This window comes from Podarcis pityusensis, assembly GCF_964106645.2.
Source record: "Podarcis pityusensis genome assembly, chromosome: 1".
Classification (NCBI taxonomy): Eukaryota; Metazoa; Chordata; class Lepidosauria; order Squamata; family Lacertidae; genus Podarcis; species Podarcis pityusensis.
In genome coordinates this window covers 78,887,110-78,959,198 of record NC_138028.1, presented here as the reverse complement: position 1 = coordinate 78,959,198, position 72,089 = coordinate 78,887,110, and the positions used below count along the sequence as shown (strand labels likewise).

The window sequence follows — 72,089 nt, the reverse complement described above, 5'->3', positions numbered from 1 at the left end:
GCTTGCATACACCATTACAGTAATGAGGACAATATCTTGTGGTCATTAAAATAGGGAGAATAAAATGCATTGCCTATGGATTTGTCCTGTCTTTCAAACAATTCTCAAACCCATCACATGTTAGGTGAATAAACTGACTTAATGTTATCATCCACCAAAGCACTGTAACATACAGGAAGGGGGAATGTGTAAAGGGCAAGTAACGTTAATTATATCATTTAGCCACATATTGCATTTGTATGCAGTGCACTAGTCTATTTTAAATAAAGAGTAATTATTTATTACATGTTTATTCCATGTTTCCCCTAAGGAACAGCATACATAGTCTCCCCTTTATTTATTCTTAAAGCAATCCTAGGTCACTCAATGAATGAGCTTTCTGGTAGAGTGGGGCTTTGAACCCACATCTCCCTGGTCAATACTCTTAAGTATGATACCGATAACAGTGTGCATTCTGAATGAGTCTTCAAAGGCAGCTCCACAAACATCACTTTACTGTAATCAAATTTGGATGTGACTAGAGCATATCTTATTGTGGTTAGGCCTGCCCTCTCCAAACAGGGCTGCAGTTGGCATACCAGCCAAAGCTGGTAAAATGGCTACCACTGCCAAATGGGCCTACCTAGATAATGCCAGGTCCAGGAGAACTCCCAAACTGCATATTTGGACTTTCAGTGCCACCATCTAAGAATATTTGTATACCATGTTGCAGAGCAAGTGATCTCCCAAGCCATAGCATGTCTTGCATGGTTTGCTTGACCGTAGCCATCTCATATTTACCTCCAAGCATCAGTTTAGAATTTCCGCAACTTTCCTGGGATGACAAAATGGAAACAAAGAGGTGGAGCTGAGTGTCATCAACAACCCCCTCCGTGGTTTCATGTAGATGTTAAAAATATAGACCCTTGTGGAAACCCTGTGAAAGCCAGTGGCCATGGAGTGAAGTAAAGGTTCCCCAGCACCACCTTCTGAGAGAGGCCATCCAGGAAGGAATGGAAGCACCATAAAATGATGCCAGCTGAATCCAGGTCCAGAATGATGTCCTAGTCAATGGTATCAAAAGCTGCTGAGAGTTTCAGGAGAACAAAGACTAGCTGTCGGTCAATCTGTCCTCCAGCACAAGTCATCCAAGGCTGGAAATTCAGGTAATATTTCTGCTGCTGTGCAGCATTTCCACATGGATGCAATAATATGATTGGTTTATAAAGTCTGCACTGAAGATTACAGCAGAATTGTCAGTAGCAGAAGACAAAACAAAGGACTCCAATCCAGCAAAAGTTAGTGATGACATAGGCACATTTGCTGGAGAATAAAAAGGTAAAGGTACCCCTGCCCATACGGGCCAGTCTTGACAGACTCTAGGGTTGTGCGCTCATCTCACTCTAGAGGCCAGGAGCCAGCGCTGTCCGCAGACACTTCCGGGTCACGTGGCCAGCGTGACAAGCTGCATCTGGTGAGCCAGCGCAGCACACGGAATGTTGTTTACCTTCCCGCTGGTAAACGGTCCCCATTTATCTACTTGCACCTGGGGGTGCTTTCGAACTGCCAGGTTGGCAGACGCTGGGACTGAATGACGGGAGCGCACCCCACCGTGGGGATTCGAACCGCCGACCATGCGATCGGCAAGTCTAGGCGCTGAGGTTTTACCCACAGCGCCACCCGCGTCCCTTGCTGGAGAATAAGCCTTGTTTAATTTATTGGGGTGTACCAACAAAGGTCCGTAGAGTTAAAGCTATGGTTTTCCCAGTAGTGATGTATGGAAGTGAGAGCTGGACCATAAAGAAGGCTGATCGCCAAAGAATTTATGCTTTTGAATTATGGTGCTGGAGGAGACTCTTGAGAGTCCCATGGACTGCAAGAAGATCAAATGTATCCATTCTTAAGGAAATCAGCCCTGAGTGCTCACTGGAAGGACAGATCGTGAAGCTGAGGCTCCAATACTTTGGCCACCTCATGAGAAGAGAAGACTCCCTGGAAAAGACCCTGATGTTGGGAAAGATGGAGGGCACAAGAAGAAGGGGACGACAGAGGACGAGATGGTTGGACAGTGTTCTCAAAGATACCAGGATGAGGTTGACCAAGCTGCGGGAGGCAGTGGAAGACAGGAGTGCCTGGCGTGCTCTGGTCCATGGGATCACGAAGAGTCGGACACGACTAAACGACTAAACAACAACAACTTCTGAGTAAGCATGCATAGGACTGGGCTGTGCTTTGTACCATTGCTTTCAGTGAGAGCAATGGAACTTAGTAATTAAGAACTTTAGCTGGCTCAGAACCAATGATTTCCCCTACACCCACCCCAATGAACCCTGTATTATTTCATGAGGAAAATATTGAACTCTGCAGCATAATAAAAAATGTTTTGAACTTTACTTGGCCTAGTAGCATCCACACTTCATGGTAGTACATCAACTTGATGTACCTTGATTAATTTCTAATTGATTAATTGCAACACAGTTTGGGAGTTGTTCAAAATTAGATTCTATGGGTTGTATCCAACAAAGTCATTGCGCAAGTGGAGCATTTGCATCCACACAGTGGAATTTGTTCTCTCTCTCCTTCCTTGGAATGCCCCCTCAAATCTGTTCTGGGGGTTCCCCCAACCCTCCAGTTGTGTGTGCAGGGGGTACACCAGGAGAAGAATACCAGTTGCTGGAAACCAAGGGAGGGGAAAGTGTTTTTGTGCTCATGTTCTGCTTCCATGTTTCCCACAGTCATCTGACTGGCCACTGTGATAAGAAGATGCTAGACTAGATGAGCTGGACTGATAAAGCATACAGTGGTACCTCTAGTTACAAACTTAATTCGTTCTGGAGGTCCGTTCTTAACCTGAAACTTTCTTAACTAGAGGCGTGCTTTCGCTAATGGGGCCTCTTGCTGCTGCTGCGCCACCGGCACACAATTTCCGTTCTCATCCTGGGGCAAAGTTCTCAACTCGAGGTAACTCTTCCAGGTTAGCAGAGTTTGTAACCTGAAGCATTTGTAACCTGAGGCATTTGTAACTTGAGGTAACCATTTTTTTTGCTATGGTTCTTCCTCTGCAATTACCAAAACAGTGTTACCTCCATGGTTCACTTGCATCATCAATAGTTCTGTACAGAAGCTTGAGTAGAGATGTTAACAGCAGCAACGTTAACTGACCTCTTTCCCTTTCCCCCACTGAACTGTTCAACTGTCTGAGGCTGGCAACACTGACTAAGAATGTTGTCTGGAGTTTTAGTGTAAGAGAGACCTACAGAAGTAGTGCCAGGACTCTGGGACTGCGTCCAGTATTTGGGCATCCACCCAGATAAGAAGGAAAAGGTCTCAGCAGCAAGATCGCTCTTGGGTTTCTAGGGTAATGTTCCATCTGTGAACCTTGTGTAAACTCCTAGGGGCCAGATTCAGTTAACTTGCTCTGTTAGTGAATACCCACACAAGGGCTCTCACTAGTGGTGCAGTGGGTCAGGAGAACCCCCAGAACAGCACATGGGTGGTGAGGTGAGAAGCAGGAGGATCGTTATGTCAGGCAAGTGGAAATGTTTGTGCTGACCAAACAATCACTTTAGGGCTACATTGAAGCCCACCCCTTGTGCTCTACACCTCTCAGGAAGGCCTGTAGCTCAGTGGCACGGCACGTGCATTGCAATGTCAAGTACCACCTAGTAGGGCTGAATAAGATTCTTGTCTAAAGCTCCAAGGATAAATGTGTCTTGACTTATTATTTTCACCCTGGCTTTCTGCCTATGGATACACAAGAGTAGCTTGCAAGGTGAAGAGAACAATGCCCTTCTCTTCTCTATGCTGTCATTGGCCACCAGTCTCCATTGCAGTCTATTGGTTTCCTATCTTTTATCCAAGTTTGTTGCCTCTTCTGACTGGAACGTCCAAACAGCCTCTTGGTCCTCTCCCTGTTTTCTAGTTTTTTGTTTCTTTAGCTTGTTCCCAGAGAGCTATACCATGAGCCCTGAAAGTTTGAGACAAAAGGAAATGCACATATAGGCACACAGAGATATGCCACCTTTGCACATGAATTGAAAAAGAGATGGAAGTATGGATGTAGCATTGTGGGAAGTGGACTGTCCTGAACCCCTGTCTTACCTGGCGGCAAGTCAGTATGTCAAGTCCCCAGCCCAGGGTCAATCCATGCGTCCAAAGTCCTGCAGAGATCCTGAAGCATCCAAACTGAGGTCCATCGACGTCGGCAGCTGAGCAAGCACAGCACCTCAGGTCTGCCGCACTTTTATACCTTGCATGCTGATTGCAGCATCTGGACTTGATGAGGCATGTGACCCTCACCTGCCCAAGCCTACTTCAGCTGAGGATTCATACCCCTCTTCCCAGAGCTAGTGAGCTGGGCGGCTGTGGGCCCTCGCCTGCTTCAGCCTCCTAGCGCATCACGCCTGCTGCTTCCTATGTCTCAGAGCCCACCATGTTTGTGGAAACAGGGGCCCCTCTGGCTCTGGTGATGGGTCCTGCAGCTGTGGCTCCTGTGCACTGACCCCCATCCCCTCCTTATGCTCCCTCATTCTGTGAGTACTTCCTACACCAACCTCTCCTTACCCATGCCCTGCTTGCCCCAGTGTGCCCCAGTCCCGGCTACACCTCCTTGCTGGGATCCTCCTCCTCCCCAATGTCCTGCCAGCGCATGACAGGGATGCATAACATAGCGCCATTTCTTCACATATGAGTCTAATTGGGCATCTAGGTGACTGCAGAAAAACAACACACTGTTAGAGCGAAAAGATCCTTGGTGGAAATATTTGTATACTTTTGGGAATGATTCACACGGGTCAGAACTTTAATTCAAATGATTCAATCCTGTGCCCTCTTTTTATGTAATGGCTACCATCTTGCACCATGCAGCTGTCACATAGGTGTTTTTTCCTTTAGTAATGGTCTTAACTTTTATTCTTGCTTCTGTGTCTTTCACTGGAGCTTAAGCACTCTAGCAACTTAAGCTAACACCACAAGTTAAAATAATAACAGCTGTAGGCAGCAGCCTGACCTCCAAAGGGCTACAATCATTAACCATCTGGCTGCCAGCTACAATACCCAGCAAACCAAACAAGTAAAACTGCTGCCTCCATGCATGAAGTTGCCCTACCAGCTGATGAACAAAGGTGTGTCAGCTAGTTATCCTTCCAAACCACTCCAAGAGGTCTGCTCAGTGTTCGAGACAATCATGGCTGCATCCCATAAAGGAAATACCCCCTGGCAGTTTTATTTGGATTCTGCTTGGTTTTGATGAGAAACTGACATATTGTGGAGAACCTGGAGACCCTTTTCAGGTATAAAGCTTAAACAGGCTTTGAGTCCCTTTCTCTGTCTCTCTTTCCACCCCCCTTTTATCTGAATGGTTGGTTATCGTTAATACAAGAGAGGAAGAATAAGGAATTTGTAAGGCAAATGAACATTCTGGTTAGTACAGATTTTACATCCGAATTATCAAGCAAGTATTGCTTTGAGCATCATGTGTAAAGATGCCACACATCAATATAAATGCTGTTCAACTGTTTTCCTGTGAAGAGAAGCACCAAAGGGGTTAGGGTAACTTATTTGCTTTCTGCATTTGTAGTGCTGCACCATAAAGAAGAGCTCCAGTCTCCTAGAAGGAAGCATCATGACAAACCCTAGGTCTCCATAAACATGTGATTGTCGGTAAAAAAAAAATATATCTTTTCCTATTGAAAAGTACATTAGAAGAGTCCTGCTGTCTCTAACAGTAGGAGCAGAACAAAGTGATCACAGCTAGTATTCTACCTGCTTTGTGCATGCATATTTTAAGTCAGATCAGAAATGCTAAATGCACAGTTTATAAGGCCATTTCATAAGCTACAAGGATGCAACCCATCATGCTTGTCCGTACTAGGGAGCTGCAGTTCAAATATGGTTCCCTAATGGTCATGTTCCTCCTGGATGATTGATTTCTAGAGAGTAGCCATATCTCTTGCTTTCACTACAATAGTCTGAGTTTTGTAACACCTTAAATACTAACACAAGTATTATGGCATAAGCCCCTGGAAGAGAAGTCTCTCAGTGGCTGCAAGCCACAATGGTCATGCTCTGCCTTTGTGGTCGGAGGCAGTATGCACCTGAACACCAGTTGCTGGAAATTGCAGGAGCAGACAGTGCTGTTGTGGTTCAGCTCCAGCTTGCAGGCTTTTCACAGGCATCTGGTTAGCCACTGTGTGAACAGAATGCTGGACTACATAGGCCATTGGCCTGATCCAGCAGGGCTGTTTTAAAATCTTTTGTGAACCTCATCAGAAGCATGGTCTCTAGTCCACAAAGGATAATGCATGAGAAATTTGATAGCTTTTAATTTAAGGTGTGCTTCAGGATGTTTTGCTGAACGATCCACATGCTTGCAGACTTTCACATTGAACCATTCTTCGCAAAGAGGCAGGTTAGGAACAGAGAAGAAGGAAGGCAAAGTTCTCCTTCCTTCCTTCCTTCCTCCCTCCCTAAAGGTTAATGGGCATGCCATAACCTCTTTACTGCACCATGCATGATTCAGTCGCAGCTGCAGCTGGGATTGTTGCTGAAGAGTAATGCGACTTCCTCCACCTGGTTTCCTGCCATCAAGCTCTCTCTCTGGCTCACAGATGAGAATCGCTTCCTTTCCCTGTGCTCTGGCCAGAGAGGCAAAGTGGACGAGACCACGGTGACACATTTGTGGCTCTAGAGCTAGGGACGAAAGCACAACTGCTCCTGAATCTGCATACCTTCATTCAGCGTATCCAGACAGGTTGAGCAGAACAAGTAGGATGGGTGGAAGAGAAGCATGACATCACTAGAAGCTTATACAGATAAAAGAATCCATTAGTGAAGCTAATAAAGAGCAACAGCTGTGGCTGTGGCTGGGGGTGTGAGTAACAGATGTCATTCATCCTCTCTCAAAATAGTAACACACACTTTCCCTACATTATCTTGAAAGAAAGAAACATTTGTCAACTAGGGCAGATTTCAGAAGAGGAAACTGTTTTTTGAGGCGTTACCCACAATTCCTCAGTTTGAAAACAACTTGGACATGCTGACCCAAATAAAAATTCCTCAAACGATGTCCAAGGGCAGTTAACCACAATTTAGGTCTGTGGTGTCTGTGAAACTGGTGCAAAGCACGTAAATATTGCTTAGATGGAGACCGTTATCTTCTACAAAGTTTCCACTGGCTCTAGAACTGACAGGCTTTTCTACTAGCCTCAAAATATTTCTAACCAAGCTCAGGTGAGCTTTAACTTCAAACTAACTTCTTTTGATGGAGACATTTGTACTGTGCAGTTTTTTTATTTTTTGTTTACTGGCAGTGTGAAGCATAATAATAGCCAGCCATTTTCTATATTTAAGCCTCTCTCAGACACAAATAAGGCAAATAACATGTTAGTATGAAGTTGTTTTGGTGGTTATAGAAGTGGCAGTAGTTGAGGTCAGCAAAAAGCCTTAAGGGAAATGGTAACATGTCACACCTGCTGGATCACAGGCACATTTAAGTTGCAATTTTTATGTCTCAAATTATTCAAACAAAGAGCCATGGTTCAATAAATTCATAATCATAAAACATACATAAGACATACCAGAATCGGGGCACTAGATGCAATACATGAATACACATCTGATTGGATTACTGTTCACAAAGAGCAAAGGGTAGTGGATCAGAATACAAATCTGAAACAGGTGGAGATTTAGGGCTCATCCAGACTTCCTTTTGTGCTGTGTTTCTAGGCCCAGGACAATGCTTTACAGCTAGATGTCCAATCACTTTTCTTTTGCCCTGGTGCTTTCCCCGCAAATACCATCTACGGTATGTACTGCTGAATCAGAGCAAACAACAATCTGCAGAAAACCCAAATTGCTGTTTGTTCTGATTCAGCAGTAAAAGGCAGGTTTTCATGGGGAAAGTGCCAGAGAAAAATAAAAATAAAGGGTGCTTGGACACGACTCTTTATGGCACAGACATGTGCCTAGAAAGCGCAGGAGAAAAGGTAAGTGTGGATATTAGCCTTAGAGTAAATACCTTATAGGTTTGGTTGCACATGAACATATAGACAGATGGATGCAGAGACATCACTAGTCAATCCAGCCCTCCACTGTGCGGCTCTTAATGGCCATTCCAGTTGGATGCCAAAACAATATGAAGAAATAATTGGTAGAGTTTTTTGTTAATAATTTATTCTGTGACTTTATCTCATTTTAAAATGGTCACTGCATGCTGACTTGAGGGAACTTGTGCTGAAGGTGGCTTATAAATAGTGTAAGTAAGTTTCCACAGTGCCTCACTGCCACCCCGTGCCATCTCAGCTAGTATACCTCTTCTCTGGAGGATTATGTGTTGGGTGAGCCCGGCATTTAGGGGTATCTCTCTTTTCAGGAAATGCATAGCATAGTGAGAACAAATGGGAAGAGGGTTATCCTTGTCATGCCCTAGCTGCTCCGCTGTTTCTGGTTCCAATTCAGACAGGCAGTCTGGACACACACACACACACACACACAGTCATCAATGGCATCAAAAACCTATAAGAGCTCTAGGACAGGAGGTACCACTTTTCGGGAGGGTGAGGTGGTAGGCATTGTGGAGGGCACCCAACGAGTTTTTGTATACATCAGTTGAAGCACCAGGTACATACGAAGGCCAAATAATTATGACTCACAGGTCGTAGCTCCTTTCAGATAATCATTTTTGTAAACATTCTTACTTTGGCCCCAAAGATGTCACAGAAACTGCATCATTGGGACCATCAAACACACACACTTGGTTGAAAGGAAGAAATGGCTGGTGGCTATCAATATCAAACTGATATTAAATACAGAAGACAAGACACACACACATTCGAAATAAAAACAATCATAGAAGCAGACAAAAGCAAAAATTCACATGCAACACAATTTCTATGTGTAACAAGCCTTACAGAAAAGGTGTTCACAAACCTAAGAAAGACCAGCACACAGAGCAGCCCACTCCACATATTTAAAACCTTCACATTCTTAGGGAATGAAAGAAGTCAAGGTATGCAAATTTGACTCAACTCCTCACCTCCCACACACATCTGGCAGAACAGGATGCTGGACCAGATGGGCCCTTAGTCTGTGTTCATACATGAAAAGTAGCAATAGCAACCTTTAATGCATGACAATGTAAATATTAATACACAATAACAACACAAAACGTTACAAGTTTGGCTGCCTTGATTATTGTGAATGGGTCTGCCATTATGTTTTTGCATACCCTGGAACCTGATGAATGAATGATCAGGGGCTTAAACAAAAAGGACTTAAATACTTCTTTCTAACCTTTGGAATGTCTCAGCCTTCAGCTGGTGGGTGAGACAAGCAGACAGTAAGTGTGCTATAAATTTAGGAGCTGTCTTGCTATGGGCTTCAGGGTAAGCTGTGTAAGCAGGCCATCCTTGGAACTTCCTGCTGCTTGATGAACTGGGATGAGATAGACATATGCCCTTTGGTAACAGTATATTTCATGACTCCTGCACATGGAAATTGAAACTATTTCACTGAACTAGGAATAACCTTTTTACCATAGCTTCTTTCCCCCAGATATAATACGTGTTTTATCTATCAAGAACTTGGGTCTCTGAGGAATAAAATGTGCAGACTCGATCTGTTCAGCAGACCTCCTACATCCAAGATCTGTGGGTGGGTGGCAAGCTAGCTCTGGACAAAGGTTGCAGGGAAATTGTGTGTGTGTGTGTGTGTGTGTGTGTGTGTGTGCGCGCGCAGAAGTCTGTAAATAGTATTTGGCCAGTTGACAATGTGAACTTAATTCTAAGCTATTCAAAATCATTGATGACCAGGACATTTTTATTTTATAATTTGAGCAGATTGTAGTAAAACCTACCCATAAAATCCTGGAAACTGTATTCAGCAGTCCTTGAGGGGTTCGAGATATCATAAAGAGATCTTAGGGGTTTGATGACATATAAAAATTTATCACGCAAAATGAGGTTCCATGTGCTGGGTAGTGCTTCTGCTAAGCTGCATCTCTTATACTTTTGGGGTGACCAGTAGATTTTTTTATCAAATAAATCTGACTGACCGACACATTGTGAAGCCCGGCAGGTACCCAAAACAGTACGACTGATCTGAAGACATAGATTGTCACCTGTCTTCCTCATGACAACCTCAGATTACTAGTCATACTATGGCTGCCTGCCTGGTTCCACCTAATGCCACCCATCATTCTGGAATATTCTTCTTCCTTTTCACAGGCCTTGGGTGGTAAGCCTGCCCTTGCTTTCAAGGAGCCACCTGACCTCAACTACAATGGATCACCTAATGGAGATACAAAACCTGCTGCTAATGCAGGCACCCCATCTGCTCAAGCGACCCTATGATGGCACCAACCAGCCCCAGCTATTCATTTAAGCCTTCACTTACCTGCACATCTTCTAAGGTGATACATTCCATCATCGGCAAGCAATGCCCTTTTATCATTAGCATTGGTCAAATTGGTCAGTATCTACAGAAGACAATGAATGCAACTGAAGCTGGACATTATAATGATAAGTCTCAGAAACCTATCTAGGAGCATTTGCTGTAAATGTGAAAACTCAGGATGCTCCAACAACAACAAAAAAAAAACAACATTCAAAAGTGGGACTATGCTGGCTGTGACAGACAGGAGTTGTAGCTCAAAACATCTGGAGGGCACCAGGTTGGGGAAGGGTTGGTTTACGCTGTTGATCTTGCTATGTCCCTGTTAATCTCCCCTGGCTGCTTATTAGTCCTGTAACAGGTGACAGTTAGCTTGACTGGATCTTGCTTTTGTTTGTTTGGATTCCGTATTCATGTGTGCTCTGCATGGTATTGTGACACACCTACTGTTGTACCTTTGCATTTCTCGGGACATTTTGGAGTCACTTTGTGCTAAAAAATATTATCCTCGATACTCAAGATACAAACACACATGCACACACTTAGATGACTCTTTCATGCATTTGGCAAAATGATAGACCTCAGTCTATGCCACCATAAATGTTTAAATATTTAAGCTGCCCCAAGTCTTTGTTGTTTTTACACACTGAACTTTTATTGCTTTTTAAATGTCTTTAACATGATGGTGAAACACACACACACACACACACACACACACACGTGGGGAGAAATCAGTTTTGGATTTTTACCAATAGTAGTGATAACAATAGAAAGTTTAACTTTTTTTTCTGATTTAGAGTGCCAGCAAGTGGTACTGCCCCACGTTTTAAAAAGATGCTTTGGAGTTGGACTAAACTGTCAGCTTTAGCAAACTGGTTTGAATTCCCTGCATTGTGGCAAATTTGTCCACACCTATATAGAGAAGGACTCAGTGTTTACTAGCTTGAGCTTGAACACAGACCCCTATATTTATGTAGATTTCACAACTGAAAAATTGAACTTTTCAGGCTGGGTTAACGCCACACACATATGGCTGGGTGATTATTACAACATATTCCCATCTGGTTGCTTCCTTCTTGTTGGGCAAGGAATAACAGGCAAGATATCAAATATGACAAATCCTCAAAGCCTGAGGACAGAGAACCACCTAATAGCAGACTGCATCAGTGGGAGGGTAGCTATTATTTTTGTGTCTGATTTTTAAAAAAAAAATTCATTCTGATTAATCTAGACACACTCTGCTTTCATTGACATGAAAGTGAGCAAACAGATACTGGCTCACGAAGTCTATTCTCCTGCCAGTGCAGGACGCTCTCTTCCGCTGCAGTCTTTTTGTTTGTTTTCAGAGGCCACAAGATTTGGTCCACTCCCCTTGGTAGGCAGGGGCCTGACATTGTCGTCAGCAGCCTGACATTCTCCAGAAGCCCCCACAGGGCCCAGCTCTGCTTCTGTGATAAACATCTGAAGAGACCTTCTCTCCCTCCGATCCCACACAAGTCGAAGAGGGTGTTGTGGTTAATGTCTCACGAGAGACATGCAGTGTCCCACGGGATCAAGGCTTCCATGTGGTCACCACACTTCCTTTCTCTCTTGGCTCATCCACATGTGTTTTCCAATGGATCAGACTGCAGACATCATCCCAGGGTTGGCTATGAACAGAAACTCCAGCTGCCAGAGGGGGTTCTTTTTTGGGGTGGGGTGGGGTGGATGCCATATGAATCAATATTGTTAGTATTTCCTAAAATGTTGATATCATTGTTTCATGATGGAAAAGGATTTCGTCCTTAACATCCCAAAGTAACATACCATATTGGCCTGAATATAAGCCACACTTTTTTTCCAAATTCTGACCGTGAAAAGTTGAAGTGTGCCTTATATTCACTACCTCACACCGCCAGCAAAGTGGTGCGGCTCACCCCCCAGGAAGCAGCCTGGGTATTGTATTTTTTCTCTCCCCCCCCCCTTCAGTTTTAAAGTTGTGGCTTATTTGCGGGTGCGGCTTATATTTGAACCAATACGGTAGTTTGGATACAGCAGTACAGTGGCCCGATTCCAATTATAGGAAATCCAGTCATCAGTTTTCTTTCACTTGACATACACTCCTATACATCTGTTTTTTCCATCCCTTTGCTGTGTGTGAGTTTTGACACAATGGAAGTGGTATGATTCGGTGTGTTGTCAAGAGCTGTTGGGAGCTTATACTAAGAAGTTTTGTTTCTGTTTGCTGCCAAGCCCTGTAGTGGGCTACTGAATTGCAGCATCTGCAGAGGCCCAACATCCTCAGGCCATGGCTTGATCATACCCTCCCAGGCTGGTCACTGGATCCACTTGGACAGGTAGGACTATAAGAGGGATTCTTGTTCCTCTTAAGCGAAACAACAAGGTCTCCCTGAGCTCTGGTGTGGGCCTGGCTTGTTTCTTAATCCTGTCTCCTGCTTTGTCCTTTGGTCCTTACTTTTGGCTTGCTCTAGCCTCCTTATTTGGACTTGCCCTTCAGCCTAGGCTTCACCTAAGACTGCTGCCCATGGCCCAACCCTAATATGCAGCAGAAGTAGGCAGCTCTGTGAATAGAATGTACAGACCTGCTTTGTCTTTTTCTTTTGCTGCCCACACTGGGCTCAGAATACTCAAAAGTCCTGGGAAGAGGAAGGAAGTAAATGTGCTTCTCCATCACCCAGACACCTGGCTTTCCCTGGGGATTCCTCACTCTGCCTGCTCTGAGCCTGGGGCAAAGGACCGGAACAATTTTGGCCCACATGCCCACATAAAACCTTCCTCCTTAAATAGGTTATTACATTTTGAAAACCCTATCAAAAAGAACTGCACGGTTGTCCAGAATTTACAAAGAACTTTGTAGCTACAGAAATCTGCTTTGCAAAAAAGTGGGGCAAACCTGGTACTTGATTGTTCAATATCATCAAGCAAAATGGATGATGGGAGCAGATAAAATGGGATGGGGCACAGGGAGAGGCTGACAGATGGGAACAGCAATGGGCGGATGTCCACTTCTACACATTTTGATGCAGACCTTGCTAAATTTTCCTAGAACCATACGCCTCTCTTTTAAGCAGCACAACATGATCACAGCAAACACTGTTTCATACGCCCACCACCTCCCAGGTATTTTCTGTATTGCAGGTCAGCTTAGTCAAGGCAACTGACCCACAGGCATGTGAGGGTGATCTGGTTGTGACATCTCTCATCCCATTGATGGCAAGGGATGATTCAGTTGTTCTGACTGGCTAGACCAGGTGCCCCCCTCCTTTCCTCCCTGATCCACATGTATCCCCCCAAAGTGACCCACAGTAAAACTCTAGTTGTAGAAAAGCCCTTAACTGAGCAGAAGTTCCTGCATGTGATTATTATGTGACTAGGCCTGTTCTACCACAATTTGGTTCTCATACAGCTTCCCCCGCTAATCTTGGTGGTCATCGTTTCTCTGAAATTAATAAGCACACTGAGCTGCACAGACAGACTAATTACTGTCCTTTGCAATTAAGTTGTTATTCATCACTAATGGATGACTATAATTGGGTTCTAACTTTTACGAGCTATTTTGGTAACCACATCTCTGTCTGAGAAACACGTCTGAAAGTGAATTTCGAGTAGGGAATTAAATTTTACATCCAGGTCTCTCGCTCATTGCTCGCTTCTGGTAGTTTTATGGCTGGATTTCAGAGCCATTAGCCATGAAAGTTATTGTCTCACACACACAGAAGGGCAGGATGAATCAGTGGAGTGGCTTCTCTCACCCAAGGGTTTCCAGCTGGCTGTGCCAATACTCCATTGAGCCTTAAAGTGTTGGGCTAGTAAGTGGGAACTGCCAGCCAGGCCTGTATGGTTGGATGAGGCAGGTGGCTGTTAACCTTCTGCTGGCTGCTTTGGAGAGCAGCAAGATAGGCTCCAGGTTGGGGGGGAAGGGGGCAAGATGAAGTTGCTGTGCTCTGTCACCATGTCAACCCCTCAGAATTTGAATTATTGGGGGGGGGGGAGAGACGATGTAGAAGAGCCTTGAATAGGAATACAGAAAGCTGTCTTACACTGGTCCATATTGCTCAGTATTGTCTACACTGACTGACAGTGACTCTCCCGGTTTTCAGGCAGGATTCTCTCTCAGCCCTAGCTGGACATACCAGGGACTGGACTTGGGGACTTTCTGTATGCATGCAGATGCCCTTCCACTGAATTATGGCCCTTCCCCAATAAAGTAAAAACTACAAACCCCAACCTGATCTCAGGGCTGGCCCATGTTATTTGCTACCTAAGGCAAAAGACATCCACCCCGATTCCATTTGCAGAAGTTGTCTAGACTGGTAGTTGAATCTTACTTCAACACAGGCAATGGACAATGTCGTCCAGCACACCTGCGGGATCCATAGGGGCTACAATAGCTTATACTCCCTTGTCAGGCCATAGGCCAGATCCTCATGGCCTCCATGATAACAGTGGTCTCTCCTAAGTTACATCTGGCCCTGCACATTTGGCAAGTTATACGCTCGACTTAGTGTTCTGTGCTGGATAGGACAATAGTGATAGGTGGGTGGCAGAATCACTATTGCTCCTTTGACCTAGGCAGATTGCTACCTAGTTCTATCTAGGCTTCCAGGGACTTCTGAGCTCTCAAGAATTAGACCAGTCAGGATGGGCACAGAGGCTGATGGATTCCCAGAGAGTGCTCATGGCCCTTGAAGATTTTCCAGTTTGGCATCGTTAGATATCCTGTCAAAACTCTGACTGATCTGGGCTGCATCAATAGGAGTATAGCATCTAGATCAAGGGAAGTAATAGTGCCACTGTATTCTGCCCTGGTCAGACCTCACCTGGAGTACTGTGTCCAGTTCTGGGCACCACAGTTCAAGAAGGACACTGAGAAACTGGAACGTGTCCAGAGGAGGGCAACCAAAATGGTCAAAGGCCTGGAAATGATGCCTTATGAGGAACGGCTAAGGGAGCTGGGCATGTTTAGCCTGGAGAAGAGGAGGTTAAGGGGTGATATGATAGCCATGTTCAAATATATAAAAGGATGTCACATAGAGGAGGGAGACAGGTTGTTTTCTGCTGCTCCAGAGAAGCGGACACGGAGCAATGGATCCAAAGTACAAGAAAGAAGATTCCACCTAAACATTAGGAAGAACTTCCTGACAGTAAGAGCTGTTCGACAGTGGAATTTGCTGCCAAGGAGTGTGGTGGAGTCTCCTTCTTTGGAGGTCTTTAAGCAGAGGCTTGACAACCATATGTCAGGAGTGCTCCGATGGTGTTTCCTGCTTGGCAGGGGGTTGGACTCGATGGCCCTTGTGGACTCTTCCAGCTCTATGATTCTATGATTCTATGATTCTATGATCCCTGGAATGGAGAAATATCCCAGGTGACTGGCACAGGGCTCAAAGTTGCTGTTCATGACAAGAGCTTGGCCTGGAGTTCTGGAAGCTTAAGGCAATGGCTAGAGCATAAATAGGGGAAGACCTGCAGGGAGTACAACTGATCATAGTGCAGAGTTCATAAGGCCTATGCTGTGGGAGAACCTTCTCTGGGTGCCAGGTGAAGAGCAGCTGCTACTGAAGAAGCTGTTTTGGTGGTAGCCTGCAAGGGGGGGGGGGGAGAGACTGTAGTTTAGTGGCAGAGCAACATCCGCTTTGCATGCAAAATGTCCAAGGTTCAATCTGCAGCATCTCGAGATCAGGCTAGGAGAGACTCCTGTCTGAAATCCTGGGGAGGAGCTGCCAGTCAGTGTGGGCAATGCAGAGCTAGATTGGACTGATGGTCCAACTCTGTGTTATGAAATGTCTTCCCTAGACAGGCTTGCCTGATGCCCATGTTGCCATCTTTTTAGCACTAGGCACTCAACAGGGCTAAGTTAAGTTTTCACTCTTAGTTTCTGGCCCTTGACTACAGTAAAACTGCCTGCCAATGTTTATCTGTTTTATGCCACCTGGAAAACATTTTGCTGTTGGGTGGCCTATAAAAAATAAAAGGCACATGGAACTGAAAGAACTGCATTCTCTTTCCTTGTGTACTCGCCGCCTCAACTTCTTTCCCTTCCTGTGTTCTATCTCCTGCATTAGATTTTAGATTGTAAGCTCCTAGGGGCAAAGACCCGTCATCTTGCACTTTGATGCCAAATGTCAATCACACTGACAGTGTTAAAAAAATGCTGACATAATATGTTGCTGGAGGGCTTGGGAAAAGGTGACAAATCCAGCAGCCTGGAGGCTTCAGGCATAGTGATTCCTCATTTATCTTACTTGCTGCCTACCCCAGCATGACAGACCTAGTGCATTAGACACTGAACAAACTATGTACAAAAATGTTTTGTTTTTTATATTTTTTAAAAAAATCTGTACATTCCTAACGAAATAGTTTCATTTATTTTTAATTGAGGTCAGCAGGATGTTGGGTCATTTCAATGCAATAGTGGAACGTCTCACATTCAAACATAGTCATAATTAGAGTTATAGTTACAAACACACATGAAGAATCCTCAGCCAAGAAAATAAAGAGAAACAGCAGACAAGGAATGCAGGAAGCTCAAGTTCTGGAGACATCTCCTGCTTTCAAGAATCTGTCAGGCAAGGGAATCCATATGTTTCATGAGCAGCACAGCAGTGCACCCTATTGGCTTATCCCTGTCTATACAACTAAAAATAGAAATTAACTCGAGAAATCACTGGGAATTGCAATAATTAAAAATGAAAAAAAACAGCTCCCTTCCCCACAAGGCACAAGTGGACACCTGCAATACAATTAAAGAAGGAATGGCAGTGGTGGGTTAGCTTGACTGTAGTGGCTCCACTTTGAGAAAGGAAGTGTGAAGTGGTTTGGCTCCCACTTGGTCCCCACATTCTGCCTTGCAGAGGAATTCAGAACGTGTATTCCATTAGGACCCCCTTACTTCAGTCTAGAAGAGCAAGGCTCCATCAATAAGACACATATATACAGTGGTACCTCGGGTTACATACGCTTCAGGTTACATACGCTTCAGGTTACAGACTCCGCTAACCCAGAAATAGTGCTTCAGGTTAAGAACTTTGCTTCAGGATGAGAACAGAAATCATGCTCCAGTGGCGCGGTGGCAGCAGTAGGCCCCATTAGCTAAAGTGGTGCTTCAGGTTAAGAACAGTTTCAGGTTAAGAACGGACCTCCGGAACAAATTAAGTACTTAACCCGAGGTACCACTGTAAAGCCGTATCATACCATTTTAAACAGCCATGGCTTCCCTCAAAGAATCCTGGGAATTGTAGTTAGGAGTGCCTTGTGTTGTTAGGTGACCCTAGAGCTCTCCGAGAAGAATGACCAATTGTTAACACCCCTAGGAGTTCTAGTATTGCAATGAGGTCTCCTAAGAACTCTCGGCACCCTTAACTACCAAAGTGGTTTGACACAGCTTTAAAGGTACAGCACAGATGGGGGCCCGTTACAGGTTCTTTCTTGATGGTTATCCTTTAACAAGGTCATACCATATAACTTTGGGGTCTACATACAGCCACTAATACGGAACAATTTCAGAAAACTTATATGATGAGAAAATATAATTTAAGCTAATTAGGAATGGTGAGGTTAGCTCATTCAGTCTCTTTCATTCCAAAGCTTCTAAGAAGCCCCCCACCCTTCTGCCCACTTCTTCATTAAACTAACTTGCTGGTTACAGAATTTGGCTAGCCTTTTGTAATCGGCTATATTCATCTGATTCTTCCTTGGCCAGATGTATCAAAACTCCCCACACACACAATGCAAATTCTGTCATATCCATAGATGATCTCATAGGATGCTGTCTTACACCACACCATTGGCTCCATCTAATTCAGTGTTGCCAATACTGACTGGCAGCAGCTCTCCAGGGTTTCGGGGACATTCCCAGCCCTACCTGGAAACGGCAGGGATTGAGCCTGGAACCTTCTACATGAAAAAAGCAGATGATCTACCACTAAGCTATAACCTTGCCATTTTTAAAACATTTGTTTGAACCAACAAGTTACATGTTGAAGAGCTGCTGGAAGAGGCAAGTGTATAGTGAAGGCATTATTAAAATATTAACACACTCGTAAAAGATGGGGGGGTAATCTAAACAGTCAAATATGAGAGGGCAAAGATCTCAGGAGGACTTCCTATCCTGCCCAAGCAGCAGTCAATCTCATCCAAAAAAAATCAAGGTTGGTAGATAACCCAGTCTCTGTTCTATGAAAATGGGAATGTCTCCATGTGATTGTGGGGCTCTCTGTTAGATGGGCACACTGTAAAGTCTTTCAGGTAAATTGCTTTACTAGCTGAACTACTGCCTTTTCACCCAGGACCCAAGAAGATCAGACCCCAAACTCTGAATGCTCAATTAGACCTTTATTTAACACAGTGTGAGGGGGCTTGGACTTGTTGTCAAGTTCACTCCCAAGGCTGTAGCTAAAGGTTGTTTCCATTAAGCATATTCTGCATGACTTTTGCATGGTGCGTGCTGGTCTGAAGAAGCCTTAAACTATTCACAAAATGGAACCTTTTGCATTCATCATTGGGAGTCATGATTCAGATTGGAAGCCATGAAGGCTCAGCAGCCCTGAAATCAAAGACTGCTTATATACCTGGCTTGTGCCCTAAATGCACTGGGAACAGTTCACAAGACTGAGATACATGGGGAATGAGGCAGGGTGGGGAATCACACAGCTGAGAAGAAAGGAATGACTGGATCTTAGAAAGGAAGTATACTCAGTTTGCTTGCACATTCAGGTTATCAGAAGGCCTTATATGAGGAATGGGGAGTGGCAGAAGGGGGGGACACAGTAAGTAAACCTTTACATGCCCTCCAGGGCCTCATTTATTAAGTGGGTACAAAAATAAAATCATATAAAGATGCAGAAGCACCTCAGCGAAGAACAGTCACGATTAGGAAACAGCACAGCATGAACATGGCTTAGTACACACATTTTAAAGAAGCAGGGAGCTCACTGAAATAAGATCCCTGTTCTGCCAACATTGCCCCTGACAGGGAGCATTAGGAATGCCTCATGGTTCTAAAGAGCTTTCCGTCTAGACACTCCAGAACTCATAACCTGCCAACAAGCATCGCTCCTAAGGTTGCATCTCAAGCCAGCAGCGTCTCCCGCAGCTGGTTCAGTGCTGTAGCTGGAAGCAGAAAAAAGGAAATGTACCGTATGGAAGGGGTCACCACCTAGGCCAAGGGGGGGGTTGCACCTGTCACTCTTTAGGGTTCTGCTACCTGCACCAATGCTGCCAGTCCTCTGTAACCCATCTGGAATGGCAGCAGTGAACACAGTGCCTTGCAGGCAGAGACAACCCCGTTTTGCTCTTTGTTATGCAGGGATAGGCAGGGTATCAACAGAACTTGAGGAACAGGAGCCTAGGAAGCACCACAGTCCTCAGAGGAGGGCTGCCTGCAGCATTAGCCCCTCTTTGCAATGGCAAAACAAAACTGGCACAACAGAAGCAAAAACTGAGAAATAATATGTCAGTGGCAACCTGATGGTTAAAAAAAAATACTTTTAGAAGTAGAATACATGGCATTTCTCCTACATTGCACCAAAGGTAATTTGGAAGCACTTTCAGTTGGTCTTATAGGCAGAACAGGGAACTGAAAGACAAGCCACCCATGGCTTTCGACCTCCCACAAGAAGTAGATGTATATATTGAATGCCTGGCTTTGAATTGCTATTGCTTTCACATCTCTGAGTCTGCATACATCCCATTGATTAGGTAGTCCACTTGGGTGTAGTCTTTCTTCCTGTAGCTCTCATAGGCCTGTATCACAAACAATACTACAATTGTTACAAAAAACAGGACTCCAAACAGAAGCACTGCTAAGAGCAAACTAACATCTACTGGGCGATAGCTACCCTCACTACCTGTGTCCTGCTGATCTTGGCCTTGGTTTATGGTTACTGATTTGGGCGGTGCCACTGGACTTTTCGTTGCAAACACTGACAAGGGATTTGTATAAGTTGTGACAAGCACTGGTTGACTCGTAGCACTCACAGGTTGCTCTGCAGCGGTGGTGGTTTCAGCACCCTTTGCAGTCACACGAGGCGTTACCCTATCTGGAGTTGTCTTTACAATTGTTGTGAGTTCAGCTGACTTTGTTGCTACTGTGGATGGTCTCTTGGTTGTTTGAGATATGCCAGTGGCTGTTGAAGTTGGTAGATTCTGGGTGGCTGTAGCTAGTGAACTCTGGGTGGCTGATGCTGGTGGATTTGGGGTGGCTGCATTTGAAGATGAGTTTACTGGGCTTCTTGAGCTGCTTTCAACACTGCTAGAGCTCACTGGTACAAGAGTGCCGGTTGCCATACCTGTTTTGTGGGTTGTGGGAAGCACTGGATTGTTTGCTGCTGTGGCAAAAGAAGTAGGAATAGTCCTGGGAGTTTCTGTTGTTTTAGCAACTCCCAAAGTTAACTTACTGGTCTGCGCCCCTTTTGAACTTGATGTACTGTTAACAGTAATAGCACTTTCAGTTAAATGGAAAGGTGTGGGAGGCAACGATGGTTTCTGAGGGGGAGTGCTGGGACCAGAAGTCACATTTGGGATGCCTAGAGTTGTATTACCATGAGTTGTGGTTACGTTGTTACTAGCTGTGGTTATGGCTGTTGCTCTACCTTGGGAGATGGCAGCGATCGTGGAAGTGGCAGTGGTAGTTGTGCTGACCGCAGTACCTTCTGCTACCTTCCTCTCTGGAGCTTTTGGCAAAAGAGGCACTTTTGTTTCTGTCTCAGCAAGTCTTGTTTTATTCAGTAGCTCCTGCTCTCCAGCAGACTTTCCTGTGTTGTTTGTTTGAAGGGCTCCTTCATGATCTCTCCTTTTACGGATCACAAATTCTGGCCAGAAACAAAACAAAACAAAACAAAACAAAACAAAACAAAAGACCAGAGACACAATCAGGATTGGGCTGCAGATAAAGAGTAGATCAAATGGCAGTCGATAAAAGAGTCCCAGGAGTTGTACTTTTGTGGTGCCACCTCCATTTACAGTGAAGGAGAGCTATAGAATCTACCAGCTGTAATACATCATTGATTTCCATCTATAGAATTGCATAGATTGACACATATAATACGCACCCAAATACAACTTGCAGTAAGCGAGCAGATATTGCTTTAAATAATTGGTTGCATAGATCTTTTAGACTAGTTATGACAGAAGCAAACATCCTCAGTAGCATAGCTTCATTACCACCAGTTAGCTTTATATATATGCTGCATATACTCCGATATAACCATTCTCCATCTCCATATGATTAACAAAACATTTTTAAAGCAGTCGCCATATTGCAAAGACTGAACAAAGGCTGAAGGACTGGTTCCACTGACTGACTCCCACTCAAGCCAAGGGATCTTTAACCTCCTCTTCAGAGGGAACAGTAACAAAGACTTCGTTGGAGACCCACCTGATATACCTCATGTCTTGTCTGCTCGAGGGAGTGGCTGAGGCACACAAGATGTACATATAAAAAAAAGAGAGCCTTGTCTTTCACACAGGGGAAGAAGACTTTTTAGAAATCACTTAGCCTTAGCCTGTGCCACAAGAGAAAGTTGGCAGAGGTGTACAGCTGAATGTCTCCAAGGGAGTGAATGAGCTCCTGGGGCACCAGTTGTTTATCCTTCTGTTACTCAAGCACAAAACACATCTTAGAAGTCCTTTCTGGATCAAAATTCAAACTCAGCTAAATATCAGAAAGAAAATAAAGAAATGTATTTCTTGTCACAACTATTCGCTCTTGGCTGCAAGAACTTGTTCAACTTAATATGGCAGCTAAGTTCCTGAGAAGTATTTAAAGGCCAGAAACAAGCATGAAAAGCTGTCCTTTCAAAAACGCATGTACAGCAGAACTTTCTCACACCCTTTACAAGACTGATTCCCCAGTTCCTAACATGTTTCGTTTTGTTATGGTGTCACTTGCAATTAGAGCAGAAGACTCCGCTGCTGCAAAATCCAGTGTCAGCTATGGAAGCTAAAACCACTCCAATTACACACACAGCCTCCAGTTTCTGGCTTGAAAACCAACAGGAAACGAATGCCAATATTACCGCCTTTCCTCAGGGAAACAAGGGTGCAAAGATAAACAGAAAAAGCACCCAGAAAAGGAATGATAGAGGCACTTTTAAAAGGGGGACAATCTAAATCAAGTTGTTTCAAAACCACACAATTTCATTTCCGAGCCTTGTGTCAGGCAGGATTGTCAGACAGGGGTTTTGGTGGGACCTTGGACAAAGTACTGACAGTGCCAGCCCCCACTTCCCTCCCCTCTCACAGGAGGATTGCTTCATGATCCTCAATTCCTGCTGGCCTCCCAAGCATCAGAAGGCAGGCGGACCCTTCAGTCACCCACAGGCTTTTGCTGGTCCAGACCATGATGTCATGATCCCACCCTCTGCCACTCCCCAGGAAATAATCAGATTCATAGTTAACTGAGCTAACTTTCTCTAGGATTCATGAGTTGGTCATGAGTTGGAGAGCCAGTATGGTGTAGTGGTTAGGAGCAGTGGACTCGTAATCTGGTGAACCGAGTTCGCTTCCCCACTCCTCCACATGCAGCTGCTGGGTGACCTTGGGCTAGTCACACTTTTGTGAAGTCTCTCAGCCCCACTCACCTCACAGAGTGTTTGTTGTGGGGGAGGAAGGGAAAGGAGATTGTTAGCCACTTTGAGACTCCTTCGGGTAGTGATAAAGCGGGATATCAAATTCAAACTCTTCTTGGTTAGACCCTGGAAGGGATTCACCTAACCAGCCCTGTCAGTGGAAGCCCTGAACAAGGACCTCTCTCTCCTCTCCTCTGCACACTGAAAATGGATTGGGAGACACCCCCCACCAAAAAAAGAAAAACAATGTGCAGGGGGAGGAGAGGGAGGAATCATTACACCTGGCAGACTGAAATGCTTCCACAGATGGGAAGATTGAAAGAGCGTGGCATTCCTAGGGTGGGTTGGGGAGCCTTTTCTAACCTGGAATCCAGATTATGGAATATTTCCCTCAGAGTATTTTCTTCATTGCCCACTGTTATGCTGAAAACTGTATTCTTTTGGAAGGGTTTTTTTTCCCTTTAGTTAATTCTCTGCCTGGCTTTTTTTATCCTTCTGATTCTGCAGTTTTTAATTGTTGCCAGTTTTTTTATATTATACTTTATATTGTTACATTAGACTCCTTTGTCTTAGGACACCTTGAATATTCTACCTAGAAAGGTGGGGTATATGTTTTTAATATAAATAATCAGTCTCGCAAAATAGCCTATAATCACATCCAAAGAATCTTTACCTCTCAAATGAAACTTGTGGAAATCTGATAGAGCCCCCTTTAAACACTGTAAACATCTGGATGGTGAGGTAAGAGAATGTTGCCTTTAGTAATAGCAATAGCTGCTGCAGCAGCAGGTTTTTTAATCATGAGCTGTCCCATTGAATCCAAATTACCTCCCATTAGTTCTTTAACATCCTGTGTGCTGGCGTTCTGACATGCACTCAGCTGAGGACAGCGCAAGAGGACACAGCGGCTCTGATACAGCACTGACCAGCAGTAGAGATTACCTAGAATATCACACAGGAAAGGAAGATCATCACTCTCACTGGTATAAAATGAATCACATTTAATCCTATTAGCAGAGTTTTAGTATGGTGACATTTTTACTTATTTTATTTCATAAAATGTACATACTGCTTGATTGAAGAACAAAACCTCAAAGCGGTTTACAAAAAAAAAGACAAAACAATAAAATCATTAGCAAAATTTTACAACTGTGATTTAAAACATACAGACAATGAAAACTGCAATAAAATAGACTAAAACAAATTAAAACTCCTACAAAGCTCTAATCATCTGTGAAATGAACAGCACAAATACTAGACTGCAACAATTTGTCAACAATATTATACTGCTTCCCTTAAAAAATGAGTAAACAAGGACAATAATGTCACAGATAAGGGCTAGTGTGCAAGTAATGAGTGAGGATTCAAAGGGGTCCAGTTACAATAAGAGTTTTGCTGTAAACAGTGTTAGTGGGACAGAAAGCTTACAACATGGGTAGGCAAACTAAGGCCTGGGGGCCAGATCCGGCCCAATTGCCTTCTACATCCGGTCCGGGAATCAGCGTGTTTTTACATGAGTAGAATGTGTGCTTTTATTTAAAACGCATCTCTGGGTTATTTGTGGGGCCTGCCTGGTGTTTTTACATGAGTAGAATGTGTGCTTTTATTTAAAATGCATCTCTGGGTTATTTGTGGGGCCTGCCTGGTGTTTTTACATGAGTAGAATGTGTGCTTTTATTTAAAATGCATCTCTGGGTTATTTGTGGGGCATAGGAATTCGTTCATATTTTTTTTTTCAAAATATAGTCCGGCCCCCCACAAGGTCTGAGGGACAGTGGACTGGCCCCCTGCTGAAAAAGTTTGCTGACCCCTGGGCTTACAAGCTCCAGGCAAGTCCCTTCAGATAAAAAGTAGAAGCAAGATAAAAGGAGAAGGCAGCTACAAAGACTTGCATTTCAGCCATGAGGGAGGGGACCAAAGCTCAGCCACACGGCATGTGCTTTGAATGCAGAATGTTATTGGGGCCGACCTTTGAACTGTCAGTTAAGAAAACCTCCAGCAAGAAAACTAGGAAAAGACCCACATCTGAGGACTTGGAAGAACCTCCCTGCCAAATGAAGCAGACAATGCTGGACTGGAACTTGTGTCTTACGATGACAAGATAAGAAGCTGGGCACATTTTACTTAGAGAAGATTGGTGGTAGGGGCATGATAAGCAGCTTCGGGCGGGGGGCGGGGGAAGCCGCAAGAGAGCAAACCCAACCACTTCCTAACTTATAGCAGCATCCATAAAAGCTAGGTAATGTGAAAAGTTGCTTTGGGAAACTGAAGTCCTCTTCCCTTACGGCCTTTAAATAGGGAAACTGATGAGGATCTGTCAGGGATGATTTAAGCCTAGAATGAGGTGGGCAAAGCTGTGACCCTCCAGATGTTGTCAGGCTCCAACTCACCACAGCCCCAGACAGCTTGGACAATTGTCAGGGATGTAGTCCAGCAACATCTGGGGGGAATCATTTAGTCACCCCGAGTCTAGAAGCTCCTAAAGTTCCAAGGGGTTTGATTAAGTCACCCGTGAAGCTCATGTCAAACTGGATTGCAAATCCATTCCAAGGATCTCTGGGGCATTCAGGTAACAGGGCAACAAGGACACAGAAGAATGTGAAACTTCATCAAATACAGAGACATCTGGCTGAAGGGTATGTTAAGTAATCTAACACAATTTCCTTGCTACCGTTACACACAAAGGCTCTTCTATGCTTGCTGCATTGTAAAATTGTAAAAAAGAAATAGAGAAAAGGCAGTCCCTGGAAAACGGATGCTGTTTTCAATTTGACTAAGGTTGTGAAATCATTTAGCTACTGCATATGTAGCAGCCATAATCACAGATGCTGTGAAAGGCCTAAGCAGACGCCTACTGCCCCAAAGGAAAAGATTTATGGTCAGGTGAGGTAATCTTACCTGACGCTGTTGGGCCTTTACAAGCTTGCTTGCAATGCTTTTCACTGCTGAGCAGATGTACATGTGTTACCTGGACCCCCCTCTCCTTTAAGATGGAGCTGCCGTTTTCAGACACACATAAGGAGATCAACAGAAAAGACCCAACAGCTGTCCACATCTTGAAGGCCTGCCTTGGAAGGAAACGAAACTTCTCTGGATAGTACCTCCAGATTTAAAAGCTGCTGTCGGGTCTTAAGTAGCACATCTGCAAAAGAAAAGAAAAAACACCACAAACTTACACTTTCCAGTCATTTACAAAACATTTCCAGGCCTTCACCCAGCTGCCTGCAAAAGCCCTCTCTTTCTATGGGTCCCGCTACCACACACTGGTGTGCTATACCCATTGAGAAGACAAAAGGCCACAAGTGACTTCAACAATGGTAGTTTTCTCGAGTTTGGAACACTCCTCTTTACTTTCCTAGCACACTTAACAGAATGGCATATGACTTGGGCTGATGGGAGCAGTGATTCAAAACATCTGGAGGGCGCCAGGTTGGCAAAGACCAAGCAACAGAATGGTCTGCAAACATGTGACAGGAGTCAGCTATTGAGACCAAGGTATACAGGCCAAAGCGGAGCCTGGATTAAATTTATTAATGAACCATTGAAGTTCACAGTTGTGGGACCAATGAATAACTACTTAAGATTAGATTGACCCCTAAAGAAAAATTCTTAGAAATATTAACAGCTACAAGCAGTATTATTAACATAACCACCACGTAACGCAATCTACTACTACCTCTCTCTACTCTTGCTCAGCCACCTCCACAGTTGATGGCCCATGGAAGGCCAAGTGTCCCCACAAAAGAAAAAGCTGCCTGAGCACCTCACTGCAAGTACAGTGGTACCTCAGGTTAAGTACTTAATTTGTTCTGGAAGTCTGTTCTTAACCTGATACTGTTCTTAGCCTGAAGCCCCACTTTAGCTAATGGGGCCTCCTGCTGCCGCTGCACGATTTCTGTTCTCATCCTGAAGCAAAGTTCTTAACCCGTGTTAGCAGAGTCTGTAACCTGAAGCGTATGTTACCTGAAGCGTATGTAACCTGAGGTACCACTGTATTTTCATTTTGCTCATCTGGAAATCTACACTTGGAACATAAATAAGGCCTAAGAGATCTTTTGCTTCCTTGGCTAAAATACTGCAGAATGAATTTTGCTGCTGGTCAGGGAGCAAAATTATACCACCACGGGAAATGTCACCTCCTTAACACCTGGGAAACATGCACTGTATTAAATATCTTATTATCAGAAAGCATTTTTTCATTCCATTTCCCATAATTCTGATGGTTTATGTCTCTCTTTGGGGTTGATTGCACTGCTTCCATAAAGTTTTAAGGTTGTTTTTTTTCAGAAGGCAGATTTTGGATGTTAATACCTAAAACAAAACCTTTAAAATATTTAAAATTCAGATGCCCAGAAAGATGTCAATCATATAATGAAGGATTAAAATATTCTGCATAGGTGATATAATCCATTTGGAAGCTGTATTCATATCATACCTTCCTTTAACCTCATCACAAGACAGAGGCAGGATTGTATTTTGTTCCCATGTGTGAGACAGGTAGCCCACTCACTATAGGTGTGACTTCTGAAATCTCCTCCTCTATATATGATTGTTTTACATGCTTTTAGATGGTTACGATCATTTTAAATTTCTTTGGATGTTTTAAATTGTTTTATGTAGTTATTTTATTTTTAATTCTCACTTTTGTGTTTGCTGTCCTGGACTCCTTTGGAAGTAAGGGTGGGAAGCAAATTTAATAAAACAATAATAATAATAATAATGATAATGATAAAAGTCTCCTTCTTTGGAGGTCTTTAAGCAGAGGCTTGACAACCATATGTCAGGAGTGCTCTGATGGTGTTTCCTGCTTGGCAGGGGGTTGGACTCGATGGCCCTTGTAGTCTCTTCCAACTCTATGATTCTATGATTCTATGATAACATAGGACAGGCTTGCCACCCTGCCATGGTTTTAGCAACTCTTTTTATTCTTTCTTTATAGGAGAAACACTAAGATGTACTAACGTTTACAATGCAAGAAGGGCCTACTTGCTCTGTGGCTGCATTGAGACTTTGAAAAAGACTTCTGACCTTCTTGCACTGAAGTCTCTCCAGTGTCTTAAACAGCAGAGAATAAATCACTGCATGAGACAAATCCTGAATTCAACTTCCAGGGGCTTGGGGTAGCGATATTAACCTTTTGCAGCAAAAACAAAGCGTCCTGTAGCACATTAAAGTCTAACAAATTTATATGGCAGAAGTTAGTCCACTATACCGTGGGTGTGGGTGTGTAGAAAGGGTGGTGGGGAGATTATGTTTCTGAACAGAAGCACAGTGTTCAGGCTTGAATATCAATCTACAAAATGTTTCAGCCTTAAAGAGTAATAGAACAAGTCTTTGCAGACTTAATGAGGGTAGACATTTCCCATTACAGTGGTACCTCGGGTTACATATGCTTCAGGTTACATACGCTTCAGGTTACATACTCCGCTAACCCAGAAGTAGTGCTTCAGGTTAAGAACTTTGCTTCAGGATGAGAACAGAAATCAGGCTCCGGCGGAGCAGCAGCAGCAGCAGCAGCAGGAGGCCCCATTAGCTAAAGTGGTGCTTCAGGTTAAGAACAGTTTCAGGTTAAGAACAGACCTCCGGAACGAATTAAGTACCTAACCTGAGGTACCACTGTACGGCCTCTTTTGTGGAAGCCGCGATATAAAAACTAGCAAGCGATCTGACTGCTGGACACAGTTAAATTGACAGCTTAGTTTTACATTAGGCTCAACACCAGGCCTCCACTTGGAAACAAGGGTTTACAGTGTGCATGGGCATTATATCCTCTGATTTTCTATTTGAAGATTTTGCTGTGAACCACTAAAATTTGAGAAGGCTGTGGAAGGAGACATGCACCCTAACTTGGCCTACAGTTCCGTGGGTATTCTGACTGGAAGCTGGCCTTTAGCAATACAGGAAGCTGCTTATACCGAGTTCAGCTAACTCAGAACTATCTAAACTGATTGGCAAAGGCTCTCCAGGCTTTTCAGGCAGGGGATTTTGCGCAGCCATACCTGAAAATGCCAGGGAGTGAGCCTGGGACCTTTTGTATAAAAAGGATGCGCTGTTTAAAATTTCATAACATGCCAGTATTCCAGAAAACGAACAACGCCTCCCCCATCAGCATTTGGCTCAATTTGGTTGATCCAAATTTAAATTTAAACATAAATTATGTTCACTTTGAACCTCCCTACTATGTTCATCAATAAACCATTGTTTCATTGGTAACATAAGCGGAATAATGACTACTACTCATACTTAATCTAAGCACAACCACAAGGGCTCCTGATTGGGTGTTTAGCTATGCGATGTTTAATGTTCTCACTTATTTCTGTTCTATCCTGCTTCCCCTTTGTTTTTGTTCAAATCAATTCACGAACCAAGAACCTATACATTGACCACTTATGTTGCAGATATTACTGAAAATTAATTATGCTAGTTTTGTGATATACAAATGGCATGAGATAACTTGGTCTATTTATTTGTATCCTATGATCCTTGTTCCTAAAACCCCAAAACAAATTGTTATTATTTTTTAAAGCAGCATGTGATCTTCCACTGGGCTGCACTTCCCTTCCCCCTTAGGACCAAGAGAATTCCATCTTGCAATTTGACAACTTTTCCATTTATGGTTGCACGATAAAGTCAATGTGCACTAATAGTTCGGGAACAAAACATAGCTTTTAGAAGGCTGTATTTAATTTTGTGCTCCATTATGCCATTAATTTTATGCTCACTTTTCAAGGTATTTATAGAGTTGACAACCTTTGTTCTTTTTCTGAATGTTTAACTAGGTCAGCATTTCTAAAATAAAAATCACCAAAGTAAGTGAAATCCAGAGCTGTGATATTAAGTAGAACTCACAATCAGTGCTTTTTTCCCCCCTAGAGAAAAAGGTGCCGGAATGTACCTCCCTTGGAAAGTCCCACCCTAGAACCCAAAGAGGCGAAGGGAGCCTTCTGTGCCTCAGCTGAGCAGCTTAACAAGCACCCACCATAGAAACTAATGGTGCATTTTCACATGCATAACTGACCTACTCCTATAATTGTGTCATCAACATTCCGCTGGTTCAGTGAGTAGCTTCTATAAAGGTAAGGCACCCATGATCCATTTTCAAATACAGAAATGATCTACTCCTACAGGATGTGCAAAAACAATCAGGACTTCACATTGAGCAACAAGCAGAATCAATATTTGCATTGGGAGATGGGATGTCAAGCAGCGCTGAAAGAAAAGTCAGAGGAGTGCATAGGAATTTGGCTCAACACTGCAGAATCTATTAGCGACACATAACATTTCAAACGTCTGTGCGGAGCGCAGTGTATTTACACGTTCATAGCCAAAGTTATACTGGATGTGGGAGAGCATTTCAAAAGATCTAATTCTTGCACACCATAAATAGCCCTGAACAGCTTTACAGCATGCCTTTAACTAAGCAGTAATCTTTCGGTCATATAACTCAGACCCAACAATACTACAGAACATCTGCCCTTGCTGCCGGTGGATTATTTCCAAAAATGCATCATCTGCCTTTTTGGATCAAACTGTGCATGTACTGGGGAAGGGCTTGGCTGGTGCTTACATAATGTTCAATAACAAAATCTATAAGGAAATGCTATAGGACAGAGAGGACAATGAATGCAACTAACCTGCACATTGTTGTTATCTAAGTAATAGCAGGGGGAAGTGGTTTTATCCTGCCCCTGCCATGGTCCTGACAAAAGTTGCTCCCCCAGCTGCTATTTGCATCAGGAGAGAAGCCTTCTTTGGCATCCCATGCACAGCATAAGATAAGCCCTGCTCAATTGGGCCAAAGGCCCATTGAGCCTAGCACCCTGATCTCATAGTGGCGAACCAGATGTCCTTGGGAAGCTCACAAGCAAGACATGAGCAGAACAGCACTCTTCCCATTTGTGACCCCCATCAATGTGTATTCAGAGGCAGACTGACTCACAACATTGGAGGTAGTACACAGCTGCCATGATTAGTAACTATCAATGGCCTTCCCCTCCAGGACTTTGTCAAATCCTCTTACAAAGCTCTGCCATCACTACATCATGGAGCAGCAAACTGGTGCCTCAGGTTTTCTGAACATCTTTTCCTATGAAATGCTTGCCGGCTTTGTTGCTCAAGGCACAGGAAACCATGTACTCTGTTAGCACAATGCCCCTTACTTTAGTGCACAATGGCCTGGAGTGTGTAGGCTGATCTGCACTGGGTTTGGAGTACAAGAATTTAGCTAGAAGGTCTTCTGGCCACTTCCCACTCTGGTTATAAGCCATTGCCAGCTAACATGATGCCCTGCTTCCCAGGAGGTGGCAAACTAAGAAAGGTCGCTGGGAGAAGTTAACTCTGCTTTCAAGTCTCAAATTAAAAATCTAAGGGTGCATGTGACAAATGCCTAAATGGATTCCAATACTACTAGATCACATATCCTTTGATTTGGTAGGTCAGGTCATATAACTTGGGAGAGCCTTCCTGAAGTCAGAGTTTAAAAAATGTCAAAACCTTATCTCAGATATAGCAACCACTTTCCTTCCCCCTTCAAAATAAACGTTCAGAAGTTAAATTCACCCTAGTTATAATAATAATATTGTTTATACCCCAGCCACTCTGGCAGCTTCGAGTTAAACAAAATAATAATAAAATGTCTGACATTTTATTATATATTGTAGTCAATGAACTGGTGTTCCTTTAGCAATATTTTTATTCCTCAGGCTTTTTTTTATTAGTTATTGTTTTTGATGCAAACGAACTAAAACAGCTACCCTCTTGCTGATTTTCTCCACTCACATGGAAGCTGTGTGATATCTGGCTCTCCCAGCTGCCTTTTCAAGTTTTTCTCAACTGAGATGGTTCAACTGGTTTCCCTGGCTTCATTCCCTAGTTCATTCACCTTAGAACTTCTCTAAAGTGATCTCTCTTAGCAATGAAAGAGGAACTTCCTGGACACCACTAGAGTTTTTTCTAGGCACTGTTTCCCTAGATGGAAACAAGTAAAAAATAAGTAGATGGTAATTTGCACAGGAGAACAGCATCCCACAAATTTGCATCATGGTTGTTGTAGTTTTGGCCTTATTTTCCCTAATACTGTGCCATACCAGCCTTTTTATCCTGTAAGAGCACTAGTCACTCACTCAATAATTCAAATCCTGTTCCTCCCAAAACCACTGCATTCCTGCATTTCCCGGCTGCTGTTCCATTTTGTAGCTTTATTTTTTTCAGCTTCCCTTGCAAATGTAGCACAAGCCTTGAGGTAATGAACTGATTAAGGAAGGCAATTGTCTTGTCAGATGCAAGAAGACTGGTGCTGTAACACCACTTCCTTGCAATACCTGCCCCCACTGCCATTACAACAGAACAGGTCTTGCCTTGCTGTAGTATCTTTTTAGAAAAGCTTTTTCTTGTCATTTTTTTCATAAAGCAACTGATCTACATAGTCCTCCAACCATCAAAATTCCATTTCATTAACACAGACATTCTTGCCCTTGTTTTTTTTTCCTGCAAAAAGGAAAAAAAATACACCAGCAGACAACCCAGTCAACTTGACTGCAGGATAGTGAGGAACCACGGTGCAATTCACATTCAAATATACGCTGTTTGTGTTATTTTATGCAACATACTATGGTATATTGTCAACAGAATTTTAGATACAATGTGTTTTTCAAAAATAGGTTTCACATACCTAGCTCCTCTAAATTGCTACTTTATCGATGGATATTCTCTCGCAAGGAGTGGTACACACTTGAAAATTCCCGTGGGTCTTGCTGGACCATTTAATGGTTTTCCACCTTTGGAGCAATTGTGCTGTGCTAGATGCTGTATGATATTTAATAGCATTTTTTCAGAAACACACCATGAACCACCTGAATGAAACTAACAGACCACCAGGTCCACAGACAAGAGTTTGGCAACCCCTGGCCTAGAACATACCTCAGAAGAGCCCTCTGCAATGCACTCCATGTTTGGGACAGATATTCCACAGCAGATGAAAAGGTAATCTGAGAAACACTCATAATGCTGCCAGTTATGTCTGGGAAGGAGAACCATAGAAAGTCACATTGATAATGCAACCCAGATGCACAACTGACAGCCTCCATAAGAACAAAGCACTCAACCTTCACAAAACAATGCAAGTATCACCACCGGAATAAAACCTTGGTTATATATATGAGGCCTATGGAAACCTCACACATGTTAATAGAGAGGGTGCATGTAAGGTTTTGCAAATGTCAAGCTTAACATTGTTCAAAGCAATGTTCTCTCTTGCTCCTTCCTTCCCCACCCTCCCAGGGGACACACACACACGCACACACACACACACACAGCTTTGTTCCCCCCAAACACTCTAGTAGCTGCTATGGTAGACTGCACTGCTCTTTGAAGGCTTCCGTATGAAAAATTACAAGGCTGAAGTTCCATTTATGAAATGTCACTTCATTTGGAATATCTGAAACAATCCAGTTTAATATAAAGAAAAATGAACTGCCAAACCCCACGTATAAAAGTCAGGATTGGACAATAAATCTGTCAATGTAAACGCCTCCAAGGAATAGAAACCTGCCTGGAAACTGGGCTGTTGCCTTCCAGGGCCTAATCAGGAGTGAAAGGCACAAGTGAAATTGTAAATGCACAGCCTCCGTGCCAGGACGAGAAGCTCTTTGCTTTTCACACACTGTTGCAGATTAGGAGAACTTTTAAAAGCTCCAACTCAAAGCTCAGTTCCCCAGTGGCTTCTGGGTGAAGACTGCATTCAAACAAGCAAGAAGAAGAAACAACGCAGAGGGAAAAGTACTACAAATCAGGGTGGATTTAAATCACGATTTAAATCACTAGTCGGTAAGACTTGATTTAAATCATTTTTTACAGAAAGACTGATTCTTGCTGGTATATAAGGTTTCGTTTTTGGAATAATAAATTTTCAGAGTAGTTTTTACAGTTATATCAAAAATTACTGATTTGGTTATACTGTTAGAAATACACAGATAATTATGAAATTATTGTGAGGTTTAATAAGTTAACTGTTTATAGGGGCTATATCTCCCAGCAGCCCTGGCCTTGGCGAGGCTGGCCTTCCTTTTTCTGATGGGGTGGGGAGGAGAGATACAGTTGGTAGGCCTAGACTGGAACAGGCTTGCAGAAATAACAGGCCGAGGAGAAACAGGCTGGTGGAAAGCTGGAAAAGGGGAACCAAGGACTGGAGCAGAACTTCAGGGATTCCTGCTGCAGGACTGAAGTTCCAGGTAGAGGCTTTATTGTTTGGACAATGTCAGGCGAGCCCTGGGAAGAAGGGCCTGGAACCAGTGAACTCTTATTAGTTGACTGGCAAGCACTTCAAGGTCTCGCCAAGGACTTACAGATCCCAGTTACTATTTCCACCACCACCCCTTTGGATTTGCTTCTACATTCAGGTGCCTATTCTGTACAGTTAAGTGTTAGTGAAGTTGTTGGAACCCAGTGGGATTGAGAAGAGGTTGCCAGCCCTGAAATGCCTTCAGCACTTGCCCCAAATCTGAGTTGCAGAGATATGCAACTGACTTGCACAATTATTACACAAAGATCCCAAGACTTGAGGAGTATTCTGCTCACAAGGTTGCATTTTCATTTTTTACTGCTTCACACTTAGCGACTTGTGCAGATCTATTCCACTCCAAACAATCTATTCATTGAACCTCTTGGAACTTCGCATTTAAGAGGTATGGGGTTGGTTTGTGTGTATAAATTTGCAAAGGAACAATGGATGTTTTCCTCAACTCTGTATATTTATTTTATAACATTTTTCTTGTGAATAAAAGGCATGTTATCTCTGCAGACACAAATTCACATTTTTGAGAACTGCAAAAATAAGCACCTGTGATAATATCTTCTCGTTAGAAAAACTGCCTCAAATAACCTTACAGAAACCTCTGGAAGAGCATGACATTGTGAACAGATTAGTGGAATTCATTTACCAAAAATTTTAAACATTGCATATAAAGCCTCATGCTACATAATTAAAAACAAATCCTTCTTTCCTGATGAATAGCCTTTGGACTATAATGTGACTTAAATAGAAAACCAAATAGAAAGTTGAACGTTTTTGCTCCTGAACGCTGCAAACCCGGAGTGTTCCAGTTTGCGAACGTTCTTTGGAACCTGAACGTCCGATGTGGGTTCCACAGATTCCAATTGGCTGCAGGAGCTTCCTGCAGCCAATCGGAAGCTGCGCCTTGGTTTCCAAACGTTTTGGAAGTCAAATGGACTTCCAGAACAGATTCCATTTGACTTCTGAGATACGACTGTACTGTATTTCAAATCTCAATTTTCTAGCAATGCTAATGACAACCAAACAACTAAGGTTTATCAGAGACAGAATATGTGTCAGTATAATTAATAGTAATTGAAGAGGGCACAGGAATGTAGCAAGAGAACCATAAGAGAAGATATTCAAATAATGTAGAGCTGAAGATAGATAAGAATCCCACCACTTCCTTCAGGCCTGGGCTCATTGGCTTATACTTTTGGCAGTGACAGTAACCTCTGCCTGGAGGGAGAACCCACATCTAGTTCTTACTGAAGCCTCTTCTAATTTTTCACACACAGGAAATATGTTTCTGACCATTTTGGTTACATCAGCACAACACCCTACACTAAAGATCTCCATTTTCTGTCTTTAAATGTTTCGTTCTCCCACAGGACAGCTGTGCAACTCCCAAACAAATACAACCTTCATCCTTCATTTTCTCACCAGCTAACAGCTTCTGTGAATGTAAGCGCAGGGCTGGATGCAAAAGGGTACTTGGCAGCCAAAAAAACAATTAGCCATTTATAAAAAATGTCCCTAAAACCCTGCCATTGTAGTCTTAAAGCCTGCTCAGTAACCACTCCTACAGGAGGGCCACTTTAAGAAGGAATGGGGTGGACTAATCCATTCCTCATCATTCAAAGCTTCCGTTTCAGCAGACACCAGTACCACTACCCTGCCTGTCAAGCAGCAACTGGCAGACCAGGTAAAACCCCTCAGGAGGCCAGATTTGGCCCAGGAGTCTCCAGTTGCTGATCCCCACTTTAAAGAGACCCATCTCAGGAAGGATGCATATTGCCTCTGATGAAACTTGTGTCTTCACCCTCAAAAATAACTATATTTCCTAAGAGCCTCATGCAATGCTAGATATAACAAATCCTTTTGACAAGCGTATGAATGCAGGAGGTATTAAACGCAAGGAACAGGACCGATGAATGTTCACTCTTCTTTCAGGAAATACTTTAGTCCCTTCAAAATCACTACTTTCAATCTAAGAATCAGACCTTGTGAACATTTGGCTCAGTTCTACTTCAAAGCGAGTATGAATAGGGTCAGACTGCAGAAGAACTATGCTACAAAACGGAGGGTCTAGCACAGGGGTCGGCAAGGTTTACCTCGCCTGGGCCAGTTCACTCCAGCGGAGATCCCTCTGTGGACTGGATTGCACACGTGCATGAGAGCGCACACCCACGATTTCCAGCGTCTGCGCAGGCGCGATTTCTGGTGTCTGTGCATGCGCGATTTCAGGCACAGCAGAAGCGAGTCCCTGCACTGTGCTGGTTTAGCGCAGTGCACAGGGACTTGCCGAGCGGGCGGCTCGTCTCGTGGGCCACTTGTGGTCCATGGGCCTTAGGTTGCCTACCCCTGGTCTAGCACTATGTTACCGAATTTGCTACACCAAGATGTGTTTGGAACTGTTTGCAATTCTTATAGAGTTTATCCACAACATTGAATGCACCAATGTTTGTGAATGCTGACGAGACGTGCATACTCTGTTGTTTCACAATGCAGCTACATTGAAAAAGAAAACCATCAGTCATGAATCAACCTAACCACTTTATTATGTATTCTACTGTGGCATAGGCTGCAAGGTGTATGCTGACATAACAGGACTCTGGTGACTGAAAAGTCATTAAGATGATGCATAAGCCCCAGTCAGTACTCCAGCTGACACCAATCACATCCTTTCTACACTCAGATTCCTTAGGAAATGCAGAGCCTTTAGTTAAATTATTGGGGGACCCCACAAAAAATGGTCGGGGGCACATTTGGGCCACGGGTTAGTTACTCTGTTATATTTTTTAAAAAAATAATTTTTATTAACTGGCCAATCACATCAAATTAAATCATATCACATAAATTCCTAATTACAAAGCCAAATTTTAAATTTTGTTGGGGGGACCCATATTTCAAGATCCAAAGGGGAATTCTGATCATCTTCTTGCTGCGTTAATGTCCCAATCAGTCCAAATCAGTCCAAACAGAGTTCATAATTCTATCCCATCTTATCTTGCTGTTTCCACATCACATCTTGTTCATATATTTTCTCTTTTTTCTTTATGATCTCTTCTGATAGTCTCCTTAAGCCGATAAACACCAATAGTAATAGTAGTCCTGTGTGAATTTTCCGTTCTTCCAATACTCAAATCGAGATGGTTTCCATATATCATCTCCTTCATAGATAACATCACTCTTTCCATCATAGTCTCGTAAAACTGTTGCTCTTAAGTCCCACTGAGGAGTTTAACCCACAATATATAAACAGCTCTATTTCTCTCTTTCTCCTCCCAGACTCAAGACCTCCGACAGAACTTCCCAATATGGCGACGGCATTTTTAACTGCGTCATTCCAAAGCTCTTACATGCTTTGGTTCGAAAGTTTATCTCCACACAGCCTTAAATCCACAGCTTAAGTCCTTAAAACGACATTTCTGACTCGTGAGGGGAGGGGATTCTTGTTTAATCACATAAGAAAAGAAGGGAGAGTTTTTTCCCCCTCCCCCATCAGTCATTTGCCGTACCTTGTCTTGGCATATCTTCTCATGTTTTATTCTTATCTTGTTTTGTCAGAGATCTCTTCTGTTAGCAGTCTTTACTCCTCCTTCTTTCTTGAAATATGTGCATTCCTTTCATCCAAATTGTTTCTTTTGAAGTTCTTGCATCTAGTGGCGCGAACCGGGGACGGCGTCCAGGAGTGCCGGAATCCCACAGGAGGGCTTTGTGCCTAATGCCCCCACCCCCACAAATTCGGGGATGGTATAGGGCACAGCAGGCAAGGGCCGTCTCCCCCACAATCCTGGGAGGGGGGTTAAGGAGGCTAATTACCCCCATCATAGCCTCCAAATTACCTCGTGTGGGTTGGAGAGATGTTATTGTCAGCCATCTTCCGATGCGCCCCCTAGTGGCCCCCCCTCGTTACTCTGCTTTAATATCTGCAGGGAAGAAGGAAAAGCAGCCTCCATCTGGATCCCGGCTGACATCAGTCACCCCCTTTCTTCACTCTGCTCTTTCCCCTAGGATGGCGTCACGCTACAAACCCTGCCCTCCACCATCCTTCTTCACTGAACAGCACTGAACAATACTGCATCCCCACATTCAGCAACTGTGATCATTATTTGCGCAGTTGCCATACAATGCTAGAGTGACACTGCAATATCCTGGATATGAACTCAATGCTGATACAATGCTACAACTAGCATTGGGCCAACACCAGGGGGGTTGTGCTATATGCACAGAGCTGTTGGCACACATCAGCCCCTGTCAGCCCATTTCTCAGTAAAAATCTAAACCGCTACAAAAACCTGGCTTAGGGAGGAATTGGATGTTGCATTAGTTGATGGAACAACCCCCCATCTCCTGCCCTCCCCACTGTTCTGGAGGTTCTTCCAAGCCTCCCCCACAAGTCAATTTGAGGGTGAGGGGGGTAAATCCATGTTGGAAGACTCATTAGCTAAATTCCACCTTTGATGTCTAGAACATCCCTTTAAAAATTAAACCTCAAACTGGTTCACCATAGTAAAGCTTTTCATATTCGTCTTGCAAGTGCCAGTTCTCTCATTAATGAAACTCCCAGCTGCCGTGTACTAACAGAAAAGTGCACTCCATGTTCAGACTCCTGCAGTACATCAGTCTGATCGACGAGCAACTGTGTGCATCTTAAGCTACGTGCTTTCTCTGACAGCCTTGGGTAAATCAAAATTGCTGTCTGCAACCACTATCTCGCCTTGCTTCTTGCTCAATGAACATATTTCCATTAGCCTCAAGTACTGTAACAACCTTAAGTGGTTATTTTGTATACTGTCAGGGACAGCAACATATACAACAGAGATGCACACCTTGCACTTCTAAAAATATGGAATCTTGATACAATTACAGGGGTGGAGGAGGGGAAAAGAAAAATACTGAGCATGGCTACAGATGCATTGCATTCTTACGCCTGTGCAATAGAACGTTAAAGAGAAGTTTGCAGTATTTGAATTATTAGAACTAATGTGTACACAAACTCTGAAGCCAGGGGATGCATATTCCGTTGTAAAGGAATGCCACCAGATGAGAACTTTGGCTGTGCACTTTGAACGCGGGCTCCTGCATCTTTGTGATGCAGCCTGTTTACATAGATCAAGAGTCATTTGTTGACTGTGGACTTACCCCGCCCCACACACCCTATAATCACAAAAGAAAATCGCTGATGTAGTGTTCCAACTCATCCCATCTTCCTTCCATGTCACCACTAACATTACTGTAGCCAGTTCAGACTGCTGCATGCTGAAGTTGGACTGCTTCATGAAATCACTTCATGGGTCCCCACACGTTCACTTCCTCGTGGCAATGGTGCAAACTACATGCACCAACAAGCAGTCAATATCCCTGGTAGACACGGGTGGGGAAACTGGCAACTATCAAGAGTACAACGGCAGTTTTCTTGCCAGTTACCAGCAGCGGTGAAAGACAACCATCCCTACTACATAGCACCTGTAAGGTACTAGGTGTCTTGAACTGGGGATTCTGGCAGGACACTGGAGGCAGAACATAGCCATCCTGGCTTGTGGCTATTGATAAGTCTTATTTTCCATGAATTTGTCCAGCCTCCTTTTGAAGTTGGGGGTCATCACTATAGCCTGCAGGGGTGAATTTCATAGCTTAACTATGTGTTTTGTGAAGCAGTACTCCTTTTGTTTAACCTGAATTATCCAAGGGAACTGAATGCTGGAAAGTCTAGGGTTCTAGTATTTATGAGGGAGAGAAAAAGTTCTCTTTCTCCACACCATGCATAATCTCAAATACCTCTATCATGTCTCCTTCCCCTTATTGTTTCCTTTTCCTAAACTAAAAAGCCTCACATGCTGTAACCTTTTCTAGTTGCTCCAGCCCCTTGTTCATTATACCAGCACACTCAGAGATGGCACTGGTGTGGCACCTTGTTGAATCTGCATTCTGTAGCAAACCCACAAATGTGTAAAATGATCTCCCTAATGTAGGTTCTCTACTCCACTTCATGCTGTTCCGAGTTAATACTCGTGCTCAAGCAAAGTATATTTTTTGCCTCTCTAAACAAGCCAGAATTCCCTCATACAAGATCTCTAAGAGTCTAAGGGATCACATAGTGGAGTTTTCCTGTTGAAGGACTGTCTTCCTGTGTACGCTTTTCCATATATTTTTATCTGATCTCCTAGAACCTGATACAAGCAGGTACCAAACCCCTTTCGCCCACAAAAACTTACCCCATCAGCACTTGCAAAAGACATTCCCAATAGCAGAGGGAGCTATTTGGTCCTGCAACAGTAGGGGTGGGGGTAGGGAAAGGGAAAGCGAAAAAGAGAGAATATAAATCAGCCCTTTCTGGAGTCTTTCAAGACAGAATAAAAAAGGTGGGAATAATTTGACAGGTCAGCTGACACACTTAAAAAAAAAAAAAGATTACAAATTGTGTTGTACTTTTAATAGGTGCCTGATCATCAGAAACTGCCTTAAAAAGGCATGCACATTGTCCAGATCATTTTTATCATTAAAGGAGGAGAATACTGCTGGCACAAATACAAACACATGGAGAATGCTGCTGGCATGTCTAGACATAGGAGCACTTTAGCACTCCAAGCTGCTGAGTGCTGCAAAGCTTACGTGACTCACAGGTCTGTGTAGTTGAAACAAAATACACTTGGGGAAGTCAATCTATTGCATGTTGATACTACATGTGTCCAATTGAAATATCAATCATTTAGCCCAATTTGCTAGAAACCCACATGGTTTTCATTTTATCTTCAGTATATGCATATGAATTAGAAGAGCTGTATTTACAGCTTTAAAATGTAACAGCCATCTATTTGTTTTGAATTTAAAATGCTAAAAGCAGTAGATTAAATACACAAATTAATTCAAAAATAACTGTTTTTGCTTTATTTAGCAGGAACAAGCCCTAATGTGATATAGTTACGTCTTTGGGAGCTTAGAGTGCAACCTAAGTGTGGATACACATCTATCCAAAAGTAAGCTTTGTTGACTCAAGGGAACTTCCTGTGTGTGTGTGTGTGTGTGTGTATGTTAGATAGAGAGGTATATGCAAAAATCCTTAGATGGCAGAAAGACAGGCAAGTATGCATGGGTAAAGAGCAGCTGTAAGGGAACCTGTGGCCTCCAGATGTCATTGGGAATATAACTCTCATCATTCCTGGCCGTTTCCCATACTAGCTGATGGGAGTTGGAGTCCAACAACATCTGTAAGATTGCACTTCCAAACCCGTGGTTTAGAATATGATGAAAAGTTAGCCTTGGACATCTTCAAGTTTTTCTGCAACCTTGCCTTGAACAATATCACAAGCTGTGCGCTTCTGAAGGTTGCTTGAATTTCAGGGACAACTTGTCAGGTGATGGAGGGAAATGCAGTCACAAAGGGGCTGGGTCTAGATACTTGACTGCAGGCACAAGTGCCCTGGGGCTCCCATGTGCACCCGCTATGCCACTGCTTTCTAAGGTTAACACTTGGCAAGGATCAGCTGCTACACCTTGAAAACCAGCCTTCTGCTGACACCTCCAGCAGTCAGCTCCAGCCACACTAGATGGCACACTTAAGTTTGACAGCACAGCAGTCAGCTTCATCCAGGTAGCAGCAAGACTATATCGGGGTTCCTGAACCAGCTAAGACTTTTCTCCCATGAGCCAAGAAAGTCAGGAATCCCTTTCTTACAGCTGCTGGTGATGCTCTGTATATCAGGGGTGGGAAACCTGTGGTCTTCCAGATACTTTTGAACTCCCAACTCCCATCAGCCCATAGCTGTCAACGTTTCCCTTTTTTTAAAGGGAAATTCCCTTATTCCAAATAGGATTCCTCGCAAGAAAAGGGAAAAGTTGACAGCTATGCATCAGTCCCTGCCAACATAGCCAATGCTCAGAGACCAGGGGAAACTGTGGTACAACAACATTTGAAGGGCCAGATTTCCCACCCCTACTGTATATGGAATGCCAATAGCTGCATCTTTCCCCAGGCACCAAAATAGTCCCTTCATCCATAGCACATCAGGAAGAGCAACGCCCCACTTCCTCTACTCACCAGAGCACCTTAAGAGACATTGCCTCATTGGCTTAAAACAACCAGCAGGAAACTTGGTGTGTTTATGGCCCAAGTTACAAGGGATTATGACAAGCCTAGCTTGTGGCAATATCAGGATAATCACTAAATCTTGCAGAGCAAAAAACAAAAAACAAAACACGAGACTTTTTCTGTACAATATGAGCTCCTAGAAGCAGCTGAATATATTGACATTATACTGTTTGTCAAAGGGGTGTGCCAGACTTTGAGGCCACCACGTCTTCCTTGTCCTGAGTTCTCAGTAGCACCCCACCAAAATATCCTGCTATGCTAAAACATCTTTCCAACAGAAAGTATTTAGAAAGGGCTTCTGTTGCCTTGTAACAGTATGAAAGTTGCATCCAGCACCTCCTCTCCAACCACTGCTACCTGTTCTAATTCTAGGTGCCTGTGTTTTGCTGAATGCATCTATGCCTCAGTCGGTTGCTTTCTGGCCAAGCTGGTTGTGGTGGAGCATTCGCGGCCTACCTTGGTGTTTCTTGTAGGATGAAAATAGATAATACTGTGGTACCTCGGGATGCAAATGGGATCCGTTCTGGAGCCCCGTTCGCATCCTGAATAGCACGTAAGACACGACTGCGCGGGTCGCGTTTTGCTGCTTCCGCGCATGACGTCATTTTGACCGTCTGCGCATGCGCAAGCGGTGAAACCCGGAAGTAACATGCTCCGTTACTTCCAGGTCGTCACGGAATGCAAACCGAAAATACTTATCCTGAAGCGTATTTATCCCAAGGTATGACTGTAATTCTCTCTTGTTCTCTTAGTTATGCAAATATATACACTAGCAGCACACAGCCCTGGCCCTATGATTAGGCAGAGTTCATCATCCACCTGAGGAAGCAGAAGCTGTGGATGGGGTCAAAGTGTTGGGGAAGACAGAGCTGTGTACCACATGTTCCCAAACCAGCTTCTTGCTTTCTTATGTAGTGAAGGATAGCCTCCCTGTCTAATTCAAGTGCCAGCCCAGTTGGCTTCTGTACATGGAATGGGGAAGTGACATCTTGTCCATTGCCTCAGGCAGCAAAATGCCTTGACCCAGCCCTGTTGACTAGTAAACACACAAGAGAAAGATCTTTCTTCTCCACAAAACGATTGCTAGTAGAACCTCACACAATGGTTAGACTCAGCCTTAAAAATTATGCTTGTGACATACAGTACGACCCCACACCTCTTAAAAGCTGTTCTTAAGAGGATCACACAAACATTGTAGGGTTTTCTTTTAGAACTACTGACCCATCTTTTTTGTAATGGCTTTATTTTTCTTTGGAAATTGTCATTTAATATGTTGTAATCTGCCTGAGTGGTGTACTCGAACAGCGTGCTATAAATGTTCTAATAAATAAATAAAATGAAACATTTTTTTTCTAGCGCTACACTGTGACTTTTAGATATGAGTCTCTAAAAATCACAGTACAAAAATACCCCAGCTTCTGCAAAGCAGGCTTGCGGCTGAACACCAGATGTGTGTAGGAGGATGGAGGCCATTCTGAATAGGAGTACAGGGGGAAGCTGTTTGACAGAAATTATCTAGGGTAGAATCATAGAATTGTAGAGTTGGAAGGGTTCACAAGGGTCATCTAATCCAACCCCTTGCAATGCAGGAATCTTTTGCCCAATGCGGGGCTCGAACCTACAACCCTGAGATTAAAAATCTTGTGCTCTATCAACTGAACTCTTGCTAGCCACCCTTATACCACTGCCCAATGTTCTGCGGCTCCCACTTCATGAAAAAAGTGTTGCATGAAGTGATAAGACTCAACCATAAAATGCAATTTAAAAGATTCTAAACACAAGGAGTGTGTGCTTGGCTTGCAAATGTACATACACACTCCAATACACACCTTAGCACTCTTATAGAAACAGGATGCAGGGAAAGGCTATGGCTCAGTGGCAGAGCATGTTTTGTGTGTAGGTTGTAGGAGACCCTGGGTTCAATCTCTGGCATCTCTAGGTAGGGTCAGAAAAGACCCTTCTCTGCCTAAAATCCTTGTCTGGCAAGTGCAGACAGTTCTGAGCTACACAGAACAATGGTCATAAGAATAAAAACAATTCTCAATAAAAAAGCATACATGTCACTTTCAGAGTCTTATTCCACCCTGAGAGAGAAGAGAAATACTTCTCCTATGTTGGTGTTTACCATTTACAGGTGTGTTTTTTAAACCAGGACTTCCGCTAAAAATGTATGTGTGTATGTTTTAAGCCTGTTCTCTAATTAGAGACACATTTTTAGTCCTATCAAACAACTCAATTGATAAATCTGATTGAGCAATTGAAAGGTTAAATCTTCTTCCTTTGGTACTGAAATCCCAACAGTGGGGGCAAGAGTCCTCATGGCCACTACCGTACTAAGCTTTTAAGAAACTGTGGGTGGTCCAAATATAGATGCCCCAGTATCACATCTAATTTGGCCCCCAAGCTTCACACACAGAAGTAGGAATTTGAACTTGGGTTTCCCCATGTCCAAGGCCAACACTTTAGCCATTGTGACTACATGACTAAATGAACTGCACAAAATGAAGGCGAGGTTCTCTCTCTCCCCCCCCCAACATCCTCACCCCATAGCTAAGAGGCATATTCATGCACTGGGTGGGGGGAAAAAGAAGTGCATCTTCAGAAGTTGCACATTCTTCTCCCAGGCCCCACACTAGATCACAAGGAGCAAGAAATTAAAAATACACAACTAATCACAAGCAGCAACATGATTTTTCAAAGCCTGAAGGAATTTCAGAATACTTTAAAAACTTGAACTAGAGAGAGATGATTAAGCCCATTCATCTTTTGTGAAGGGAGTGCCTGTGTACACTAACAATATAGCTTTAGAGACATGCCATCTTGTGAATTGACCTTGCAAACCACAGATTTTTACATGCAGAGCAGGATACTCTCTCTCTTTAAAAAAAATATGCATGAGGTTTCTGGCAGTTTCAAAAGGCCAGTGACATTGTACCTGCCCTACAGGGATATGAATAGGCTAAAAAAATAATCCAACAAACATCCTTGTCCTGCAAGCTTTTGTAAAGCACATGAGAATGTATGCATTTGTGAACACCCCCCCCCCCCGAGGCATGACTGGTATTAACCAATATCTTTCAGGAAGGCTTCTAATCACAATACAAAGATCTCTTGAGAAACCCCTGACCACATTGTTCAAAGTTCCTCTTAAATACAAACCATGAAGTTGGAAGGGAGTCACCTGGAGCTGTGGCTTAGCCCAGCCTTCTGGCACAAGTCAGGGCAATTAACATAGCAACAATATACCCCTTACAGATCAACCCATGCAACTCAGCCCCAAGTTGTCCGGAACTGCAAGTGGGAAGAGCAGTGTTGCACTTAAGTCAGCTTGTGACTTTAGCACCTGCTTGGTTGACCACAGCGAGAACAGAGTGCCTAGCTGGGCCTCTGGCCTGATCCAGCAGGACTCTTATGTTCTTGAGCATCTCCTAGCAGATGCTCTGGTGGGGAAAATCTGTTCTGGGAGGGAGTCATCTCCAGGTGGCACAAGACAGCCAGCCAAGCCATGTGTTAAAAGAAAGGCAAAACTAGCCCAACATACAGACGAATGAGGGGTGAGAAACAGGGATCGTGCTCAAAGCAGTAAATCAGCTTGGAAATTTACTTGGGTGGGGAAGGGGTCCAACCTAGAAAGCAGACATATGAGTCTTGCCAGCTGAAACGCAAATAATTATTTCAGTCTTTTCTGTTACGAAGTACAGTGGTACTTCGGTTAATAACTTAATCCATTCTGGAAGTCTGTTCTTAAACCAAACAGTTCTTAAACCGAGGCGCGCTTTCCCTAATGAGGCCTCCCACCGCTGGTGCCCTTCCACTATTCAGCTTCCGAGGTAAAGTTTGTAAACTGGGACACTACTTCCAGTTTTGCAGTGTTCTTAAACCGAATAGTTCGTAAACAGGGGTGTTCTTAAACCGAGGTACCACTATAGCTGCATGGGCAAGGATAGTCTTCAATTTGGATTCATAATGCACTTTTGCTGAGCTGGATGAACTGCTTGCAGCTTCTCTTACAAACAATATTTTCTGTGTACACAGGCAATCCTACTTTGTCATCACTCAAATACATATTGACATTCCTGGATAGAAATGCAGCCAATCACAGATGTAGCCAGCAGGAATTCCCACAATTACATCAATCCTCCAATCAGAAACTGATGCCAATTGAACCTGTGTTACATTCACCCATGTGCAAATTCCACAGATCCCCTGCCCTGATTCTATGCCATTAGATAAATTACTGTATGAACGTACAAGAACACAAAACCGATATGGTTACTGTACCTCATTAAGTTTTTCAATGGAATGCAAAATAAAAATCTATGATCATAGGACCACTATACACCCTAAACACTGAACTCAGAATTTAAAAGGAAGTATCATCCAGACAGACTTGTGGCAAAATGCTTGCAAATTGGCCACAAAGCATTGCACTCTAGGCACTGGTTGCCAGCCCCATTATCAGTTTTGGGATACCAGTCTGCACAGCAGATTGAGTCAACTGCAGCACCTGTGCAGAAAAATAATAAATGCACTGGTTCAGTCTGGCCACAGTTTATAGAATTTTGGATAAAACATCACAAGTTAGAATTCAGTGAAGTATTACTATACAAACTAGAATTCTAAATGCAATCCTATTATATCTGACCATATAATTCCAGTCAATTCATTTAAAGAGATACAGCATGCAATCTGTGCTATGTCTTTAAAAATCAAGTTTAAAGAGAGAACATGCCTGAAAGAAAAAGAAAATCAAGAACCCTTCCCTGAGTGTCATTGTATCTTCTAAATTTTCTTTAACACCCAACTTCTCCAGGCCACTTAAATTAGGTGAAGCAGAGTAAATGTCAACAACCAAAATGTCTTTTTATCAGGCCAACCTATCACTATTCTCCTATTACTGCTATCCACAGGGAATAAAAATAAGTTGGATAAGGTAACATTTCACCTGTATAAGACAGACCTGTGATTTCAAATGCTACTTTTAGAGTTGCAGTGACACACTTTTGAGCCAGTGCAAAAATGCTCACTCAGCAGCTAGGGGCAGTCTGCAGGCCTGTCATCCTCTTCCCCCCAAATCGCATTCCTCCTTCCCCCGCCCAGCACTTTTTGAAGGAACTTATTTTCATAAAAGGCGGGGGGGAGTGGGAGGAAAGATGGGCGAGAGAAGCGAAAGGAGCTGCGCTCCTGTACCCCAGAGCAGGAAAGCAAAGGCCGGCTTGCGGCTGTGCCAAACCACGCTTGAACTCCAACCCTCAGCCAACACAGGAATGGCATGGTACAAACTCCAAGAGCAACATCCACGCAGGAGGGAAACGGGGAGCCAGCCGAGCAAAGCTGAGTCAGGGGGCAGGTGGCACTTCGCAAGCAGAGGAGGCGCTCGCTTAAAGGACACGGGATCCCCCGCCCCACAAAAAAAGCAGCAGCCCCGGCAGGGGCGAGGGCTCGCCTTTCCGGGGTTGGGCCCTCGAGCCCCCTCAAACTTGGCAAGGCACCACCAGCCCCAGTCATGCCGGCCGACCCCCCCCCCGCCCCACCTGAGCTCCCACAGGTTGCAAAGCCGGAGAGTAGCTACGCGCCCCGCGGAAAGAACCCGAAGGAAGAAGAAGCCATTACCCTCCCCGGAGCAGCCACATCCCACCTCCGCCCTCCGGGCCCGCCTGGAAGGAGTGCGGCCGCGAAAGCTGATGGAAAGAGAGGCGGCAGCGGCAGCCCCCACCGCTGCGGGCCCGCCACATGCCTCCGCAAAGCTCCGCCCCCGGCTCCCCCTCAGCCCCGCCCGCGGGCGGGACGGCCGCGCCCACGGGCCCTATCAGCAGTGGCGCCGTCCGGCGCTAAGGCCCGCCCACCTCCCGCGGCCCCGCCCCCTCGCGTCCTCCCATCCCTGGCCCGTGCTTCTCGAGCGAGGACGTCATCAGGCAGAACCCGGAAGCCCCGGCTTCCACGGATGGACATTCTGCTCCCGCCTCCCCCCTCCTGCCAGCTCTTTCGCTGCCTCTCCATTCACCAGTCGCGTTCCCTGACGTAGAAGCGCCGCGTTTCGTAATGCAAGGGGTGTCGCTTTAGGTGTCGGTCCTTGTGGGCTCTGCCCTTGCCCGGCTGCTCAGTGCCAGCGGCTGCTTCTTCAGCTCCCGCGGAAGACGGGCGGCTGCTGCGCCTTTTGCGTGGCTTAATGTTGGGGATAAAGCGGCTTTTTGCTGTTGGGGAACGGAAAAGAGCGGAGCAGCATTTCCATGCCCAACTCTATTAAATGTTTATTTACGCAACGTTTTTTAATCCTAATCTTGAAGGATTGTGGCTTCTTTCCACGAGCACAGCGTTTAAAGTCCCATCATTCGAGCATTATCGAAAATGTACAGTATCTAAATCCACGTAAAATCAAATCCGCCTTAACGACTTTTAAATCCATGGCACTGGTTTATTTATTTATTGCTTCTGCACGATTAGTGTAATTATATAATGTATAAAGACTGGGATTTTGTTGTTCAGAATATAATAGCAATGTGATTCTAAGGGCAGACCTGTGGTTCAACTAAAAGCGTGGGCCGAGAATCTCCTGTTCTCTATTTTGCAGAACAATCTCGCCTCCTTGAATACACAAAGTATAGACTTAGTTCTGTCTAGGAGGGAGAAAGACAAATCCAGTGGTACTTACTGCTGTTAATTTAAGGAGGCCAGAATCCTGTTTGTAAATAGTTATAGCAAGGAAGAATTGAACCAAAAGGTTCTGTTTGTTATTTTCTTGAAGCAACATTTAGCCTCTTCCACTTGTCCTTTTTCTTTACTTTTAAAAAAATGGTCATAAATTTCATATATGTGTTGGAGTCCTTGGGTGCATTTGTGCCAAGGCTGGATTAACCATTAAGCAAAATAAGCACATGCTTAGGGCATCAAGAGACGGGGAGTACCACAGAAATTTTCCATTGCTGGATTTTTAACATTAATGGTCATAAATTGCTCAGCTGACCATTCATTTTCTCAGCTGAAGTATATTAAAAATCCGAGCAGAACAGCAATGCAACAAGGCAGGCTGGATGCCTTATCTAACCTTATGTAACACATCTTCTTCTATACTTAGTAGAGATAGTTTTGAGGATCTGATCAAAGACTTTGCAATTGGAAAAAAGGGAGAAAAAATTCCAAATATAAAGTGGAAGTATATTGTTTATATTTTGAATTAGATATATATGTGGGGACACCAAAATCTTAATTGCTTAGGTCCTCTAAAGGTTTTAATCCGGCCCTGATTTGTGCCAAACCTTGGACTCCAACCTATCACATGCCTAGTTACTTGGGTCATGCTACATGTGTGTATAAGCTGGGTTTTGACAGAGACGAGCAAGCTACTTTGGTCTTGGGAGAGACAGATAAGATGGATTCTAAAAAATATTTGCTTTTGGTATTCCAAAAGCACTGAGAGCCAGTGTGGTGTAGTGGTTAAGAGCAGTGGACTCGTAATCTGGTGAACCGGGTTTGATTCCCCACTCCTCCACATGCAGCTGCTGGGTGAACTTGGGCTAGTCACACTTCTTTGAAGTCTCTCAGCCCCACTCACCTCACAGAGTGTTTGTTGTGGGGGAGGAAGGGAAAGGAGATTGTTAGCCGTTTTGAGACTCCTTAGGTTATTGATAAAGCGGGATATCAAGTCCAAACTCCTCTTCTTCTTCTCTTCTCGTGTTAAGGTTAGAGGGAATGTAGGGGGTGTGGAAGCACAGCTGGAGTTGTAGAAGGAAGGGAGTAGAAAATTATCTACCCTCTTATGTTAAACTGTCATCTAATCTGATTGTTTTTTACTTTTTTGTTTGCTGCGCTTCTGACTGCTGGCAGCTGTTTTGTTGATTTTGTCTATTTTTGTCTTATTGGAGTGACTTTTTGCAAACTGCATTTGGCTTTTTAAATAGAAGAGCAGCATATAAATAAATACAAATAAAGTTGATAGATACCTTGAAAAATAGACAATTGTTCCTTTCCTCAGTATTTTTATGGCATAGGTTGGGATGGGGTTGTAATGAGTTGCCTTTGTTTGCTTGACCTATGTAAGGCTTGCAGTGGCAAGAGTCATAAGACCTTTGCCTCCCCATATGCTTATTCTTTTAGAAAGGTTTGCCCATTAGTAATGAGGAAGGGGTAGCATTGTTTGTTTAGGTCTGTTTCTTGAAATTGTTTTGACATGAAACTCTTTAAAATCATAATCTAGGTGAAGCTTTCTGCAAGGCATTTGACTGGCTATAATAATTCATATTGATTCCATAACCTGTATTCTGACCTCTTAGAATAACCTGCAGCAGAGACTTTAGGTCTATATTAAGATCATGTGTGGGTAGGCCAGTTCCAGAACTGAATGGACAAATTGTAAATAGAGCTGCAGAGTTCTCGTTGTGCTATTTCTTTACTTTTTATCTGCAAACATTTTTTTTGGACAGGAAATGCATTGTCTGCCAACCTTCACTGTCCTCAGAAAGCCATCCAGTGAACCTGGAGCCAGTTACTTATCCCCACAATTTAAGAACTACAGTAGAATAAGAGGACTTTAGGCTGCACAACTATACTCTCTTACCTGGGAGAGATAGGGATATGATCGCCACATGCAAAAAAAAAGCTATTTTAGTTTGTGGGAGCAACATGAGCACTATTTAAACCCCAATGAAGTATGTCACTCTAAAATGGGGGGGGGGGGGGACAGAACCAAAGGACGCTAAAGTCAATCATATCTAATTTAGAAGTCTGTACAATAAATAGCAGGATCTGGATTAATGTGGCACCCAACCACCTGTTTCTTTTAAAATAGAAGCAGCAGCAGCAGAGCAGTTGAAGTTTTACATTTTGGATGGATAGCATATTTTTTTTCTGAAATAAAGCCACAGAAGTGAGAGGAAGCCAAGGTGGAACCTTTCAACAAACAACTGTGGTGGAGGATGCAGTGACTGTCTCAATGGGATTGTCTCTTGCAAGAAGAAGCAGCCGCAGGGAGCAACCAGAGCAGTAGCAGGGAACTTTTAAAAAAGCATGTCTAATTCTTAAAAGGTTGCGAAGTAACTGGAACAATGCCTGAGGATATATCTGAAAGTGAGGTGTGTGTGTTTATGGGGGAAGAGACAGTCTTTCCATTGGTCAGGGCTGGGTAGCCAACATGGTGCCCTCTGGACAGTGTTGGACTACAGCTCCCATCATCCTTGATCACTAGTATCCTAGCTGGGCTGATGGGAGTTGTAGTCCAACAATGTCCGGAAGACACCATCTTGGCTACCCCTCGGTTGGGGCAGTGCTTCACTCCCCTGCCTACTTCTCTGCACGTGCCCCCCATGACTTGGAGAGGTGGAATAAATTATGGAAAACAAACTAGGTTCGTGAAAGGAACCTCTGCTTCAAACCTCAGATATGTTTATGTAGCTCCAGTGTCTAGTTCCAGCTGGCCCAATAATAGTTCCTTTATATAAGTCGCTGTGGCTCTGATGATTTGTGGGCATCATGCTGACAAAGGAAGCAGCTGCTGTGCATCCTGCCTGGTTCATCCCTGGCTGGTTCATCCTATTCCCTTGGCTTCTGTGGCCAGCATGTTTCTAATTCTCCCTCCCAACATGTAGGGGAGAAGCTTGGGAAAGGGGACCCATGAAACAACAGGGTGGAAGGCACAGCAATAGGACATTCTTTCAGTGTCTTGGAGAGCTAAAAAAATACAATCCTTTCCGTTTCTGGACATGCATTGTACCCAAGAGTGAAAACGGGTAATACATTTGGCAAGCTGAGTCAAGGCCTATTTAAAGCACCATGATCAATCCAGGAAAAATCCCAGGGTCTATGCATCCCCATAGAAAAGTCCCTGTGCCAGAAGCAATAACTGGCATCAATTAGGTTCAGCATTCCCACCCATCGAGGTTTTTTGGTGTGGGTTTTATTATTATTATTTTTGCTGTTTATGCAAAGTTACTGTACCACGTACATCAAATAAGAAGCAGCCCAACTCCAATCCAGCAAAGAAGGCGGGGTGAAAAGGACAAAAGATGTACTGTTCTGAGAGTTAGAATGTCAGAAATAGAAATGACAGGGCGTTGCAAAGGAATGGAACTGCTCAGAAGTGTTGGGTGATGTTTCCCTGAGTTGCTGTTAACCTGTCAGATTCTTTGGGATAACTTGCAATTTATAGCACTGTATAAATGAAGCTTAAATTAGAGGAGCTGGGGATAGTGATTTTTTTATGCTGAAAACTAGGGCGCTTTGAATTGTTTGATGGTTTTGTTGTTTTAGCGCAGTCCTGTCCATCCAGTTGATCGTGATCTACCGGTCGATCGCAAGCTGCCCCTGGCCCCCCCAAAAGCTCAATAACTCTGGTCAATCCAATGGGTAGATCACTGCCAGTTTATTCATAGTAGGAGTAGATCGCAGTCTCTTGGAAGTTGGAAACCCCTGCTAGTGTATTGGTAGCAGGGCTTTGCTTAAAGCTGAAAAGAGGTATAGTAATGCATACATCTTCTGCCATAGCAGTCCTTTGAGAAGATGCAATGGTATATATGGTAGGCTTGTGTTACCAGCATACATAGTTCAGGCAAGGGAGGGGGCCTGTGGGGGACCTTGGAGCCATGAAGCATAGAACAGCCACGACAATCAGAACATGTGAAATTGATTAAATTGACCCTGACTTTAAGGCCCATTAGCATCAGGACCATTAACATCAGGACCTACTAAATAGGAGTTTGCGTTGCTAAAACCATGGTAATGAAAGACAATCTTACTCAGCTACGAGTGATTTCCAAAGAAAAAGAAGCATTTTCCTTTGTTTTTTTGCTCACATGTACATTGAAATAAACGCGAGTGCAGTCATCGTCTCACATTAATTTTCCAGTATCCTCTTCTCCAAAGATAACCTGTCCGTAGGGACACGGGAGTGGCTGAACAGCATACAACAGTTTTAAAACCAAACATGAGAAAACTGGGAAGGCTGTATAAATTTATAATGAATCTGATTCATGAAGAATGAATATGATTTAAGAACTCAACTCAAAGTTATTTGTAAAAATACAAATATTACTTACTGATGTTTATTGAAATATCCTCTGGAATACCAACCAAAAACATTATGTGTGTGAAAATACCAACAACAACAACAATAATAATATCAGGAAGGAATTATTAGTACTAGATTATTTTTATTTATTTAAATAAGAAAACAAGGGAGAAACTACCATGAGAATGGAGCAAGTTTGCTATGGAATCACTTGGGACAAAGGAATGAGCGGAGTCACACAATAGTACTTTGTGACCAGAACAAAGAGAAGCAGTACAGCATTCACAATAGCAAGTAGAATTATGACATAGTCTCGAAAATGTTACATTCATATTTTGGTACGTGCAGACCCACAATGAGCTGCTGCTGCTTAAAAATAAATAAATCACACATGCTTCTATTCCTCCTTTTCCAGAAAATTATGTCTGGAACTTGAATGAGCTGATTATCTTCTGAACTATCCTGGTATCTAAATATTGTTAGTTATCTGTACTGTTATATGTATTGATCAGCTTGGCAAAGGCATTTTCCCTGCAAGTAAATTACCGTTCTCAGACAATCCAATAAAGATACTACAAAATAAATGATCATATCCTTCCTGCCCAAACAGGCCTTAGGTTGACTTATGTTACAGTCTTGTGCCAACATCTAGGAATAATATCTCAGAAGCCACAAGCTTCCTACCCCAGAAGCAGAACAAAGCAGGGAGGGTGGGAGAACAAAACCCCTTTGTCGTTTATTTCAAAGCACCACGTGCATCTGGTCTGATTACTTATTCACTTCCCTGCCCCCAAGTGGTGACAGGAAAAATTCTTGGATGCTTTGCAAGATAATCTAAACTGGCATTACATCCTGTGAGACAAAGCAAGCAGCTGCCGCTGAAAGACCACTCCATCCCTCCTGCCTCAACCCAGCCCCCTTAGCTCAGATCACAATCAAAGTAAGGTAAAGGAGAGGAACGATTTTGCCCAGGAGTGCCCCTCACAAAATCTCCTTCCCCTTCCCTAGCAGACCTCTGAAATTGGCCAGTGAAAACACACTCCAGAAGGTGAGCAAAGGATTGTTTCCAATCTCAAGTGAACCACTGAACAAAAAAAGACAGGAAGGAATGGTGGTAGACTGTAGGTTTGTTTTAGGTTTTGTTCATTTCTTTTTCTTTTTGGCCCCTTGATTGTTTACAACGGGTGAGTAGAGACTTCACTTTGGCTGCATTCACACTGTAGTTTATTCCATTTTCACGTTAATGCTGCTGAACTTAGAGGAGGGAAGCTTTTAAAAGTAGTCAAACGTGGCACAGTAATAGTTTCACAGAGAGCAAGAGAAACCTTTCACTGACATCATGCTACAAGTTGTTTGGAGATCACAGGCTGCCTGGGCAACATGCCATGCTGGGCAGGAAACCTCCGCGGGCAGGAGACCAGGTATATTTGAACTGTAGTAAATGGATGTGTATGGGAGATAGATGGAGCATTTAAACTTTAACAACAAAAACCTTCTGTTGATGTTCCCATTTCATTTGCTCACCGCCTGAAATTCCAGTAATAAATTTACCAGGCAAACATCACAAGTGACAGGTTTACACATCATAATGCCACACCTCTGTGTGACCCATGAGGTTTTTGGGGGGTGTGGGAGCCACATTTAGCAGTAAACAAAGTATTTCCAACTTTCTTGCCATCCTCCCTTCCCTGGGCTGAGAAGAGTACTGTTCAGGTTGTGCTCTTCTTGTCCTGCTCAAATAACGTTTAAAAATAAGCCCAAAACAAATGATTTGCCCAGATGTGGAAAATCCAAACTACAGCACCTAAAGGCGTCATTGTGAAATTAACTAGGCCATACTATGCTTGCGTGTGTGTGTTCTTTTGAACCTTGTTGAACCTTGAGGCTGACTATAGAACTTAATTCCTTCAGACAGCGGCCCTCCTCCAGCAGCTTGCAAGAGGTACTAGCTTCCCTGCATGCCTGAAAAGATGTGGTCGATTGCCTGTTGAGCAACACATCAAATCCAATAGAATAATGCAAAGCTATATGAATAAAACCACTGCTGCCCTTTGCCTTAACTGTTTGTTTAAGCTTCCTTTCTTTGTGGTGTCCTATGGAAATGTCTTGCTCCTCTGGCCAGCTTAGCAAAAGAAAAATACCTGGCTGCCAGGATGCAAAGTGTTTAAGACGTCGACTTAATTAAGGCCAGGGTTGCTGTTGCAAACCACAGCAGGGCAGTTAGTTGCTAGAGAGGTCAACATTTCACCTGGAGCTGTTCAAGGGTTTGAACCAGGGGTCAGCAAACTTACCGCGTCTCGGGCCGGTGTCTCCAGCACCGATCGCGCTGCGGGCCGGAGGGTGGGGGAGCGCGTGCTCATACGCTATTTTGGGCACACTTCCGTGGCAGAGGAGCACCAGAAATAGCTTGTTCGCATGTGCACAGGCCTCCTCCAACCCGGATGTGCACCGAAAATAACGCACATGTGCAAATAATGCTTGCACATCCAAACAAGCTATTTCCGGTGCTCCTCTGACCTGGAAGTGGACAGCTGCATACCGCAGCGCTGGTAAGAGCAGGCGGCGGCAGCAGGCAGCGGGGGTCGCCGCGAGCCGGATAAGCGAGTCCCTCAGGCCTTATCCAGCCCACGGACCTTAGTTTGGGGACCCCTGGCATGAATCTCACCAGGTGACCTTGAGCCAGGCTATCTCTCTTGGCTCTAATACACCACATTGGTTGTTCTAAGGTTAAAACCTGAGAGAATCCTGTGCATGCTGGAGGAAATAAATGGGTACAAAGGTGACAAATGAGCAAATGATGACGCTGACAACATTAAGCTTTAATTGAACTTAACTTCCAAGCAAGGGTATTGGGAATCAAAATTTAAGACTGATCAAGAGTAGGCTTTTTTTCATTCTTTTTTAGTATTAAAACTGATGCCTGCATGCAAATGGGGCCTCAAGGAATGCATTTGAACAAAAACATGTTTCAGTAATCCACACTATTAAAAAGTCCTGATGTGAGGGTGCAAAGAGACACGCAGAGTCATAGGGAAACGGCGTGCAGCCTTTGTGTAACATCAGAAATGAAAGCATCAAGTTGCGAGAAAACCACTACAAGACCTGCTCTTCCACACCTTCCCTTCCAAAGAAAAAAAAAACCAAACCATCTGCCTGCCTCTTCAGAGATGGTGCTTAGCTCTAATTTGTAGTTGTGGCTGTTTTAATTAAGATTTCATTTTACTTACGTTTGTTTCCTGCCTAAGGCTCAGCATGGGTAATGGTGCTTTAAACCAGACAAATATATAAAATACAAAACCACAACCATCTCTCTAGTTATTTCAACACAGCCACCAAATGCCACTCCATATAAGAGCAGCAATATGTACTGCCCAAAAACAACGAAGGCTCACTTCCTCTGCCAGACAGCAGCATCTCATTGTTTTCCTCCCATCAACTAATGGTGGAGAAACACACAGTAATATCACAATATGGGGTAAGTGATCCCTCATTTTCTTGCCTTGCCCATCATTGTTTAGGTGGAGGCACTGTGTCCAGATGTTAGCTCTGTTTTGTACTGCGTCTTCTAGACGAGACTATGTCCTAAGGCAAGAAAGTGACGCTGATTTGGATTCAGCTTCTCTTGCCTTTACATGTTTCAGTTTCCATCTTCCTGTTCTGGAAAAAGGTTGCTTTCTACCTGCTCTCGTGACACAGGCTAGGTACCTTTAACAGTTGCCCTAGAGCCTGAGTTCATTCCAGCAAGTTATCCATCCATAGAGGGATGGAGAAAGCTAAACCTACTGGATTTCTTTGTGTCATGCAGCTGTATGTGTGTGTCATGCAGCGGTTAAAGGTGCAAAGCCTCTGTAAGGAAAAATGTGGGAATGGCAATCTGGAACTCTGAGCTCTGTGTTATGCTAGGAAACAGTATTTATGAATCCTTTTCCTTTGGATAGGGTTGCCAGATTCATTAAGGGGCAAGGCTTCTGTGCTAATAGCAAGATAATTATTATTTTTTTGGCACAGCCAGCTTCTCTCACCATTGCAGTGCTGTGATGGATGAAGCAGTAATTATTCTTGATCACAAGGCAAGAGTGAATCCATTTTGCCATACCACTCACTATCCATCAGATGAGGGTGAGATCCGAAAGCTGGGGCTGGACACAGAATTGCCAGACTGCATGTGGAACAAGGCTCATGTCTTCTGCACTCATTGTATTTTAAAAGCGTACACCTCAAAATTGCTCAGTGTTCATGTGATCAGCAAGCGATTGCAGGCAAGTGCCTTCCACAGGTACCCTCACCACAGAGCTTACTGTAGATCAGATGTGAGGAACCTGGGATTGATGGGAGGTGGAGTCCAACAGCAACTTACAGAGGCCTGCAGGTTCCAGCCCTGGTTCCAGGTTCCAGCCCTGGCTTAGATTGTTTATTGAGTGTAGCTCTGTGACATGAAGACCACCTAGAATTTCAGAATTACTAAGTAACTCCTTGCCTGTGATGAGGCAGCAATATGTAGTTGCCATTATGCACAAGTCTGTGCTCAGAGCACACTGCCAATAACTTATATTTAGTACAGGTGGTAGTGCTTTGCATAAGGCCTGATCCTTTTTTGTGGTGGCACCAGCACATGTTCAGCTCCATCTCAGTACTGGGTAGAGCGCCAGATAAGACAGCATTTCTAGCAGCTGTTGTGTGGTCCTGTGAATCAGCCTTTTATTCCCCATGAATCAGGAATGGTCCATATGACGATACCAGCAGGGCGAGGGCAGGTTGTACTAATTGGTTGCATGAAAGCCAAATGTCTTCCCGCCATCTAATGCTTTTGGTTCTGTTCATTTTTCAACATGGTTTGGAAGTTGACCTGTACCCGCACATGCCATACTGTTCCAGCCAATACCATTTAAAGAAGTTGGTACACACACAAATATCTGCACCAATGCCACATGCCATTTAATGCTGTTTGATCTACTTTTACAATGCTGTTTGGAAGCCATGCGTGTCTCCTCTCCAACCATATGCCTACCCTAGTATTCAAAGGGGGCCAACGTAATTATTATTATTGTTTATTATTTTGTTTATTAATCACTTCCCATCAAGCATCCTGAAGCAATTTAAAATATAATAAAAACATATACAAAACAGCTGTGTGGCTGTGTGTGTATGTTTGAAACAACTGCATATATACATTTAAAGAAAAAAAAATCATTTACAACACACACACAGAGAGAGAGAGAGTTAACAACCACATATATATTAAATCAATTCAAATCCTATACTGATACTAGCTGGGATAATGATCTCTATATCTACCTTCCAGCAGCTCGCCTACCTGTTAAATCTGGTCAGGATATTGTGCCTTATTTGGAAACCTGCATTTATAAGGCACAAAGTTTAAAATAAATCTGAGGGCACATATTTATTTGTGGCCTGGATACCCTTTGAATTTTAACCTGGCAAACATTGCACTGGAGGGATATCCGATGCCTATTGTGTCTACAACAATGTTTATCAGCGCACAGTCCTTGCTCAGTGGTAGAGTGTGGGTGTGAATACAAGTTGATGCCACTTTTGGCACCAAATCAACTTCCTCTTGCATGAGTAAGAGAGAGCAAGAAGGGATTACCAAAGCAGAACAATCACAATCTAGGGAGCGGTAGTTCTTTTCCCTCTCTGCTCAGCAGAGTGGTTGGTTTCCTTTATTCACCGACTCCAAGAGGGCAGGTGAAAAAGTCTACAGGCCCCCTGCACATTTAACAATAGTGCAGAAGAGGAAATGTCAACAGCTGTACAAGAAGTTGCACTTGCTGAAATCCCCTCTTCTGCATAACTATTAAAGCTGCAGGAGCCCTGTTCTTTTTTTATCTGGCAACCCTACTCCCCACACCCTTACTTGCAGGAGTCTGACTGGAACTGATTCAACAATAGGTGCAAACTAGGCAACTGCCCATGGTGTCAAATCTCTAAATGTACTCAGTTGCTGAAAGTGCACAGAGGCAGTTAAGCTTTGCCTCCCTTCTCTCCAGTAACACAGTAAAAACGAACTCCTCCCAGCTTTTATCATCCAAAACTGAAATCTTAAACCCTTCTTGGTTCTACCCACTAACACACACACACACCTCCTTCTCTGGCTTGCCAAACCACTTCCCAAATTGACACTTTCTCCCCTGTTCACTTACATAATTCTAGTCCAAAACTGCTGATCTTTTTTATCATACTTTTAATCAAGTTTTCCAAAAATTTAACACATACATTTCAATACATAGTAAAACATTTTTTCTTTGTTATTTTGGCCGACTTCCCACCCCCTTTCCCATGGTGTTTTAATTTCTCTCCCTCTGTTGCACCCTGTCTTCTATCTCTTACATCTTAACAACACTACTATAATCTTTAAATTCTTCTGTGGCTCATAGTTCAAATCTTGTTTGTGCATCACCATATAATAATATTTCTTTAAATTGTCAGAAAAAGGCTTCCATTCTTCCACAAAACCTTCGTTATTAAGTTCTCTTATTTTGGTTGTTGACTTTGCCAGTTCTGCATAGTAAAAAGTGCTGGTCTTCTGTCTTACTATCCTCCGTTTGTGGCTGCCATAGCCTTTGCTTTGCTGATGGACTATCTTGATGGGTCATGACTCCTGTCTTTGCTATGTCAATGACTCAGCCGCTTGATGTCTGCCAGGCAGTTTCCTGGATTTTGAAAAATTGGTTTAAACTCCAGCCCCCACTAGACCCAAGAATTCAGGAGTTTGCTTAAATTCCAAACTTTTAGTGAATCCAGATATCTTAGGGCAGTCTTGCATGCCCCTGTGAACTTATAATATTAGGTTAGACACTCCTGTTTCAATGCTGTGATTAATCAAACTCTTTGGTAGTTAAAAGCTGAAGCAGGAGCCCAGAATGGACCCATATGCATGTTTGCATACTCAGATTTATGTCCAATGGGATTCAGTGGGATTTATTCCCAGTGGGTGTTCATAAGGTTCACATTGGCTTTGTTAGGTGGAGCACAGATTTCAATCAGGTAGCTTTCTTTTCTTGGATGTCATTTGCAGAGACAACGTACACTGGGAAGCAAACGGAATTACCTTGCGGTGTTGGGCCATTAAAAATAGAAGGAAGAGATTTGTAGAGCTGAATACCTACGACACCTAGTGGTGAAAGTCCAGAAATGTCTAAGAAATTGAAATGACGATGAGGAGGGTAGGACACTATTAAGAAAGGAAGAAGGGTGTTGACAAAGATGTAGACAAAGGGAGCTCACAGCAAGTCCCTCATCTGCGGAGAGGCCTTCCCTTCATCCTGGGGGCTCAGCCATCAGTCTTGCTTCTCCCCATGTGTCTGGTGAGCTGTCTACCTTTTATTTTCATGGATTATCATGCATTTGTCATCAGTTTATTAATTTTGTTATATATGTAGGGGGGAAACAAGGAACTGGGGGTATACATCCCAAAATAAGCTTTCAATCACCACACACTCAGGGCCAGATTTAGATGAAGAGAGGCCTTAGGCAACTCCACTTGTGAGGCCCCTCCCCATCCCCCACCCTCACAACTAGAAGAAAATGGAAGAGTGTTATAAAGAAAACTGAGTGAACCCAAGGATGATGACAGCTATAAAAAATTATACAATTCACAATTTCTTCTCTAAAGGACATAACATATTATTGTTAAATACCGTTTGGGTGGTTTCCCCTTTGTGGCCCTTTCAGATCTGCATACTATACACAAGTCTTCCATGCTAGGCTTCTCCTCTTTAGGAGAATGATGGGCAGGTCACAGCCCTGTCGTCCTCTTATATACCTGCTGGGATTGACAGGGCATCTGACCCTCACCTGAATCTCATAGCTCTCCTGTAGCTGCCTCTGATTAGATATCATTTAACTCTTGGGGGAAATAATTAGCATCACACATTATGTCCATGGAAGTTGCCAAACCAATTAACCAACTAGAAGGATTGCTGTTAATAGCACCAGTTTTCCTATAACTTGATATTGCTGGATAGTTTTGATGAACTGCAAAAGCATTTTTAGTTTGCTTTCTGTTGCCACCCTGGAACTTTTATTTATTAGTGCCACTTTGTTTTGTATGATTCCTTTCAAAAGAAGGAAAACAACTTTTCTGCTTGTATATGTTGATAATATAATTTTGGTTACTGAGGACAAACAAGATTGTACAAAAACAAGATTCGGTGCAGGCCTGGCATTCTGTGACAAAGGTGTTTGCTTGCTTGATTAACAGCTGTTGGGAACTTCAAGGACCCTACTCTCCCTTCTCATTGTCTTTGCACTGGACCTGGAGACTCCAATAGAGAGCATTCCATGTCAAGAAGGAGGGCAAGTGGGCACTCTATCAAATGACAGGGCAGGAGTTACATGGAGCAGGGCATTTCACTGGTGGTGCCCATTGTATGTTTCGCTCTTCCCAGACCTGCTCTCTTTTGGCCTGTATTTTGGAGCTTTATAATTTGGATTTTGGTTGACAAGTCTTATCAGTTGCTGACGTATGAGTGGATTTTATTTGCTGCTATTCTGTGCTTCCGGTGCACCAGGGTTTACACCAGCGTAATAGAGTTGGCCATGATGCCAGAAGGGATACAATTTACGAGCTTTCTCCTTTATCTGCATAGCAGGGGGTGTTCAGTCAACAGTGCAAAGGCTGAGCTGAAGCATTCCCTGCTGGTTACCTGCTTTCAGCAATAGGGGTCGCTGTCTGGTAGTACCCGATTAGTTAGCTGTCAGATTCTAGAGCTCCCTATTGGTGGCTCTTAGGTAATGTACAAAACACAGAGTCCATTCATAAAACACAGTGTTCATTCATAAAGCAGTAACATAATCGCCATTGCTACATATTGGGTGTATATTTCAGCAGTTGAATGTACAAGTTTATGGTCATGCTGTAGTGTAGTGCTTATGCGACTGTGAATAAAAGGTGGCTAGGCTCATTGTCTCAGGGTTTGGGGGGGGGGAAGAGGTGACAAAACTGATTTCCAATAAGTGCCCCCCCTTTATTTCCATAACAAGTCCTTGAGTCTGTACAGTGGTACCTCGGGTTAAGAACTTAATTCGTTCCGGAGGTCCGTTCTTAACCTGAAACTGTTCTTAACCTGAAGCACCACTTTAGTTAATGGGGCCTCCTGCTGCTGCCGCGCTGCCAGAGCACGATTTCTGTTCTCATCCTGAAGCAAAGTTCTTAACCCGAGGTACTATTTCTGGGTTAACGGAGTATGTAACCTGAAGCGCATGTAATCTGAAGCGTATATTACCCGAGGTACCACTGTACTCTTAATGGTAACACCAGGGACCTAGAAGGTGCAGGGCTTGTCAGTCCAACCCCTGCACAGTCTCATCAGGGCTGAACTTAACGCAACTGAAGCAATTTGGCCAAATTGGGTCCCGCGGGCTGCTCCTAAGGGGGCCCCTGCACCAGGGCAATCTGGATGAATTTTATTTATATCTATAAAATTTTGCTGTGAACTGGGGCCCTACAAAAAAAATAATCAAGGTGCGCCCCACTGCTTCAAATTGGGCCCCACTGGCTAGCCCTGAGTCTAATGGTTGCTGGGCCTGAGTTGCCCTGCCCTTGCATGAAGCCTTGGGTGTACAATTTTGGGAGAGGGGAGACTGTGGCACTGGGGAGAGGGCAGGCTGGTGAGGCCCCCTAGATTTAGAGGCCCTCGGTTTCAGCCTACTTAGCCTATACATAAATCCAGCACTGCACACACTAGAGCAGCATCTTGAACCAAGGCAATCATAAAGATAAAGCAGATGAGAAATCAAATAGTTGGCCTCACTGCATCAACACCTTCAAAAAAGCCTGGGCAAAGATGTGCGTCTGAAACCAGAGCTTGAAAATAAGCAGTGTGGGGGCCAGACATATCTTGGCGGGGAGGGCATTCCAAATCCTTCTAATCCTGTTGATTAACGTCTGCTGGACAATAGTATTTCTCTCTTGTCTAGACAAGTTATGAGTTTCAAACGTTCAAATATGTGCAAAATTTCATCTCAGCTTTTCTTTAGACTCTGGAAGAACCAAAGACAACAAATTAAGTACATCCCAATTTTCACTCCAAGAACAACTGCAGCTAAAGCAAAGTAACAGAGAACAGAAATTCCTGAGTGTGCTTTCCACAGGAATTGTAGCAGAGTTATATAAAAAAAATGAATGCTATATAAAAATATGGCTCACATTGAATTTTTCAGTCCTGGGGTGAATCATGGCTTCCTCTTAATTTCAGAAATGAAATGACAGATGCACCTGCACCCTGGTTATGTCATCTACCTGGACTCTTCCCCCACGCTTCAGGTGGACTGTGCCTTTTAAAAATGTTTGAAGCATCACATGAAGATCTATCTATTCATTTGTCAAATCTTTTAAGCAAAACAAAAAGATTTATTTCTCAAAACGCATTACTGCCAGAGGCGTCGAGTTCCACCCAACATTTGGGGGGGGGGGACTCATCACATGACATCACACATGCGACAAACACATGTGACATCATGCGCATCAGGAGGAGGTCGTGAGGAATGCTGAGGTCCACTGCCATTGCAAGGAGGCCTGGGTCCCCAAGACTGGGGGTGGTGGGGCTCAGCCCCATCCCAACATACTGGTACTTTGTTGGGGCTGAGAACACCTCAGAGTTGGCGCCTATGATTACTGCTCCAATGACATGTGGGCTAGGTTTTCTGGCGACATCAAGTGGGGCTAACCAAGCAGGGTCGTGCACTGCCTGCTTCTGCTTCAAGCTTGCAGAACGGTACTTTTTGGAGCTTAACCCTACTGAGGAGTAGGCACATTGGCCAGGAACGCAGTGAGGGTGGTTCCAGATGGGACTCTCTGCTCTAAATATGTGACATCTATCTTCAGCAAGATCGTGAAGCTGAGGCTCCAATACTTTGGCCACTTCATGAGAAGAGAAGACTCCCTGGAAAAGACCCTGATGTTGGGAAAGATGGAGGGCACAAGGAGAAGGGGACGACAGAGGACGAGATGGTTGGATAGTGTTCTCGAAGCTACCAGCATGAGTTTGACTATAAACTGCGGGAGGCAGTGGAAGACAGAAGTGCCTGGCGTGCTCTGGTCCATGGGGTCACGAAGAGTCGGACATGACTAAACAACTAAACAACAACAACATCTTCAGCAAAACTCTGTTTGAAAGAAAATTAGCATAGCAAAAATGTACTTGGTTTACATATTTTTTTAAAAAGGCTGCCCACATACTGTTTTAACAACAGGGGGGAGGTGAGATTTCTCCATGCATAAATTGGTAAACATGTGCTTGTCGTGTTTCCATTTCAACTAGTGACCTGGACAGGGTTATTGTGGCGCATGGCCAGGAAGTTGTGCATGGGGGAAGTTCCCAGCTGAACTGAGTTGTGTTCGGAAAGGTCACATTCATAGGACTCCTTGCACTCCAACTGAGAAGAGAGCTCTGGGCTGTGTACACAGGTTTAAAGCATATCCTGCTCCCAAGATTGAATTCAGGGAACTGTAGTTCATGAAGGGCGCTGGGCATTGTAGCACTGTGAGGGGTAAACTACAGTTTCCCAGGGTTCTTGGAGGGCTTGCTTTAAAAGTATGGCTTTTACCTAGCCATAGAAAAGAAAGAGTGAGGATTTCTGCACAGGCAGCTTGTCCTCACTGCCCAAGCCCCTGTTGCCCACTTGATAATTAGCTGATTGCCCTACACAAAATAATTTGCAGAGTTCACTTCCTAAACTGTAATTCAGATTAATTTAATTCCTCCAAGTACTAGTCCCAGTTACGTAGCAGTTGGGTAGCAAAGGGTTCCACAGTGAATGACTTCAGTAAATGCACACAGCCAAATTCACATTTGCTGAGGTAGCACAGCTGTGAGAGCTGCATTTGAAGGGATTATTATGTTTGTTTGTTATATTTATATCCCACCCTTCCTCCCAAAGGAGCTCACGGCAGCCAACAACAAATGATAAAACAATAAAAACATGTTAAAAACAATTCAAATGCACATGCAGACTGGGAAAGTTTACCACTTACAAGTCTTGTTGGAATTAGTAGGTGGGAGTACAGGGGACCCTTAACTCTTCTATAGGCCACAATTCTCATTGGCATATTGCCCCCCCCCCCCCCCGGAGATGATACCCCTCACTTAGTCTCTTAAGTCCAGCTTTGGGGGTGGGGGTGGAAATGTGCTAAAAATGGCTAAGGTATGAGATCTGGAGGAGAGAAGTGGTAAACAAGTTAGCACTTCAATCCGCAATCTCCACTGCAAATATTCCCTCCACCTCTGCATTCATGTTACCAGGTAAGCACTGGATTGGGAGCCCCAGCTTTACCTTGCAATATGCTTTCACCTGGACGGCCAGGTTAGAAATGAAGAGGCGGCGGCTGTACCTTTAATAATTGCACAGAAGAGGAAATTTCAGCAGGTGTAAGATTGCAGGACCAAGCTGCACTTGCTGAAATCCCCTCTTCTTTTCTTGCCAGCTACCCAAGATGCAAGAGCCCGCCCCTCCTTTTTCCCCTTAGCCACCCTGGTCCTTTAGATGCCTGAGCTATAAGCCACGAATTTCCCTGTTTGAAGCTCGCCTTTCCTGTGAGCTCACAAGGTGGCCTTCGACAAGCCTCTCTTTTTCTCAGTCCTTCCTTTGCAGCATGTAGATAATGAATACTGACTTGTAGGGTTGCTATCAGGATTACTGCCAACGTGTATGAAGTGCTTAAGTGCTTAGAGATGCTATGCAAGTTTATAAACTCACCACAGCTCTCTTAGTGTCACTAAGACAAAGCAATGATGTAAAAGCCTTGTTGTTATTTTTTTAAAGCTAAAATATTTAATTGTTTGGTGTGCATTGAAAATATTAACTCCCACCCACCAAGAGGTAAGGCACTCCCAACAACACTCGCTCCATTGACATAATATACAGTGTAATGAGGAGAGTTTTGCATCGTCAGAGAAATTAGTGCAGCAGACTAGAATATTCCATGGTACAGGGCAATGGGATAGTTTTGTTGCTCTTCATTTTTGCTTTATAACAACAATGGGCTAGACCATGGGGAGGCAAACTAAGGCCCGGGGGCCGGATCCGGCCCAGTCGCCTTCTAAATTCAGCCTGTGGACGGTCTGGGAATCAGCGTGTTCTTACATGAGTAGAATGTGTCCTTTTATTTAAAATGCATCTCTGGGTTATTTGTGGGGCATAGGAATCCGTTCTTTTTCTTTCCTTTTTCAAAATATAGTTTGGCTCCCCACAAGGTCTGAGGGACAGTGGACCGGCCCCCTGCTAAAAAAGTTTGCTGACCCCTGGGCTAGACAAAACACAACCACGGTTGCAGAAAGTCTTTTGGAGAGAGCTCCTTCGCGAGCAACCATCCAGCATGATTCAATAAGGTCCTCAACAAACAGCTTCTAATGAATGAACAATTGTACCACTAAAAAGTGTATGAAGGGAATGTGAAAATGTGTTTTGTTTGTTTGTTTGTATGCATGTTGATACTTGATTGAAGATGATCAAATTGGTTTTATTTATTTATTTATTTTTTTAAAAAGATAGATGGAAATAATGTGTTTGGGCCAGACTTTGCATATCTTCATACATTCCCAAAGATGTGGATTGGTGAAGTCAAGGTATTTTGAAAGGGGAAGAACCAGCTAACATTATTCCTATTGACAGGACTGGTGTAGGATGGGGCAAAGTTCTCACCAGTGGGACTCTACCAGTGTGCAGTAATGGACTTGAGGACAAGGGAGGACTCGTCAAGTGGTAAGCCAGAAGCCTAGGAATATTGAATGGCCTTTTGTTGGAAGTGATATAAATAGAAAGGATTGTAAACATTTTTTATATGCAGTAACAGCAGCTAGAATACTACTGGCCCAAAAATGGAAACAAGAAGAACTCCCGACGATTGAAGAATGGAGGATGAAGTTAATGGACTATGCAGAATTAGACAAATTAACAGGAAGGATCTGAAACCAGTGAGACCAGAAATTTACCGAAGACTGGAGTAAATTTATGAACTATTTGAAAAGTATTTGTGATGACCAGACGACGTTTGTAGGTCTGCAAGAAGTTCTGTGAGGAGTATAATTGGAAGTATTGTAAAAATGGAGAAGGGATGATGGTATGTTAATAGATGTAAATACAATACAAAGTTAAGAAATGCATAAGAAGTGGTTAAGTCGGAAGATCATCAGAGGTGCTGATGGAAGTCCAATAAGATTGTATTTGTAAAAAAATGTGTGGTATGTTTTATAATTTACATGTTAAAACTAATAAAGATGTATTTTTTAAAAAAAGGAATATTGAATGGTCTTTAAAATCCCAGCTGGAAAAGCTTGATAGCATTAGAAACCATGGAAAGAAAGTCCCTTAATAGGAAGAATTATTTAAAGGTATGCAATGATGGCTATTGCTGCTTATATCTGGTCTGGCAATGTACTAGACTGCATCATGACTATAGAGGTTACATTGCCTTCTCTTCCACATAAGATATTAATATTTCTGTGTAAATTAAAGCAAAACCTCTAGCTGCTGTTACCTATTGCAGTGTAACCAAGTCCTACACAGGGTGACATGTGGAGTCAGAAATGTCTTTCTCATCCTCTTTACTGTCTAATTACTAGGCAGATGATTCAGATTTTAGTGTCTGGGGTCCCCCCCCCAAGAAGATAAATGACATCCATTTTATCTTCATTTACACCTAGTTAAATTATGTCACACAAAAGCTTCGAAGTCCCATAAAGGAAGAAGGGAGTACAGACCACATTTATGTGCACTTTATTTTTTTAGGCATTCATTTAAGACATCTTTGTGTACATCTGAATAATGTTATTTGTGAAACAGCCCTTTAGCTAACCTGGGAAATGCCAACCTGTATGTTAAATACATCCTTTGGGCAAGATTCAATTTCCTTACCTTTCTGGGAGGAAGTATTCTGTTGCTTGTTCGTCCAGCTAGCACATATATACTGGAAATTACATTTCTGATTTTGTTTAGTTTGCAAATAAGACCTTGATTTGTGAAAAGGATTTTTGTTTTTGTTTTTTAAAAAACCTCTCCTCTTCCCTCTATATATCTACTTCCCAGCAGAGGGAGCACAAGTGGCGTTGTCCAACAAGCCACTCGTTCATTGCTTCAGTGATTGTAAGCTTCTCAAAGAAAAGAAAAATATATCGGGCTGAAATCCTATGCACACCCTTAAATTGAAATCTGTGGGGCTTGGTTCTGAGCTGACATGAATAGGATTGTGATTTGAATGATGTTTAAGGCCACATATGTTCTGATGGACTCTTTTGAAAGCAGATGTGTTGAAATGCACAGTGTGCTTTATGTGGCAAGCATTTCTGCAGGGTGCAAAACAGATGCTTTCGTGCCTTGAATAGAAAATAAAATAAAAAAGAACATTGTGACTGTTGAATGATATTAATGAAGAAAATCTGGAAAACACAATAAGTAAAGTGGTCACAGTGTTTGCCTGTTTCATGATTTGCATTATTTATTCATTTTTAAAGGTTTTTTTTTTAAAGGAAAGATAATCCCAGAGGGTCAAAAAAACAATAAAATCTAGCATTTACTTTATGACTCGACCCAACATATTAAACTTATTGAGATATGCATTTGAAATAGTACTTAAAAGACCTTTGTTGGGTTGAGGAATATGTTACTGGCAGATGTAATAAAATAGTGTAGAGAAGCTCTTATTTTAACACTTTTTTTTTTTACTCTGCCACTTCTCTATCCTCAGTTGCCCTCTCTCAAAGCAGCTTTTCTTAAAAATAAAAAGATTTGTAAAGTTGCACCATCAATGGATGAACATTCCTGGATGAGAAATGGCTCACCGCAGCCAGTGTGCCTGGTCTACTGGGCTGGTGTTGGCGTTTGTGTACCCATGATCACAGCATGGGGAAATGGCTCCTTAGACAAGGATCCCTGGAAGTCCAACTACGTGAACTGTGAGGACCCCGCTGCCCTGAGGAAGTTCACCTGAGGAAGAAATACAGGGAACACATCCTAAATGGAGACATGTTGCTCTATTTACTTTGCTTCTCCCTCAGTCGGAAAAAGGCAAAGGCAAATGATACCAAAGGGTGGGGAGATTCGAGTGGAACGCTCCTTCACAAACTGTCTGGCTTCAGTCACCACCTATGCAGGCATAACCATCACCACTTATCCAGAAAGGGGAGGATCTTGAGGTTCTGCACACAGCGCACCACCGTCCTGTGCTCAAAGCTTCTAGAAAGGCAGAGCTGGAGAGGTGTTATTGAGCCCACACGAATCAATGGCACATGGAAGAATATGAAGAGGGCCATGCAGCAGAAGGTGCAAGGACTTGGGGGCTGAGGGATTCGGAAGCCTGGCATCATTTTTGATCGTGAGGCCCTGCAGAGACCCAATGGAGTGCATTTTTGCCACTGGGCAACAAGGCTTGGTAGCTGGACATTTACAATGTACAGTGGTACCTCGGGTTACATACGCTTCAGGTTACAGACTCCGCTAACCTAGAAATAGTGCTTCAGGTTAAGAACTTTGCTTCAGGATGAGAACAGAAATCGTGCTCTGGCAGCACGGCGGCAGCAGGAGGCCCCATTAGCTAAAGTGGTGCTTCAGGTTAAGAACAGTTTCAGGTTAAGTACGGACCTCCGGAACGAATTAAGTACTTAACCCGAGGTACCACTATAAGTAGTTTGGCCGTGAGTCAGCAGAAAGGGGCCGACTCGAGTGGCAGATATGGCATTGGGTCGGATCCTTGTGCATGAGAAAGGCTTGACGTGTTTTCCCCATTGCCATAGCTTAATTTCCCCTCCCTCACACAAAACACAGCGTGGCCCACCATGTCTAGATGCAAACCCAGGTTTTGAGGACAAAGTGAGTAGAAATAATTGGAGTGTAGGAAGCAGGCTTGGCTGGAAAGGAGCGGAAAGCAGCATATAAAAAGCAGGGAGAGAGGGGAGAGCTCATGGAGAAAGGAGCAGTGTGGTTCTCTCTGGTCAGGGAGAGAACCAGGAGCCAAAGAAGAAATAGGAGGAGAAGAAATAAGACGTGAGTAGGATTTGGCTTCCTCTAGCGATGAGCACCTAGAAAAGCACAAACCGTCTTTCGAAGACAATTATTTCCAAGGTGGAACAATTATCAAAGGATAAGTAGTCTTCACAGATTTCCTAAGTGCTTGTGCATGTTTATATGTTTACATGGGGACTGGCGTTTCAGATTCTGTGAGGAATCAGAGATAACAGATCTCCCCCCCTCCCCCAGCCATGATCAATGTTGCACACTGTGTGATGAAACAAATCATTTGCATATGTTAGTGATGGTGGTGATGAGAGAGAGAGAGAGAGAGAGGTCCCTGCCTTCTTCCTGTTCCACAATGCAACAAGCCTTTTAATTGAAATGAAACCACAGCATGATATAACAGCGGCATGATCTGGCCGTAGGAAATGCAAGGCCAAAGGCATCACTTGCCATAGGCTGGGTCCAAACCAGAAATGCCACAAGAGTCCAAAAATAGCACAGAGTGTCTGCCTCGTCAACATGACTGAAGCAGGAAGACAGCAGACTGCATGCATAAAAACAAACTTGTTTATCTGGTCAGGATCAGAAAGGAGGGCATTCAACCAAGAGGCAGGCTGGTGGTGGAAACAAACCTAAGAAGAGCTCGGCAGGATTGGATTAAAAGTCCTTGTAGTCCAATATTCTGTTTCCAACTATTGGCCAGTCAGATGCCTCTAAGGAGGAAGCGTTCAAGCAGGGCACGAAGGCACCAGGCAGCAGCCTCCCCTTATTGTTTTGGACACAGCACATGGGGTTCATGGGTACTGCCTCTGGTGTGGAAGAAAGCAACCAAGTGCACCCCAGTAGATTGCACACATCAAAGGTTCATTTCACACCATACACTGAGAGATACTGCAAAACAGCAGGAAGCATTAAACCTAACCAAACACATTTTGTAAAAAAGAAAACTGACATAACAATTTGGGAATGAGTCAAGGCAACTTTATTCCCTGCTGTCTAACCCTGGCTAAGGCACCCAAGCCATGATTTTAGGGAGGGGGGAGGCTTTATGTTAGGGGGAGCAGAACCGAGTTATCTGTGATGCAATTGATCAGTGAGTAAAGTATTTGAATGAATGAATTTTATTATTTCGGTCACAGACCAGTTCCAGCGTAAAGTATTTTTATTTATGGTATTTACTTGATTGCAGGGGGGCAGCTGCCTCCCTGGCTATGCCCATGACCCAAGCTTATTCATCTGTACAGCCTTTTCATATGATCTTTGTTCTAAAAAACCAGACAGTTGTTACTCATTTGTTTCCGAGGATGCAGATTAGAGCTGTGTTTAATCTTAATGAGCAAACATTTTTACAATGAAAGTAGCATGTGGGACAGAAACACACTTGAAAGCCTCTCTTACTCAGCTTCTTCCTAGCCATGTTATCCCAGCCAAATGGGTCTCAAGTACTCAATATGACAGCATAATGATGTCACAAAATCATAATGTAGCACTGTAGCCGTGCCAGTTCAGAGAGAGGACAGCGCTTCCTGCCCTTTTTTCTGAAAAGGCAGACCAGTGGCGTAGCGTGGGGGGTGCCAGGGGTGCCAGCCGCACCGGGCGCAACACCTGGGGGGGCGCGAGTCCAGACGGAAGGGACAAGCAATCGAGGCTTGGTTGGGGTGGGGGGTCGTCGTCTCCGCCACTGCTTCTGTTTTCCGCTGCGCTGAGGCGAGCTGGGCGCGGCCAGGCATGCAAGCGCAGCGCCTGGCCAAGCGCTGCAGCCTGGGGAGCCGGCGCCTTAGCGCCTCGCCGTCGGCCGCGCAGCCGTAGCCCAAGCTCGACAAC

General features: G+C 43.7%; 1 protein-coding gene across 2 annotated transcripts; it reads right to left on the bottom strand.

Annotated features, from left to right (window-relative positions):
* Positions 1-18,680: 18,680 nt before the first annotated feature.
* On the bottom strand, positions 18,681-48,051 carry LOC308475710 (uncharacterized protein C11orf24 homolog). Of its 2 annotated transcripts, XM_081002951.1 has the most exons (5): positions 47,912-48,033; positions 40,425-40,476; positions 25,833-26,076; positions 23,763-23,876; positions 18,681-21,176 (listed from the first exon to the last, which is right to left on the bottom strand). In XM_081002951.1, exons 3-5 carry the CDS (start codon positions 25,987-25,989, stop codon positions 20,029-20,031), a joined length of 1,419 nt encoding a protein of 472 aa, XP_080859077.1. In that variant the 5' UTR covers positions 25,990-26,076; positions 40,425-40,476; positions 47,912-48,033; the 3' UTR covers positions 18,681-20,028. The 2 variants fall into 2 exon arrangements, with proteins under 2 accessions (XP_080859077.1, XP_080859076.1); XM_081002950.1 differs by lacking the exon at positions 40,425-40,476 and having other exon boundaries at positions 47,912-48,051.
* Between the last annotated feature and the right edge of the window lie 24,038 nt (positions 48,052-72,089).

Excerpts from the sequence above, each read along its gene's own strand:
- LOC308475710 (XM_081002950.1), bottom strand. The coding sequence starts at position 25,989 with ATGTGGACAGCTGTTGGGTCTTTTCTGTTGATCTCCTTATGTGTGTCT. Across the intron at positions 23,877-25,832 it reads TAAAGGCCCAACAGCGTCAG|GTAATCTCTACTGCTGGTCA; the intron begins GTAAGATTACCT and ends GTGATATTCTAG. Across the intron at positions 21,177-23,762 it reads TGTTAAAGAACTAATGGGAG|AATTTGTGATCCGTAAAAGG; the intron begins GTAATTTGGATT and ends GTTTCTGGCCAG.